Source organism: Lampris incognitus, chromosome 2, assembly GCF_029633865.1.
Source record: "Lampris incognitus isolate fLamInc1 chromosome 2, fLamInc1.hap2, whole genome shotgun sequence".
Classification (NCBI taxonomy): Eukaryota; Metazoa; Chordata; class Actinopteri; order Lampriformes; family Lampridae; genus Lampris; species Lampris incognitus.
Window position 1 is genome coordinate 9,515,949 of NC_079212.1, and position 60,948 is coordinate 9,576,896.

The 60,948-nt window shown below is 43.9% G+C and overlaps 1 protein-coding gene across 1 annotated transcript; it reads left to right on the plus strand.

The window, feature by feature from the left end:
- Positions 1-29,210: 29,210 nt before the first annotated feature.
- Positions 29,211-60,373, plus strand: foxp3b (forkhead box P3b). Its single transcript, XM_056275172.1, has 13 exons — positions 29,211-29,221; positions 39,253-39,403; positions 41,470-41,538; positions 43,988-44,114; positions 44,620-44,782; positions 47,489-47,593; positions 49,130-49,217; positions 50,717-50,791; positions 53,337-53,484; positions 53,597-53,673; positions 53,918-54,019; positions 59,235-59,356; positions 60,004-60,373. The coding sequence occupies exons 2-13, from the start codon at positions 39,260-39,262 to the stop codon at positions 60,059-60,061; spliced, it is 1,278 nt and encodes a 425-aa protein (XP_056131147.1). The 5' UTR covers positions 29,211-29,221; positions 39,253-39,259; the 3' UTR covers positions 60,062-60,373.
- Positions 60,374-60,948: the final 575 nt, after the last annotated feature.

Here is a 60,948-nt window from a genome sequence, read left to right on the forward strand (position 1 = left end):
GAATGTGAAATTGCAACCTATAAAATTCAAGGGAAAAGCAAACTGAAACCTTTTAGGGAATAAAAATTGAAAATGTACAATAACCTGGTTGTGTAAGAGTTCACGCCCCGAAACTAATACTTTGTTGAATCACCTTTTGATTTTATTAAGGCACTCAGTCATTCTGGGTAAGAGTCTGTCAGCTTGCCACATCTTGACTTGGCAATATTTCCCCACTCTTATTTGCAAAAACATTATGAGGGCATCTGCTGTGCACAGCGTCTTCAGGCCACCCACAGATTTCCAACTGGATTCCGGTTTGGATGTGTGCTATGGGTCATAGTCGTGCTGAAAGATGAAATTCCTCTTCATCTTCAGCTTTCTAGAAGACACCTGAAGGTTTTGCACCAGAATCGACTGGTATTTGGAGTTAATCATGATTTCCTCACCTTGACTAAAGCCTCAGTTCTGGCTGAAGAAAAGCAGCCCCAAAGCCCATGCTGCCTCCACCATGCTTCACCGCGGGTATGGTGCTCTTTTAGTGATGTGCTGGTTTGATTTTGTGCCAAACATACCTTTTGGAATCATGGCCCAAAAGTTCAACCATGGTGTCATCAAACCATAACAGATTTTTCCACATGGTTTTGGGAGGCTGGATGTATCTTTTTGCTAAATGTGGCTGGGCTTGGATGTTTTGTTTTTGGGTGAAATGACTTCTGTCTTGCCACCCCACCCCATAGCCCAGACATATGAAGAATACAGGAGATTGTTGTCACATGTAGGGAGCAACCAGGACTTGGCAGATGATCCTGCAGCTCCTTTAATGTCGCCGTAGGCCTCTTGGCAGCCTCCCTGACCAGTTTTCTCTTCGTCTTCTCATCAATTTTGGAGGGACGTCCTGTTCTTGGTATTGTCACTGTTGTGCCATATTTTCTCCACTTGCTGATTGTCTTCACTGTGTCCCATGGTGTATCTAATGCCTTGGAAATTCTTTTGTACCCCGCTCCTGATCGATACCTTTCAACAATGAGATCCGTTCATGCTTTGTAAGATCTTTGTGGACCGTGGCTTTTGCAGTTGGATGCAACAAAGAAGATATCAGGAAAATCCTACAGGAACATCTGGACTTTATCTAGGGTTAATCACAGTTTTGGGGTTAAGAGGTTAAGCATAGGAGAAGTACCTTTCCTAGATGGCCTTTCGTGGCATCCTAGACTGGTCTCCATACACCCCAGCATCATGTGAAGTACAAAATATAGCCTCTCCACGATGAATGACCATCCGTGGGTGGTGATGAGCCACACCCTCCTCGCGGTAATCCTGTTAACACGGTCAGGAGACAACAGAGCAGAACACGGCGGATCTAGAGGAGTAAACCTCGATAATAAATCCTGCTACTCCTATGGGTAGCAGTAGTCCTAGGTGCATTCATCGATACACTGATGTTATGGACCGGGGGACATCGTGGCTTTGCAGATGGTCAATGCATCTTGACAATGGAAAGGCACAAAATCTCCAGTTAGCGGAGAACCATAGAACTGCATGTGGAGTAGCGCCCCCTGATTTAATAAACAAACATGCGCAACCAAAACCCTATAGGGGGCGTCCTAACGGACAGCCTAGGTGAGGAGGTAATCACAGTCACTTTAATTGATGGCAGGTGTATACTAACTACTATTTACAATGAGCTTGAATGTGACTGGTTCATTCTGAACACAGTCACATCCCCAATTATAAAAAGATGTGCACACTTATGCAACCAGGTTATTATACGTTTTTTTTTTTTCCTAAAATGTTTCTCACTTTATTTGTGCTGTTTGGTTGTTTCACTTTATTTTTATAGGTTGTAATTTCACATTAAAGGTGGAAAAAGTTTTGGCATGATTTATCTTGCTTTCATTTTTCCCCCACAACCTTTTTATTGAAATTTTACAATCAAAATATTGGACATACATATATAAAGTCAATGTTTATATTCACATGGAAGAAGAAAAAACAGCAACTTGACACGTCATAAACTTGGGGTAATCTATTTACATGTGTGGTGATATGGGTGTATCCCTGAACTATATTTTACCATTATATTTTGTTCTGTATAATCTATCATTTCTTTTTAGAATATTATTTGTCTTGCGTATACACTCAGTGTTTTCTCTAATTGGCTAGGCGGCCAGTTTTTTTTTTTTTTTTTACATCACATAAACCTGCCGTTTCAACAGGGGTGTGTAGACTTGATCTCTACTGTATATTTGGGCGAGGAAATAGCTGTTAACCGTAGCCAGTAACAGTCAAGGATGTGACTCCTGCTAATTAAATGGCTTCAGGCCCACCAAGTGGTCCAGTAGAGCATGCTGATATAATACCAGGATAAATGTGACGTCAGCTCTTTAACCACAAGCTTTCATCAAACGTCTGTCAGAACGCTTTACAATAGAATTTAAACTCTTTACGCTAATATCAATCCTGACTCGAGCTGCACTCATACCCACATTTTTACATTTCATTCTTATTCGGTTTTGATAGCTTAACCCAATACTTAGATCTCTTATTTTGCTGTGCATGCGTGTATATGTTATGTGTAACTAATGCCCCTGTTCCACTGCATGGTACTGGCTCAACTCGAGTCTACTCTATACGACTCTACTCACTTTACTTTTTGGAATTTAGTTTTCCACTGCAGATAGTATCCCCTCCCGGTGAAGCCCCGCTGGCGATTTGTGAGCGTGTTGACTAGTTTTTTTTTTTTAAAGATTTTATTTATATTTAAATAACTATATATATATTTATTTATATTTTATTTATTTATTTATAGTGGTATTTTCATGTCACCTTTTAATATTGGCTCAGCTCACTTGGAACCTCGACGGAGGTGGTACCAAAAAAGTACCTGGTACCCAGTACTATCCATAACTTTTGGCCAATGGAAAACCAAAGAAAGTGAGTAGAGTTGAGTCGAGGCGGTACCATGCAGTGGAACAGGGAAACTTGCCAGGTCAGATTCCTCATACGGGATCAGATGTGGCCAATAAAACTGACCCTGGTACCGGGTTTCTTAAATTAAAATCCCATGGAGCTTTTGGTGCAAAAGGAAAACTGTAACATTCTTCATGAGCATCATTATCTAATTTGCGGACACTGCTTCTGTGAAAGAATTCAGTCCAACTCATTTACAGGGGCCACTCTTTATTTGATCCTACAGCGGACGGGACACACTTTTTGTCACTTACCAACTTTTTCACACAAATTTTACTCATCCAATATTTCGCTTATTTGTTTAGTGACCACTCTCCCTTGTTACTGCCCAGTTCTAAAAAAAAAAATTAGTTGATAATCATTTCAACTATTATTAGATTTATACAGAAGAAACGGAGAGATCCACCTGCACAGGGAGGACTGATCAACACCGTCAAAAACTGACCACAAAGAGTTTAAGATGCAAAAGAATGTATTAAATCCGGATTAAGTTTGACCCTTTCTGTCTCTGTAGGGGCCAGAGACAGGGCTGCTATGCTAACGTCACCCGCTGCTATGCTAACATCACCCCCTTCACACTCTACTCCACTAACAGCACCAGATATGTTAGCATAAACGATTCACAAATTAACACAGGATACCTAACTTTATGGAAACCATCTTGTTTTTAAAAATCCAGACTGTTCACTTCCCTTTTTATAGAACCTTTTAAAATCAGAGCTGTTTTTTTTTTCTGAGTATATTTTAAGGTAAAGTTTGATTAGTGTGAAAGTTTTCCACCGTCTACGTTCCACTGTAATACTAGAAATTATAAAGTATCCCACAAATCTTAAAGTGACCCAGGATAGTTTCACCTATTGGCCAACAATTTTAGGGAGTTTTCGTGGCCATTCATTTGAAAAGCAGGTATAAACTACCTCTCGCCAGCTAATTAGGCAAGGTAAAAAATAACTTTTCCCAAATGATCGGTTTTGCTGTTAATCTGAATGTGGAGAACCAGTGTAAGAAAAAGAAATCTCTGGCCAAGATTGCTATACAATTTCTTTTCACTCCTGGTCCATAATAATAATAATAATAATAATAATAATAACAACAAACTTTATTTGTAGCACACCTTTCTTAACAACGTTACAAGCTGCCTCCCACAACAGGATACAATAATGCACATAGTCTAGACAAAACAACAAAATACAATAAAAATATAGACCATAATGCCATCCATGTCCTACCTTTACTCTTCCTCTCTCCCAATTAACTGATTAGACCCTTTATTTGGTATAACAAGGTGTCAATGGCAAAATAGGACAAGCTGTTGCAGAATACAATCATGACTTAAAATTCTTAATTTCTGAGCCCAATGACTGCTGGGATAGGCTACAGCATCCCCGCGACCCTGACAGCAGGATAAGCGGTTTGGATAATGGATGGATGGATGGATGTATTACCTTGCAGAAAATGTAGGTTTCTTTGCACAGATGTTTCATGGCGGCGCCTTCATGGCTTTTCATTGTAAGTATAGAAATGAACTAAGGGCACTCGATCAATTCACTGAATAACCAGGCTGGTAAATAATAAAAATGGCATTGAATTACTCCTCAGTCATTCTCGACACCTGGCATCTGTTATACTTATTACTTTCAAATTCAGAGGATTCCTCGCCCCTACGCCTCTCTTACTGGGATAGATTACTCCAACTCACCCTCCACTACAGAAATGTCAGAATCCCTGAAAAAGCACAAAATGTGAGAGGTCGTTATCTCCTTCGAACAGTCCAAAAAGAAAAATCAGTTAACAAATAGGACTTCTTGAGTAATACAGTGTTAGGTAAACATGGGCAAGTGGGAATAACCAGTTACGATTCCTGTGGTGTGATGGTCAAACAATCGGCTGATGTCTGACCACGACTGTGTCCTCCTACTCAGCTGCGTACGACATACTTCTAGAATATACTGCATACTAACAAAAATGCATGCTGTTTAGTACTTATTATATATCAATGTTATATATTATCTATTATACTATGCTCAGTCAACCAGCAGAAGTGATGGAGAGTGGATTCAGCTCACGCAAGTTGTATCTCCATGGTAACCACACAAAGATGCCATTTTCTTCCGGAATAGTGGCTGTTCAATTCATACTGGATTTTTTTGGTGAAAATGGTATACATCCTCATATTTTAGTACCCTATATTTTTCCCATACTACGAAGATTTTAATGTGGTATATTCTAACAGTGTGGACTACATAGTTTACACTAGGGCCATAGTATGGGTTTTGAGACAAAACCTCCATCTCTAGATTGTACTGAATGTAGTCCTCATGGTGGATTTGTCCCTTCTGGAGAAAGACAAATCTGCACTGGTTGAAAGATCTAAAAATGATTTTGGGCAAGAAACTTTAGAACAATCTGTGCTGCTTTACTTTTATTTGACATTAAAGTAAATGTTTGGGTTGATCCAATTTAACTTTTTTCTCACCTCGTCTAGACAGCACACACTCCAGCCAGATATGTGGCCTTGTGAAGTTTAGAGGAAGGAGTCTTCTTAGGTACATTCTGCTTGGCTTCACCCCAAACTTCAGGACTTTGGCCAAGTGTTTGTGACAACACATCCAGGGTCCATGGAGTTTTATCTTCCCTTTGTATCCCCAGGCTTTTCAATTGGGTAATTTACTAATTCAAATCTAAGACATACCCATATAATAAAGTTTACTGAGATCCTTCCGGCCGTTGCCAATTTTTTTTTTTTAATTAAAATGAAAGTCTGATATCTCCTGCCAGTCAGTATATGGATGCCTGTAGTTTATAGCTGTATACCGGGTATTGAAAATATAGCAAACTGGCTGAAGAATAGAAGACGACACATGTCATGGTGGCCATTTGTAGATTATGTGACTAATCTCCTCTCCATCAGAGTCAGTTATAACTCTATTACAGCTTCTACACATGGATTACCTAACATTACCGTGTTAACTTTTGTGGGAATACGAGCACCTCTGCTATCACATTTCCGTACTGTGTTCGTTCAGATATGTTAAGACGGTACCACAGTGTTAGATGAGAAATTAATATTACTCTGATTTCCATCCATTATCCATTATCCAAACCACTTATCCCAATCGAGATGGCGGGATGGTGGAGCCTATCCCAGCAGTCATTGGGCAGCAGGTGGGGAGACACCCTGGACCCTGGACTCTGATTTCTATGCTCATAATGCCAACAACAGTAAAACAGGAGACGGGATTTGAATCTCCAGCTTCAGACAGTATGTCAGGGTATCTGCGGATCCTTGGAAGGTTCTTGGAAAAGAACTGAATCAACAAAAATCTGATTACCAGTCGTCCAGTTCTCTGGACCATTCTGTTTGATAATGCTTCTACCAGGGATGCCGGCAGGGATTTTGGGCCCTGTGAAAAGGAATCACACTGGGCCCAAAATCACCCCAGCAGGCATTTTAACAAACCTTCTGATCCTAATGAGCCACACGTTCAATACTTACTCTGCATTTAAAGCTCTCAATAGTATTAAAGAAATAATTTTACTAAGCCTTACTGCCAGTGAGCTTTTGAATATGTCTAATATCGAGCAATATTACACGTATGCAACATTCTGCAAAAAGTAGAGCTAACTAGCTGATGGAAGACATTCCAGGAGGATAAAGTCCACTTTTCCATCACCGACGTTAAGTAGATTAAACCCTATCAGTCAGGGGGACATGCACTGCTTTTAGGAGATGGCAGGTGAAGCGTTAGTCTGCGTGGATTGCTTATTAATATTGATTTGTTTTAATAGGCTAAGAGACCTGCTGGATGGGAGAGTTGCTGACTTATAATCTATGGAAATGTCGCTCTCTAAAAGTCACCTGAGCTCTGTTGAATATCTGAGGGATACAGGAAAGAAGAGAGAGGCTTTTGACATATGAATGTTGGTTGTCTTATGATATCAACCGTGGTTCAGCACGGTGGAATACAGACCGCCGGGGGTTTTCAGCTGATTACTCTGGACATTAGCTTTACTGTATATCGCTTGCTAAAAGTTAGCCTGTGTTGATTAAAGTAGATGCGAATACTCATTTTTACTTATGTAAAGACACAACTGTGATAGCTAGCTAGCTTGCACACTTATTTTACAATATGAGGAGTTTGCTGACAGCTTGATGTAATAATTCTGGAATACTTAGTCTGCAGTAATCACACTAAACACTTTAACTAGATAACATCTTAGCAAATCATCAACGTCAAAGTAGCTCACTAAAATATGACGACACTATTACAAAATCTGTAAATGAGATGGACATTTTTTGACACCTCTGGCTTTCATGTTCACTACCTGCTGTTGGCTGCAACACATTCAGTTTTAATCACATCAGTTGATTGGATACCCGAAGCGGTAACACCAGGGGCAGTCTGACAGGACGCGGGAGTGGGGCAGGCTAAGCTAACTGCTAGCTCATGCAGACCGGCAGTTCCGATAACACCGAGGGCGGTCTAACGGTGACCTCGCCTAGTGTTGACTCTGTTTTGGGGTTGTCGTGTGGAGTGCGGGGAGGTGTCTGGCTGGGAGAGCTGGGGTCGGATCGGTTGGGGGAGTCTGACAGGATGCGGAAGCGGGGCAGGCTAAGCTAACTGCTAGCCCATGCAGACCGGCAGTTCTGACAGTCATCCTGACTGGCGTTTGTTCTCTGGACAGTGGAATTTGTGGACCGTGTTGCACTGAGTGGACTAGGCTGTTAAAACAGTTTGTGTTTTCTTTCTTTTTGTTCTTTCTGTTTTGGGTGGCGTCTTTCTTGGGGAGTTTGTGTTTTTGTCTTTTGTGGTGCACTGCTGTGGGTTGGGGGAAACGGAATTTTGTTTCTTTTGTGTACACAAGTGCATGAAAGAAATGCCAATAAATTGTTCCTGGTTCCTGACTGGTCAAAGGGCCCATTAGCCTAAAGAAGCTTACGTCCATACCACAACATGCGGCAAACTGTCCATTTGTAATGCCATAGAGGATAATAAATACTGTGGTTAGATGTGTGGCCTCATCTGAGAGTAGAGAGCTCAGCAGTCACCGGGTTTCTGTGAAATCCTTTATATCAGTTCATATTATATCCAAAACACATTCCCATGGTTCTGGAAGGAAATGAGACAACAGATGTAGGTTGGTATTAAGTGGTAACCAGCATTTAAACTCTGGACAGAGGAGAATGTAAAGAGGTGTGAGCAGGGCCGAGCAGCGGCTTATGGATCACACAAGTCCCTGTTTAAACGGGTTTCTATGGGCTCTTCGTTGCGAATGTTCTCGCACCTTTTGCAGCTCGCTTCGGACTCAGATGTTCATCATTCATCACATCCACTTCATCATTACTCTGGCAAATGCGCCGTTTGGTTTCACTGATCACCACAAGGATGGAAAGCTCATTTATCTCATGTTCATATTCAGGAATGCAAATTTATCGACGAGAAACCAAACTTTGCAGACCTAATCAAATTAAATCAGGTGGTGCGTTGATACCATCTGGCTTTTCCTTTTTTAACAGTTCTTTTATAGTTCCTCCTACATTGTCTGACTTCTTGAATTGCCCCTAATGTCTTGTACCTTCTGCTTCATCTTCCCACAATGCAAGGCGTGCCGATGTTTTGTTCAAGGTGCTTTCAAAATGCAGCATGTGACCATTTATATTTATTATTATTATTATTATTTCCATCAGAGACCATTAACCGAAGAAAGCAATGCAAGTTTTGACGTCTTGTAGATTTCTGCAGTGTATTTATATGACGTGTTTGGTGTCCTCCCCGGGCATTGTGTCATTTTGAGTGGTACACGACTAGTTGTGAATAGGAAAGAGATGGAGGGTTGGGTGGAGGTGGAGGTGGAGCTGACAGGAACAGGGTAGCAACAGCATCCGAATGGAGGAGGCGACGCAGAACTCCCTGACCAACCAAATATAGAGTAAGGATGGAGACGGCAGTCCCGAGCCTGACGATAGAGCCCGGCAGTAGAAAGCAACGGAAATCACAGACGGACGGTGCTCCTCGTCTCACAGTCCTACTCATTGTCCGAGATCTAGTCTTTGGTTTAAGGGGGGGGGGGGACTGAAAGGGGCCGCAATCGGCGCAACACCGACATTAGATGATGGGATGAAGAGAGAGAGAGAGAGAGGGGAAAAAAAACGAGACTCGACAACGTAAGATACCCTCCGATAGGGGGCGGTGTGCCTTCCATGCACACGGGCACATTAGCGTAAATCATTTTAACCGGTTGCCACAAACATGGCGATGTGCATGTCTGCACAAACCCGAGCCCACTCATGGCGACCCTGTCCACACTGACGCGAGCCTGTCACAGCCGGAAACGGACGGACAACACATATGTGAGGGGTGGTGGGTGGGGGGGTCATACCGGTGTGCTCGCTGGTTTTGGGGGGGGCCCTGTGGGAGTGAACGCATCAGTCGTGACAGGTCGCTGTGGGATAACGCGCGCTCTCCTTATGAAGACGTGACTCGTTTGGTTCAGTTTGGGGGTTCTCCTTGTCACGCGCTCACAGCCGTCATTAAACACCGAGGGCCATTGCTAAACGGCAACAGGCAGATGACAAGGGCCCCGGCGGCTCCGCCTGACCCCCCCCCCTCCCCCCAAAACCACACGCACGCTCCCCAGCACGGACACGACAGGACTTGGCGACTCCGTGCGTGGCACGGGACTGCCAAGGAAACACACCGCGTTTCGTGCCCGTCATAGCGACCGGGGCTCCGGGTCTGCTGCAGGCCCTTCGGGGGGGGGAGGCTGTGCGGACCATCTGCACTTCATAGACCGGGCTGAGTTCGGACGGTCGCTCTAAAAGGCTGCGTGACGGCGCGGGTGCGTGTGGGCCGCGTGCACGTCGCGCGAAAACGGACCAGAATGAAAGGAGGGCGAATACGTACCAGACCGCGCCGATGATCCGCCGAGTGTGGAAATCGTCAAAATGCGCAATGGCGACTCGCCGCGTTCCCCACGTAAGCCGAGCCTGTTGCGGGCTCCTAAAAGCCAGCGGGGCGAGGGAGGAACAGGGATCGTTTCCTCTTTTTCCTGGCGCATGTCATGTCTCCGGGCTTCCCGTGCAGGATTCCCACTCCGCGGCTGTAGAATCCAGCTCCCCCCCGGCGGCAGGGAAGAGCACGGGTTATTCCAGCGCACGCACCTCCCTGCACGCTTGGGCTTCGCCGCCGCTCGAGCACGCACGTGTCCGTGGGGGAGGACGGGGGGACGGTGGCGCACATCAGGCGGAGAGTCCTCTCTTCTCAGCTGCTAGTCCGTCCGCCGGGCTTCATCTTCCTCACGACGCGGACCGTCTTCCTCCAGCCCTTCCTGCATGCCCGGGGACGAGCGTGCTCACGTCGCCGCGCGCAGCGGCGTGCGAGGAAGACGCAGGAGCACACCGAGTAGCGCGTGTGAAGAAGACACGAGCCGCGTTGCCCTCCGGGGCGCATTTGAAGCCAACGGCGGCGTCCAGCCTCGGGCCGGCGTCACCGGACGAGGGGGGGGGCAGAACGGCGCGTCGGCGGCGGACGCCTCGCGCACGCCGAGCTCGCGAGCTTCGCGTCGTCCGGGAATGTCACGTTTTCTCGCGCGACAGCGTCGGAAATCTGGCGACCGCTCCCGGTGTCGCGGACTCGGGTGTGTTCCCAACTCGAACCTCCTCGGAACCTCTCGGAGCCGCGCGGGGACGGGGGGAAGAAACGGAACGGATCAGATCCGGATAGTGTACACTAAACTCCTCTTTTTATTATTTTTTTTTTTTGGGAGGGGGATTTGAGTGGTCCGGAGTAGGAAACCTAACGTGCGTCGCGTGGGGGTCGCGGAGGTGAACGCGTTCGGACGTGTTTGCACGTGTGGACGACGCTTACGGTGTTTGAAGCGTAAAGTTCTCTTTTCTGCAACCGGTTACATTGTTGCCCGGTGCGGGATTCGATGCAACCGGTTACATTGTTGCCCAGTGCGGGATTCGATACGGGGTGCGGTACACCCCGTATCGAATCCCGGTTTTTGAAGTGTAAAGTTCCCTTTTCTGCGACCGGTTACATTGTTGCCTGGTGCAGGATTCGATGCAACCGGTTACATTGTTGCCCGGTGCAGGATTCGATGCAACCGGTTACATTGTTGCCCGGTGCGGGATTCGATGCAACCGGTTACATTGTTGCCCGGCGCGGGATTCGACACGGGGTGTACCGCACCGCCAGGCGGCGTCACTAACCGCTCGGCCAAAGGGTCGGACCCGTTAGCCACGTGTCTTCTTAGTAGTTTCCACCTGTATCGTCCCGACAGCCGTCTGTCTTTATCTCATGCTCACCTATTCTGCCGTTGTAAAGGAAACACGTGTTTTATTCTTCCCTCGTGGGTTTCTGCAACCAAGCACCTCATAGTAATTGCGCTAGCTGTGTGTGACGTATGTGTGGACATGATGACTTGCAGTCCACCTGAACACAGCCGCGGCAGTGTGTGTGTGTGTGTCCCCTATAATCCGTCCATGCTGCTGCTGCTGCTGTGTGAGAGACGAGGACACCGAGGACCAACTCGTTACAGCGTCCGCCATCACACCGCTTACTGAATATGTTGTGGTTTGTTTCCAGTGGCCCAGGTAGCAAACCTGCTGTGGCCCGGACCCGTCCCACACCCCGACACGTCCTCCGGCCCCCACACCACGTGGAATGATGGCACTTGGGCGGTCCGCTCCCGTTTGCCAGATCTGGGCCAGAACCGAGCCATAGCAATGCCGCCGCGTGTGCCACATATTTGCCAAAGGTGGCCCCATATTAGTTGTGTGATATTTGGGCCATGTTCGCCATTTACCACACGGGGCCACTTCAGGGCCACATCCAGATGACATGTTGCCCAGAGCGCCGCGTCTTTGCCAAAAAAGGCCCACATGTGATTTGGCATGTTTGGGCCATATTTGCTGTTATACATGTGGGCCACTAAAGGCTCCCATCCGTTTTGTCAGGGCCAGAAGAAGGCCGTCAGTGCCGCATCACTGCCTGAAGTGGCCCACATCCGGATGCTATCTGGGTGGTATGGACTTACTACTCTATCTATGACGGTGCTTTTTATTCTATTTACTTTAATTTAATTCATTTCACTGGCAGGTCCTGTTTGTTTCATTGTGGCTGTGAAATCAGTTGGGAAGTGAAGTCGCGTCTCCAGACTCCAGTTCAATGGCAGACTCACCTAAACCTGTTCTTGTTTTAAAGTTTGCCGCTGACCGGTGTGCGGGCCTCTCCAGACCCGTCTAACCGTCCCCTCTCCACGGGGAGCAGGTCCGTTTGTGTGCGTTACTGTCAAGGCCTCGCGAGGCCCCCCGGGGAGCGGCGGAACAACAACACACGACTTGACCAAAAGTCAAAGGTGTGTGGTGATTGTTACGTCGATGCAATTAATGGACATATTTAATCTCACAAATATCAATATACTGAACCTGTTGCAGAAAGCTTCGAGGTCGACACAGTCGTCAGGTCCTGTCGTACTGGTGGTTTTAATGCATCATGTGGGCTGACTTGTTAGAACCAGACTGTTGAAACTCCAGACCAACAACATTTCTCTTTTCTGTTCAAAACTACAGAAGAGCGTTAAACATGTACGGGGTGGTGGTTTGCCCCCACCCTAAACACCCCCTCCCTCTGCGTTGTATATCTGCAGACACGTCTGTGTGATACGGTAGGTGGTCACCCCCCCATCTCTGCTACATGATTTAAAATGGCCGCTGCTGCCCCCTGTTGGTAGAAACGAGTCAATGCCGCTGAACTCAGACCGTCGCTTGTCACGAGCTTTTCACACATTCGTGGTTGATGACGGACACGTATTAACGACGTGATGGCGACTCATTTTAAACTGTGACAGTTATTTTTGTTTTTTTCAACAAGACAAGTTTCTGCTTATCTGTGTGTGTTGGTGGCGAGTCCCCTGCGGGGACTATTTTCTACTGGCGATGCCCCTGCAGGGACTATTCTGGTGGCGAGTCCCCTGAGGGGACTATTTTCTACTGGCGATGCCCCTGCAGGGACTATTCTGGTGGCGAGTCCCCTGAGGGGACTATTTTCTAGTGGCGAGGCCCCTGCAGGGACTATTTTCTAGTGGCGAGGCCCCTGCAGGGACTATTTTCTGGTGCAGGGACTATTTTCTGGTGGCAAGGCCCCTGCAGGGACTATTTTCTGGTGGCAAGGCCCCTGCAGGGACTATTTTCTGGTGGCGAGGCCCCTGCAGGGACTATTTTCTAGTGGCGAGGCCCCTGCAGGGACTATTTTCTGGTGCAGGGACTATTTTCTAGTGGCGAGGCCCCTGCAGGGACTATTTTCTGGTGCAGGGACTATTTTCTAGTGGCGAGGCCCCTGCAGGGACTATCTTCTGGTGGCGAGGCCCCTGCAGGGACTATTTTCTAGTGGCGAGGCCCCTGCAGGGACTATTTTCTGGTGGCGAGGTCCCTGCAGGGACTATTTTCTAGTGGCGAGGCCCCTGCAGGGACTATTTTCTAGTGGCGAGGTCCCTGCAGGGACTATCTTCTAGTGGCGAGGTCCCTGCAGGGACTATTTTCTAGTGGCGAGGCCCCTGCAGGGACTATCTTCTAGTGGCGAGGCCCCTGCGGGGACTATTTTCTGGTGGGGAGGTCCCACCAAAAAACAGAATACTTGGAAGTTTATTTTATAGAGGTAAACTTTAAATTTCAAGTAAAGTTCAAGTATATGTACTAGCAGTATACTTTTAAGTATACATAAAGAGAGGCCTTCATGCTATTTCTGGGCACATTTTTAACACGGGTGGTTTGAATTACAACCGAAAGGTTGGTGTGGATTTGTCAACTCCCATATTTTCGTAATGTGTGTGTGTGTGTGTGTTAGTGTAGATAGCGGGACCGAAAACTAAAGCACTTATGATCCCAATTCTTTGTGGAGGTGGTAGGTATTGTCTCAGAGAGTAAGGGGAAAAATCCCAGAAAATTAAAATTATGCATAATTATGCATAAATGTGCAAAATATGTATTTTTCTAAAAATGGCTAAAAACCACTTTTCTCGGCATTTCAGATGATTCTGAGCATCTTTGATTTTTTCACCTATATAAAAAAAAATTTCTGGGACAAATGTTTTGGCATTATGCAAAATAAATGCATTTTTGCAAAAATGCACTTATGAGCCTCATTTTTTTTGGAGGTGGTAGGTATTGTTCCAGAGAGGACCAGAAAAATAGCAGAAAATTAAAATAATTGTAATAATTATGCAGAATTATGCAAAATATGCATTTTCTAAAAATGGCTAAAAACCACTTTTCTCGGCATTTCAGATGACTCTGAGCATTTGGGGGGGGGGAGTTGGAGTCGGGGGGGGGGGGTTTAAGGGCAGGGGGAAGGCGGTTAGCTGGCAGAATGAAGAGGAGGGAGATTTAGACGGGTGTCCCAGAAAAAAAAATTGTATAGGTGAGAAAATCAAAGATGCTCAGAATCATCTGAAATGCCGAGAAAAGTGGATTTTAGCCATTTTTAGAGAAATGCATATTTTGCATATTTATGCATAATTAATTATGCATAATTTTAATTTTCTGCTATTTTTTTATAGGTGCCCCTGATCATCCCCAATAACCTCCAAAAAGAATCAAGGCCCCAAGTGTTTTAGTTTGGCCGTTAAAGGACTCTCACACAGACACACGCCACACACCAGACACACATGGTGAAAATACAGGAGTAGATGTGAAGAAGGCAGCAGAAAAGTCTTTGAGTCGGGTGACTTGGACTCTCTCATAGCCATGTTTATACGTAGACTTGGGATGCACGATGTATTGCTCAGCTTATTCAATCAATCAGTCAATCAGACTTCATTGGTATAGCTCTTTTCATACAAACAATGTAACATAAAGTGCTTCACACAATAAAACAATAAAATCTCCTCCCTCGCAAAAACGTACAGACAAATTTTATAAAAGTACAGACAAGTTTAAAACTGAGTGAGTAGAATAAATAACAGTGCCATAAACACCGATTAATTAAAAGTAACAACAATCAGAGCAGAATGTATAAAAATAGCAAAATAAATAAAACACAGTCGCACACACAAACTAAGAACTTAGCTGTAGGGTGTTTTAAAAAGTAAGGTTTTTAACCTGCTTTTAAACGTGTCCAGTGTAGGGGCCTCGCCCTGTTGTTAGTACCAGCCAATAACTGCTTAAAAAATGTGTTTATCGGTATCGGGGCAGATACCAAAATGACCCCCGATACGTTGCGCCGATATGATAACACAAGATATTTGTCCGAACAGAGAAAATATTGTCTGTTTTACAGCCATGGAGAAGACAAAGTGGTCCAACTTCTATGATAGATTTTGACCCTCGCTGTGCACCGTTTGAGCTGTGCCGTGTCAGCACACAGGCAACGGATAGTCTTAAAGTGAAAATAGTTGTCAACACGTTTTCAATGAGTCAGACTCGCGTACCGAGTGTGTTTCCACATATGAGGAATTTATCAGAGTTTGGCTGACATGGACCAGCATCAGACAGGAGGAAGATGGTGGCTAAAGGAGTTTAAACAGGGACGATAAAGGATGGCAGGACTCAGAGAATAGTGTCAATGATCCCACACTACCACACACAGCTTCCAGAGGGTTGGATTAAAGAGGGTTGGGTTGAAGGTTTCTTGGCCCTTTATTGTTCTGCCTGTACATGCTGCCGCTTGGGAAAATGATCTGTGATCATGGAGTGAATTTCCATTTTTATGCTGATGATACTCAGTTATATTTATCTGTAATGCCAGAAGACCCCAATGCTCTCAATTCCTTGATGAATTTTCTGTCTAGTATTAAACAATGCATGAGTGAAAACTTTCTCGAATTGAACGAAGACAAGACAGAAATTCTCATTACAGGCACTAATGCACGGAGAGGAATGATATCAAGTAGAATGGGAAGTCTGGCTGTACAGAATAAGACTGTAGTAAAAAACCTGGGTGTCATCATTGGCTCTGAGTTGGATTTTAAATCACATATCAACAGTGTTACAAAGGGTGCCTTTTTTCGCCTACAAAACATTGCTAGAATTAGCCCGTACCTCTCCCTGGAAGACGGCAAAAAGGTGACGCATGCTTTTATCTCTTCGCGTCTAGACTATTGCAATGCACTTCTTACTGGTTTACCCAAAAAAAGTATCGATAGGCTGCAACTAGTGCAGAACGCGGCAGCAAGGGTCGTAACAAAAACCAGGATGAGAGCTCACATTACCCCAGTTTTAGCATCTTTACACTGGCTTCCTGTAGCATTGAGGATTGATTTTAAAATTCCTTCACTTGTGTTTAAAGCTCTACATGGTTTAGCGCCCTCATACCTATCTGACTGCTTATCTGATTATGTTGCGAGCCGCTCTCTTATCTCCTCTGGTGCCGGCCTGCTCAGTGTCCCCAGAATGAACTACAAAAAGTATGGCGAAGCGGCATTTTGTTTTTATACACCGACGGCTTGGAATAGACTCCCCCGACAAATAAGAGAAGCAACGTACATAGATAGTTTTAAGAATCAGCTCAAGACCCTTTTTTTTTTTTGCTCTCGCTTTTAATTAATTCCATTTGATATTTCTTTTACTCTTATTTTTTTTATCTTGTACTGTGGTTTTATTTCTTGCCTTGTTTTATGTTTTTTGCCTAGGTCTGCGTTTTATTACTTTTAACTTATTTTATCTGTGTTGTTGAGTTTTATTGTTTCCCTTGTTTTTAATGTAAAGCACTTTGAGCTGCATTTTATGTATGAAAGGTGCTATACAAATAGTTTATTATTATTATTATTATTATTATTATTATTAATATTGCAATATTGCACACGTACACACACCCGGCTCTGGGCCTCTACACACACACACACACACACACACACACACATATATATATATATATATATATATATATATGTAGCGTTTTTCCGAAACCGTCAATGGTGTTGTGAGTGCTCAACTAATGTCGATATATATATACACAGAACAGTATTGATAATGTAATAGATAAATGCTTTTTGGAAACATATGCAAATGTAGATCAGATAATGGTTAGGGCGAGCAGTTATACAGGACTCTGATCGAGTTTTATGTCTTGTATATACGGTACTTCTCCACCGCTGGGATGCTCTTCAGTCATTTCCACATGTCAGACCGAGGCGGGCTGAGGCATCACGTGTATACAGGCCCACACACACCTCATGCTAACCTCACTGACGTGGGCCTTAATCAAGGCAGACGTGGGTTAAAACCTTTTAAAAGTGGCCTGGTGTCATTCTGACGTCATAGTCACTGATGGTAGAAATTTTAAGGCAGGAAGACAGGAAACAGTTGGTGTCATGTCACCATGTTGAGGTTATATTATACAGGTTAGTCACGAAATGAACACATGATAAAATGTGCAGTGTGGTACATTTTCAAACTGACATCTGTTTTTCTACTCAAGATGCAGAAAAGGTGAAATACTTCAACCCATGTTGTGTTCTTCTCTGGTTAAAGCCTGAAGGTTTGTAATTTTGTAAATGTGGGCCCAAAACTGGCAGAAAAAAAAAATCAATGACACAAACAATCACGGAGGGGGAATGATAGTGAATATGATTATGTGATTATGGGGACGGAAATCCAAGTTCCATTTTTCTTAGAGCGGTACAAGAGAAGGAAATCATGGACACTGTGAAGAAAAATGAAAAAAAAATACTGACTGGAATGATACTGATATGACAATAGTTAAGAAAGTAATCGAATGTATTGCCAAACCACTAACTCACATCTACAACTTGTCCTTATTAAGGCTAGGGGTGCTACAGAAGGTATTGCAAAACCACTAACCCACATCTATAACACGTCCTTTCAATCTGGTAAAGTTCCAAGCAAAATGAAAACAGCAGAAGTCATACCCTTATATAAAACTGGCGATAGACACCAATTTACTAACTACAGACCAATTTCATTATTGTCACATTTTCTCCAAAATACTAGAAAAACTATTTGCTGCTAGACTAGACAAATTCATTGAGAAGCACAATCTGCTGGCCGGTAGCCAGTACGGGTTTCGACCGAACAGAGCCACATCTCTGGCGCTCATTGAATTAATTGACGAAATAACTAATTGCATAGACCAAAAAAAGTTTGCTGTGGGAGATATTTATAGATTGAAAAAAAGGTTTTGACACTATTGATCACAGTAGATTAATAGATAAATTGGAAAGGTATGGTATCAGAGGGGTGGAAAAAAGCTATTTAAGTAACTGGCAGCAGTTTGTAAAGATAGGTGAACATAAATCGTCATGCATGGATATTACTTGTGGTGTACCCCAGGGGTCGGTTTTAGGTCCAAACCCGTTCATTTTGTACTTAATTGATATACGCAACATATCAAAAATATTGAAATTTGTTTTATTTGCCGATGACACGAATATATTTTATTCTGCTTAGAATTTACAGCAGCTTTTGGAGTGGACCACGATAGAAATGGAAAAAGTTAAAACTGTGGTTTGACAAAAACAAATTATTCTTAAATCTGGACGAAACAAAGTTAATGTTGTTTGGAAATAATAAAATAAACACCAAAGTAAAAGTAGTGATAGACAATGTCCAACTAGAAAGAGTACATTAAAATAAATTCCTAGGTGTGATACTAGACCACAAAATCTGTTGGAAACCTCACATAACATATGTGAGCAAAGCTGGCAAGGAGCATGGCAGTCATGAGGAAATCAAGTCACATTCTGGATCATAAATCATTACACTGTATTGTTCATTTATTTTACCATATCTGATCTACTGTGTGGAGGTATGGGGTAACAGCTACAACACCAACCCACAAACATTATCTATACTGCAAAAAAAGAGCCATAAGGATAGTTAATAATGTAGGATATCGTCAACACACCAACAAGCTGTTTTTAAAGTCAAGTGCCTTGAAGTTCAGGGATTTAGTAGAACTTAACACAGCACAAATAATGTTCACAGCAAGAAACAACCTGCTACCGAGTAATATACAAAAAATATTCTCAGTTAGAGAAGAGGAATAAGAAGTACAAAGGACTGATTATCAAGAGATACAGGGACAATGAAGAGTTGTGTTAACTGTTTGAGTTTTATTTATCTCTGAACATTTCTCATTAAAAAAAAATTTCTTCATTTTTCTTTCTATGACACTGAGTGGATATTTGGGTTTTATTGAGATCTGTTTATTCTAGGTACATGACGTTAGGGTTTGTTTTTCTTTCTCTTATTCTTCACAGTAGGTGAGTTTGTGTTGCGCAGCACAACTTGCACTGAATATGAGCTATACAGTACGGTGGGAAGTGAGGTTGTAATGTATAGTAGTGAATTAGCTTAAAAAGAGTATGTGAGAAGGCGTAGGAAAAAATAAGTGTATACTTCCTCCTACTCTTTTTCCAACATGTAACAAATCTGATGTAAATGGAGATTTGTTCAGTTTGATGTGTGAATTTATTGATCACTTCAGATTATTGGTCATGGCTTATCTGTATGTTATATCCTGCTTATTTACGTGTTTGAAATAAATCATCATTATTTTAATTATAAAACATCGACAAAATCCTTAGAGACCTCTGAAAACTGTTTTGACACATGGTTCCACATACTTCAAGATGTTTTCTTAACCTCTCCCTCACATCATCACTCCTCTTCCTCACATCATCACTCCTCTTCCTCACATCATCACTCCTCTTCCTCACATCATCACTCCTCTTCCTCACAGTGTCACTCCTTTTCCTCACATCATCACTCCTCTACCTCACATCGTCACTCCTCTTCCTCACATCATCACTCCTCTGTGGCCCAGTGTTTAGCCCTGTTGCTTCACAGCAAGAAGGTCCTGGGTTCGAACCCCAGGCCATCCCAGGTCCTTTCTGTGTGGAGTTTGCATGTTCTCCTTGTGTCTGCCTGGGTTTCCTCCAGATGCTCTGGTTTCCTCCCACCATCAAAAAGACATGCATGTTAGGGTTGATACTCCTGTCTGTGGAAAAGAACTTGAGTTGGTCCTCGGGTGCTGCCCACTGCTCCTATACAATAGGGATGGGTTAAATGCAGAAGACAAACTCATTGTAAGAATACAAATCGTTGTAAGGTACAACAACAAAATAAAGCAAATTTCTTCTTTCTCCCTCACATCATCACTCCTGTCTCTCAGATCATCACTCCTCTTCCTCACATCATATTCCTCTTCCTCATTTTCATAACCAGTGGGGATCCGGATCAACTGCCCTAAATGCTTCAAAACCAAATGGGCAGAAAACAGCAGACTTGCCTTTTTTGATGTAACCTCAATAAAATGTAACTTTTTATCTATCTATTTATTTATGTGTGTGTGCGTATATATATATATATATATATATATATATATATATATATATATATATATATATATATATCAACACGGATACAGGAAAAAAGATTTTAATGCATAGCAGTACAGGCCTGTTTCGTGCGTCTTGCACTCATCAGCTGCTAATGTTTTTTTTACACAAAGAATCATATATATATATCTGATCATTTAGCTTTTCATTTATTTGTAATTGACTCAATGATTCCTCCCTCTCCAGCTCAAGCTGATGTGTGGCGAGCGTTCTGGTGCAAAATGGCTGCTGTGCATCACCCAGGTGGTGCTGCACATTGATGGTGGCTGAAGTGAGTTTTCCCCTTCAATGTGAAGCGCTTTGGGCATCTAGAAAAGCGCTATATAAATGTAATCCATTACTATTACTATTATTGTTGTTGTTGTTATTTATTTGTTTGGTTGTTTTTTGTTATTACTTTTTAAAAACAAAAAAAAACATTTAGTAAAGTCAGAGCAATAAAATTCTGTGTTAAAACCGTCGACACCACCAACCAACACACAGCAATGTACAATATCAAGTAAAAGTTTAGGGAATGCTCGGTATCTTACGTGTCATTTGCAAAAGACAAAATGAATAGTTTTATGAGAGTAAAATTCTGCGGCTCAAAGGCGTCCACATGTATGAAGTATTACATGTGTCAAATAGGCTACGTATTAACATTGATAGGAAACATTCAGCTGACAGGGACATGCTAACATGGACCGTATCCAGAGGTGGATCTAAAACCTAAACACAGAATCAATACATTAGACTATGACACGCTAACTGCACAATCTGGGGTGAAGCCAACTTTAAAGACACTGTCATAAAGCTGAGTCCCATATCCAAAATGTCCAAAATGAAGCTGGAGAGTAAAATGGTATCATAACTGATATGTATGATGGAAAAAAAACTAAGATGCAGGCTGTAAAAGAGCAGAGTCTTCCTCTGGAGTTTCTGTCGGTAAAGTTCACTTTGTTTCACTCGAAGAGACGAACGGCAGACAAGCTGGATTTCACTGGAAGTGAAGAATGAGCTGTGTGTGTGTGTTGGATTTCACTGGAAGTGAAGAATGAGCTGTGTGTGTGTGTGTGTTGGATTTCACTGGAAGTGAAGAATGAGCTGTGTGTTTGTGTGTGCGCTTATTTCTGTTTCAGTTTGATTACATACCTTAAAAGGAGGAGTTTGGCCATTTGTCCATTGACTGCTGTATGCCGATGACTGTCTCATTAATACTGAACGGCCTGCTGAGTAACAACCACAGTAAAGACAGCACCACATTCAATATTCACCTTATATTCCCGTTTAAACATATTATTACTGTTTATCCCTGCGATTCAAAACGCTTGTGTTTGTTAGATGTGTGAATTTATCCCGTACGGCGTTTGATGTAGATTATATTTAACATCACATTATAATGACAATATAGAAAATCCTCTGTTTTATTCATAGATTACTCAGTAATTACCATTCATCATCGTTCCATTAGACCTGTTGTACTCATATAACACTCGGTTATGACTATGTAATGGATGATTTAAAGCATTAACTGGTGTTCCGCTTGTCAGTCTTCGGTGTTGACAGGCTAGTCATCAAGTAAAACAGACATGTCAACATTAAATATCATTTTACTGATATTTTGGAATTAATCATTGCATTATTTGCATTGCCTCAAATGTACAAAAAGGCATTTTTCTTTTCTTTCTTTTGTATCTAAAAAGCAGATTTCTGATTACAGAAAAAAGAAAATCAATGTGTACTTTTTTTCCTCTGTCTCCAAATACGAGGAGGTTATTATGGACATCCGGAGACCCTGCAACCTTACTCTGCGACCCACCTGTGGTGTCCTGAGCCCCAAATTGGTCCACCACATACCAGCTGTGACATCATAACCTCACACTGCGGACCATCCTCACAACTGTCCTGAGTATGTCTTCATCACTTTTTGCCCGTTTGCTCGGCCATGTTGGGCCCCTTTCCTTTCACCACAGGCATTTTCTTTATCTACACTTTTACTTCAGATAAAGTCTCATGGTTCCTTTTGAGTTTTTGATTTCAGTTTTGCTTATCTGGTTAACTTAATCTAGATAACCTTCCCGAATAAAACACTTAAATCTGAGCCAACGAGGGGTTTTCCTCCAAACCAAACCCCGTCTCCAAGATGTGGTGAATTGTGAATTACAGTTTTCATGTTTGATAAAGTCAAAGGGAGTTGCTCTGTCAAATTAAAAGGAGTCTTTTCCGCTTCTGAAGTTTATCGGCCAATTTGTGTTTCGTGTCTTAGAAAAAGGAAAGCCTCATGTAGAGACCACGTTGGTCTGACAGACGCGTTGATTTCTCCCCAAATAGATTCACATCACAAAAACACCTGAGAGAAAGCAAAAACAAGTCAGAAAACTCACCATGGATAAAACAATTACAAACGCAACTTACATTAAACAAACATTGAATGAAACACGGGAACAAATGGGAGATCGGTTGGTACAAAAGCCTTTTGTTATCTCGGATAAAGTCTGGTCAGGGCGCTGAGATTTATTTCTGAAGCTAAAGAACCATGAAAGTGCCAGTTTGACCTTTGAATTCAAAGCAAACAACACTGATGGTGTAGAAGAAGAAGAAGTATGTATTGAGCTGTAGTGTAGAGAACAACAGCAATGAAATGAGATATTCATCTAAATACTAACATAGCTTGAACACAACTAGCAGCTGTGTGTTGCTTATCAGTCTTGCACTGCCACTTGTCTGAGGGAAGACACAATGTGTTACCAGGTGAATCCAGAGCTTCTCCTCTTGTTCAGACTGCTCTTTTAGACACATGCATCATGTTTTATTGGAGAGATTTTCATGCGGGTTATCAGTGTGTACTTACATTGACTTTTTAAAATAGGTTAAGACGAGTTCGTTTGCTGGATTCAGTCCCTTCGAAAGTGTTGCCAGACACCTGCAGACAGCGGCTGCTGGTGTGGGAACCCCCCCCCCGCAAAGGTTAAAGAGTAAAAACAAAGCCAAACAGTGACCATCAGATCAAGTCGAGGAAAGCAGCCGTTACCTAATAATTGCAAAGGTTCTCTGAAGGAAATTGAGATTCGAAAAGGCTCGGCTTCCGCTGAGCGTTGCATTGCTTTTGTCAGACAGATGACAGATGACCTTTGACAGCATGAAAATAACCTCAGAACAAAATGTTCACACCTGTCAGAAAATGTCATGCAGAGCTGCACCTCATGTGGGCTTCCCCTGCCTCGCGGACCGCCTTATTGAATGCCTCCTCTGCACACACGTCTGTCTGCTAGCGGCTGTGCAGGGGCCGCTGGGCCTGCAGCACAGCGGCTCATCAGAACAGGGAAAAGGAGACGTGTTGTCTCACAGACTTAAAGAAAATCATGCTTTCATTATTTGGAAACGTTTTTTGACTTCCCTCAAAGAAATGGGAATGGATGTAGAAGTAAAACATGGAGGTAATCAATTTTCTGAGAAGTGTTACACACCACACACTTTACTGAATATCTAACATAATGACGAATTGATTCCATGACGATAAGTTAAATGAGGATAGATTTAATAAATGTGATACTGAATGTTGATATAAAACAACAGATCTTTCTTTTGTAAAGAAGGAACGGGGTGTCTATAATCCAAGTGTGTAGAAAATCGAAATATAGCACTTTGGAGGGAAGCCTAATTTGCAAACTAAATTTCAATTTTGGTTAGCAAAACCACCTTCATTGAGCAAGGGGAGCAGTCACATCTGCTCATCTCCAAATGCATTTTGAAAAATTATCTGTTTAAATCAACCGACCTGCCGTACGTCTACTTCTCAGTTTCAATGCCTTGTCTGACACAGATGCATTTAAAACACATATTGATAAGAATCTGTGCAGATATTTTCATCCACAGATGATGAATGTTTTTTTTTCTTCTTCAGAGCAGACCTTATACACGCAGGACCAAAATAACATTTTAAATTGGTTTAAAATAACATTTTAAACCAGTTTTAAGGCAATTGTGTGTGTGTGTGTGTCAGATTCCTCTAAACGCCGCTGAGTGTTTAAAGAAAATGTTGGCCTGTAAAAACTACATGTGACCAAATGCCAAAAGTCTGCATCTACAGAGCTGTGGGACTTGCGTGTGGCTGGCTGAATTTTCATTTTGCAAAAAAGCTCACCCCCACTCGCAGCTTAAATTAGCTTACTAAGAGCTCACATCACACACACATCTCTCTGGAAAGAAGTGAATCATGGACTCAATATGACTCCCAGAATGAATCACGTCTTGCTGAGAGCGCGGCACGCTTTAATTTCGGGTGTAATTTTCATAAAGACTCGTCAACAAGTCCTAAAAATGTAAACAGAAGCCGTTTAAATCATAGTGGCGATAATTCACAATGTCAGGTTGCAATGGGACAATTTGAGACGCTAAAGAGGGGGTTGTTTTTTTTTTCTCCAATATAACTTTATTCAACAAGACAGTGTACATGATACAATGCGCGTTGAGACAACGTACATAAAACGTACATAATACAAGATGGCGGCGCTGACTAAGTAAGGCCGTGTGACGTCATGCTGTCGGCGAAACTGACCAATCAAAGCCAACTTCTTTCGCCGCCGCAGACAAAATCTACCAATCGCACAGCCACAGGTCTGCTATTTAACTTGGCGCATGCGTACAGTTGTTGGTAGTGGAAAAAAACTTTTTTTTTCTGCGAGAACGGCGCCCTTCCGATCAAACTTTAATACTCAAAAGTTGTGTACAGTTTACCAGTATTACAGAATATGAAATACCGACGGTTATATGTGTCTCAGATCTTGAGCTGTGTAGACGACTCCCCATTGTAAAAGACCGGATTTTAGTCGTGCTCGTCAACAAGCTCAGCAGCGTTTCCAAGATGGCGGCGGGGTGACGCGGCTGCTTTAGAGCGGCCTCGGTGTAACTGCGGCAGCGTTCGTTAGAGCGGTGTTTCTCAACCGGGGGTCCGCGGACCCCTAGTGGTCCGTGGTGTAATTGCAAGGGGTCCGTGAAAATAAAATATCTTTTTAAAAAAAGATCCTATGACAATTATAGAAATAGGATTATTTTACTCAGATGTGACTGAGACCTTTATCTACCTAAACTATAAAGGGCAACAGGACCTTTTTCTCTAATTACATCTGTTTCACAAGTGTAATTTATTGTATTTTAATAAGAGATCTCGCTCCCGTTTGCATTGTTAAAAGTTACTGCATAAGAATTCTGTTTTGTTACATATATCTGAAAGTTACTGAATACATATTCTTTTTTGTTACATATATCTGAAAGTTACTGAATACATATTCTGTTTTGTTACATATATCTGAAAGTTACTGCATCAGAATTCTGTTTTGTTAACTATATCTAAGTTACAACTGAAAGCTCTTATTTTTGCCCCAAAGAGTGAATAAATGCTATAATGCAATTTAAAATGCAGTTTCTACTGTTTCTATCAAATTGCAACCCCCCTCCCCCAAGATCAGGTGGAGGGGTCCTCAGGGTAGATCAAAAATACGCAGGGGGTCCAGGACCCCAAAAAGGTTGAGAACCACTGCATTAGAAGGTATTTGTTGGCGTAGATTTGCCAGGAAACACACAGTCCGGTCTCTGCCTTTCACCTATCGCACTTGTCTTCTAGCTGATTTTTCAATATCCCCGTGAGACAAACGGAAACGTCTGACTGTTGTCTCAAACCTTTCGCAGAGCTGTACTGTGCACCAACATGCAAAGTTCCCACACTATTTCCAATACACGCAGCATTATGCGTGTTCAGAAGTGTTAACTTTCACAAGTTCATGCTTTAACGTTGGCTTTTTTTTCTTTTTTTTTTGAAGACTCTTCCTCTGTTGGAAGGTTAGGGTTAAATTGTCTGTGAATGTCAATATGAAAAGTACAACACAAGTTTGGGGGTGGGATTTCTAAGTTTGGCTGTAAAGGAAACGGCGGAGGTATTCAGTGTGGCACACACACACACACACACACAAAAAACCCACCTTTTGTTTTTTAGGAGGCTTTCAAATCTATTGTCTTTTTCTGACTTTCGTGCTATTAACGGAAATCCTAAATGGATGCAATGAGGACCGAAGTGGTGATATATCCACGCACCTAATCTCCATTTGGATCCGCGGGTCCAAATGGAGATCGGGTGCTCCCAAATTTGTTGGACTGTCCCTTGAGATGGCTCTGCAACCTGGCTGAAGTTCACCTGTTGACATTTTAATGGACTGGATGAGAACTGGATCAAAAAAAAAAACAGGCCTTGATGTGGGGCGGTGTAGAAAACGGCGCATGCTGGAGAAGAGACTGTGCCATAAAGACCAAAGAAATAAGAGACAGACTGGAAAGAGAAAAAGATCTTTGGATCTTGGGAAATGATCTCCAGGGTGTAAAGAGTTTGCAAGAGCAAAGAAGTCTTCCTTTGGGGAAAAAAAAAAAATCTCAGCCACCCAGAAGCTTTTTAGAGTGCGATATCCAACTGGGAAGATGAGCATGAGCCCAAAGACCAGTCTGCCATGGGACATTTCACCAGAAGGGCAGAAGTCACTGTAGATTTGAGCGGTATGGTTGAACAATATGGATGAAGACCTTGAGGGAAGGAACTGTTTGGGAAAGAGTAAGAAACTTCACCCTCACCAGAATTGCTCATCTGAGATGCGGTCCTGCAGGATCATGTTCCATATTTATGCTACAGGATGGGATGTATTTACATTAGCTTTTTACACCATCCATGGTTGACTGAAAGCTCCTTCTAGACCCAATTTCAACATGGCAGCCACACGTTATCTCTCGTCTAGTGCAGCATGTGTCTGGCTAAACACGGCCCAGCAAAACATCTACGTCTTAGCACCGACTAAAACAACAGTTGCAGTTTTTAGCCTGCTTTCTGCCTAAAAGGCATGTCTAGGCTAAACTTAGCCTGGTTTTAGACAGACATTTTTTCAATTTAATAACCACACATAATAATGATAATGATAAAAAATACCATACATTTGGACTTGCTTTGTAGACGATTGAGGGTGTTTGGGTCATATGTGATTATGTAATGATGAATCAGTTTGGTCTAAAAGTAGTCTGCATTTATAGAGAGCCAGAAGACGTGCTGTCAGAGTTGCTGTGATGAAATGACAACTGAATTGTTTGCTTCATCTTGCAGGTTCCTTATCTGTCATCCATCTTCTGGGTCGTGAGACTCGCTGCTGAGGCGACTGGGAGCCGTCAATGGATGCGAGGACACCGAGTTTGACAAATTCAGCCGGATTTGTGAAGAAAACTTGTGAGAATACCGAACACATCTTACTGTTATATACAACATCAACGAGCGATTGCGAAACTGGAAAAGGGGAAAAAATTCCCAAATTTTCAAAGTCCCAAACCCAGATGGCGGAAGACTGGAAGCTGCCCAGTATCCCTCTGCAGGGTCCTTCTAACAGGGTTATTTAGATGAAATTGTTCTGCATTTCATTTGAAATTAATATGATGAAAAGATCTGCCAAAACGGTTTGCAAAATATTTGTGACTGTACAACATATTTTGTGCAGCTTGCAGTCAGAAACACCAATTACATCAATTTTGGACTAAACAAACTGCATTGACGCTGAAGATGTTAACGGTCCCTGCACGCTGAAGACCCGAAAAACTGTTTCCTCCAGTCTATCCATCTAGCCAAACCAGTAACTAAGTGGAAAAAGGAAACCAGTTTTTTAATTCATAGAACTGGCCGGCAGCAAATATATATGTATAAAAATATAGGTTATATAAATGTGTGTGTGTGTGTGTGTGTGTGTGTATGTATATATATATATATATATATATATATATATATATATATATATATATATATATATATTTGTGCTCATTTGTTGAGCACATTTATCAACACCATTAATGGTTTCCAGGAAAAAAAACGTTTTATATATATATATATATATATGTGTGTGTGTGTGTGTGTGTGTGTGTGTGTGTGTGTGTGCAGACTGACGGGGAATGAAAGTCACTGGGGAGCAAAAAAAATAAAAGATTTAATTCTGTATCATATAAACAAAGACACAGTTTAATAGATTTCAGAAAGCAACAGACCATTAAGATTATTCAGCACCGCGCTTCATCTCGGTGTTTACTCGTACACCTGTACGTGGACTCTCTCGTCTGTAAACGAGTGCAGAATAAAAGGTGCTGCAAGCCCTCCGGTTCATCTGCACATGCTGCACCTGAGTTATGGAAATAAGAGATAAATATCGATATGCAAGATTAAAATGCTTGTTTTGACAGATGCGTTGGAAGAGCTGGATGGGAGATTTTATTTTGCTTGGCTTAAGTTTCTTGTGGAGTCGACGCTCGTGATGAAGTGACGTCGTTGACAGTAAAACCATCGTGTGGAATTTTTATTTTCATGGTGGCCTCATTTAAGCCCTCTGACAACGAGTGGATTTTTTTAACTTCCAGGTATAAATACCGGGTTGATGTCTGAGACTGAACGTGCCCACCTCTTCTCATCCCTCTCTGCTCATGTGAAGGTAAGAAACGAGCGTTGACATCCCGGGTGTGTTTCAGCGTGACAGCTGGAAGTGCTATTTCTCTGGTTGTGTATGTCCAACACTAAGGCTCTTGCCGGGCTCAACACGTTGCCTGGGTTTGGATAAATGATAAGACGGGTCATCTTGCAGATGTGTGGCATTGCATCAGTAACATCTACATGACAAGCTCAGCACAGAATTCCCTGCCAAGACGTGATTCACAGGAACAGATTTGCGTGTAAATTGTCATCGTCTCAAGTCCTATTTAAGCTCTCTGTTCTTGTAGTTTTATTTGTTATGGCAAAATACATATTTCCTGTGCAATAACCCCCCCTTTGAATCTTCTGCACTTTTTCATGTTGAGGTGTCTCACACAGCTTCTGAGGAACAGGAAGAACCAAGCAGCAGGAGATCCTGCACGAAGGTTTACGGTGAGAACAAACATCTTTATTTCACAGCCAAATGTCATACTGCGGACTTTTGATTTCATTTGTTTTTGACAGATTTTGTTACGGGACTTGAAAACTCTGGTAACTTTTTTTTAAGTTTTTTTTTAAGAAGGACCTTAAAAGGTCAACTATGAAAGTGTGAAGTCGTCCCTGCTGCTAAACATTCTGCCCTTTTGGCTGAAAATGAATATTTTCAACGCGTTATTTTCACTTTAGTAACTTTATCTCGTCAGACACACAGCGTCTGAACCCGGCACCACACCTTTACAAAGGCAGTGGTTTGTCGGAGGCCAGAAGTTCACAAAAAAAATTCTGAAAAATTCTCTAATGCGAGGAATGAAAAAATCTGAGCGTACGACTGACAGAAAAACGTCCCTTTTCTGATCTCTTTTGCCAAATGACACGACAGGCCGCACGCCAACTCCTTTTTTTTTTAGTATTTGGATGTGTTTGCAAGCTGAAAGTCTGCTATTTTATTTATTCTGGAGATTCCTTTTTGTATTTCCATTTAACGTACGTCCTCGGAGGCTTCGGTTAAAGTTCTGGGAACTTTAAGTTACAGCAGTTGGTTTTTCTGTCGGCGTAAAACGTTGAGGATCCTTCAGTTCAGGTCGAGTTCCCCGCTTCATTCCGTGGTCGTATTTCTACTATAAAGCCGTCACAGATATGACTGATCATATGGGATCTTGTGATGGAAAACTTACAGTGAACATTATACGCACATCGACACATCCATACACACGTAACATACATCACTACTGCATACATACAAATATTGATTACATCTTCTACATACATGCATGCATAGACGTTATGCAGACATGACTTTAACCCACCGTGCAGCATCTGTCCTACATGTTGTGTAGCGTATATTGTATGTATATAGTGTATGCTGTGTAGTTGTGTAGTGACGATCAGCTCATATCTGACTCTGTGAATGCATTCGTCTGTAAACGTGAAAAGGAAATTCTACGGGCGGCATTTCTATCAATACATACCTGTGGTATTTTAATTTGGTCCCGTTCTCATTGTTTTCCTCTGCTATCCACGGTGACTTAGTGCAGGTCTAACAAATGTACAGTCCTGGAAAACTGACATCAGTCACAACATTCCAGAAACCGGATAAAAGCCATAGCATCCGGACGAAAGGTCTCATCCAGGGCTAGACATTTAACCCAGAGGAAAACATACTGGACGTGGACAAAAGAAAGAGAAGTTCAGTGAAAAGACGAGAAGTCCAAGTTCAGCTCCCCTTCTTTGGCCCTGAGGACGTCTGACGTTCATGCGTTTAATATGAAAATTGAAGGTGCGCTTTTTTCCCAGTTCACCCTCTCCTTCAGCTTAAACAGTAAAGTCAAACAAGAAGAAGATGCGGAGCTTTACTCTGCATTTCCTCTCATAGCAATGACAGAGGTCAGTCAGTGTGTCAAGTATGTCAGGTGCAATCTTCACTCAAAAGCCGTCGATGAGCGAACACGTCAATCAAACAATACAGCTTGAGATACTGAACTGTTATAGAAATATGACGTCCGCTGAACTGAATTTAAATTAAGTGAAACAAAACAGAACTAAGTTGAATACAATACAACTGAACGACATGAAAGTAAACTGGAGGAGACACAAAGGGGAGGGGGCAGCTCCTGGTCGAAGGCCGAGGAAGAGGAGCAGGGCTGAACTGATGAAATAGCTGCTAAGCAGAAAGATCCAGCAACCCCGGTGCTGCCCGAGGCTCTGATTGAGAGCCGCTGGTTTACATAGTTTTATAACATGGGTGTTGTCATGAGTTTCATATCCTTCAACAAGCACCTTTTCAACTGCTTAGAACCGCCATGCAGCTGAGGTACAAACACACAGCCGGTTAATAGTGTAGCGTGCATGGATAAGTAGACACGTTGGTCCTTGGCTAACGTGGTCGGACCCTTTAGTCGACTGGTTAACGTTGTCGCTTGCGGAGCGGGAGACACGGGTTCGCGTCCCGGGCGTGGCGACGGTCTCCCAGACCCCGCCCCCCCGAATTCGCTACAATGTGTCTCGGAAGTACATTTACTGTTTCGTTTACACTTATTTGTACATCTTCTGTTCGCTGAGGTTTATTCGGATGTGGCCCGAAATGCATTTGCACTCTGCTCACGAAAAGAAGGACGTGCTGCGGTACAAAACCGTCCCATGTGCCAAGGCGGTCATTTTGACCGTTGTGAATTTTCAGCGTTTAACAACTTCGTGAAGAACAAAAACGTAGACCTGTCGCTCGCCGAATGCCCCTAAAGCTGCCTATATCTGCGTTAAAATTAGCTTTAGATCAACGGCACCAAAAAAAAAAAGTTAAACATTTTACCGTGACCGATCAAAATGGCCGCACGTAATTTACGCGTCCATGGGGTGCGTGACGTCACTACCGCCGCGTGTGCTGACGCGTCATTTCCTTCGCGACGTTCGTTGCTCTGTCGCAGAGAAGACTAGCGCGGTCCAGTACAGAATAGTCTAAAATTAATGTTTATTATTTCCAACGTGTGTGGGTACAGACGCCGTTTCAGACGCGTCGTGACTACCGCCGAGGCGTTGCGGTATTTATGGGCGTCGGAAAGCGGCGATTTTGAGTTGTCTGAAAAACACTATTGTAGCGAATTCGGGGGGCGGTCTGGGAGACCGTGGCCATGGCCGGGACGCGAACCTGTGTCTCCCGCTCCGCAAGTGACAACGTTAACCAGTCGACTAAAAGCTCCGACCCGTCAGTCAAGGACCAACTTATCCATGCAGGCTACAGTATTCTCCATCCATCCATCCATTATCCAAACCACTTATCCTGCTCTCGGGGTCGCGGGGCAGGATAAGTGGTTGGGATAATGGACGGATTAAATTGTTAAAATGTTCATTTTGGTGTCGGTCGTTCAGCAGGCATACTAACATAGGCAGTGCATTGATATCTCCGTCGGGTAGCTATTTATCTTTCACAATGTTGAAAATTCAAATGTGTCATAATTTCCCCCTTTTTGGATTTGTCCCCAACCCAGACTTTTTTCACTTCCCCTCTTATAATAAAGTGATAAAAATGGTTAAATTCATCAGAGCTTTACTTTGCCTTCTCTCATGATAATTTAAAAAGACATATTTCAAATTCACACGATTTATATATGTGCAATTTACACATCTTTTATAGTTAAATATCGCTGTCCCTGTCATTACCGTCACACCGAACAATTTAGAGCAATAACGATTTTTCAAACGGCCATGCGGTTGCCATGGAGATGAGAAGTGCCAGAGGCGCGTGACCAGTCATGGCGGAAGTGCGACTTTTTCATGTCCACAAATGTGAGTAATGTGAAGATTTGTATGTTCTGATCTGAGGTTTATCAGGCGTCATTACCAAACAAGTTACTAATTGAGCACTTTAGTTCAGAAATGAGAAATTTCACTTTATTCACTGTACATCGTATACTAGCTAACAAGTTGGGTTAGCAAGTCTGAGACTTGGCCAACTTTTTCTCCAAAAAAGTGGAAATTGTCATTACCAACACGTGTCATTAGCATCACAATTTGCTGTTACAACTTTGAAAAAAGCATCACATCTAACTTATTTTGTAGGACGATCAAAGCTGTGCTAAGATATTTGTTCCAGACCACTTAATACTCACCCTAACCTATCCCGTAACCCAGTGTCTCTCAACCGGGGGTCCGCGGACCCCTAGTGGTCCGTGGTGTAATTGCAAGGGGGTCCGTGAAAATAAAATATCTTTAAAAAAAGATCCTATGACATTTATAGAAATAGGAGTATTTTACTCAAATGTGACTGAGACCTTTATCTACCTAAACTATACAGGACTTTTTTCTCTAATTACATCTGTTTCACAAGTGTAATTTATTGTATTTTAATAAGGGATCTCGCTCCCGTTTGCATGGTTAAAAGTTACTGCATAAGAATTCTGCTTTGTTACATATATCTGAAAGTTACTGAATACATATTCTGTTTTGTTACATACACTACCGTTCAAAAGTTTGGGATCACCCAAACAATTTCGTGTTTTCCATGAAAAGTCACACTTATTCACCACCATATGTTGTGAAATGAATAGAAAATAGAGTCAAGACATTGACAAGGTTAGAAATAATGATTTGTATTTGAAATAAGATTTTTTTTACATCAAACTTTGCTTTCGTCAAAGAATCCTCCATTTGCAGCAATTACAGCATTGCAGACCTTTGGCATTCTAGCTGTTAATTTGTTGAGGTAATCTGGAGAAATTGCACCCCACGCTTCCAGAAGCAGCTCCCACAAGTTGGATTGGTTGGATGGGCACTTCTTTGAGCAGATTGAGTTTCTGGAGCATCACATTTGTGGGGTCAATTAAACGCTCAAAATGGCCAGAAAAAGAGAACTTTCATCTGAAACTCGACAGTCTATTCTTGTTCTTAGAAATGAAGGCTATTCCATGCGAGAAATTGCTAAGAAATTGAAGATTTCCTACACCGGTGTGTACTACTCCCTTCAGAGGACAGCACAAACAGGCTCTAACAGGTACTATTTAATGAAGATGCCAGTTGGGGACCTGTGAGGCGTCTGTTTCTCAAACTAGAGACTCTAATGTACTTATCTTCTTGCTCAGTTGTGCAACGCGGCCTCCCACTTCTTTTTCTACTCTGGTTAGAGCCTGTTTGTGCTGTCCTCTGAAGGGAGTAGTACACACCGGTGTAGGAAATCTTCAATTTCTTAGCAATTTCTCGCATGGAATAGCCTTCATTTCTAAGAACAAGAATAGACTGTCGAGTTTCAGATGAAAGTTCTCTTTTTCTGGCCATTTTGAGCGTTTAATTGACCCCACAAATGTGATGCTCCAGAAACTCAGTCTGCTCAAAGAAGTGCCTATCCAACCAATCCAACTTGTGGGAGCTGCTTCTGGAAGAGTGGGGTGCAATTTCTCCAGATTACCTCAACAAATTAACAGCTAGAATGCCAAAGGTCTGCAATGCTGTAATTGCTGCAAATGGAGGATTCTTTGACGAAAGCAAAGTTTGATGTAAAAAAAATCTTATTTCAAATACAAATCATTATTTCTAACCTTGTCAATGTCTTGACTCTATTTTCTATTCATTTCACAACATATGGTGGTGAATAAGTGTGACTTTTCATGGAAAACACAAAATTGTTTGGGTGATCCCAAACTTTTGAACGGTAGTGTATATCTGAAAGTTACTGAATACATACTCTGTGTTGTTACATATATCTGAAAGTTACTGAATACATATTCTGTTTTGTTACATATATCTGAAAGTTACTGCATAAGAATTCTGTTTTGTTAACTATATCTAAGTTACAACTGAAAGCTCTTATTTTTGCCCCAAAGAGTGAATAAATGCTATAATGCAATTAAAATGCAGTTTCTACTGTTTCTATCAAATTGCAACCCCGTCCAACAAGATCAGGTGGAGGGGTCCTCAGGGTAGATCAAAAATACGCAGGGGGTCCAGGACCCCAAAAAGGTGGAGAACCACTGCCGTAACCTATCAAGAGGTCGTAGGGGCACCGCTGTTGAATCCGCAACCAGCCTTCGCCGTCTCTGTCTGTCCTCAGCCGGCAAAGTCAAGGCCTGTCCACTCTCTGACGTCACATAGCCACCGCGTCTTCTGTCTTCCTCGTCTTTGCCTACCCCTCACCGTGCCCCCACTTCATAGAGCTTTTGAAAAAAGAAAAAAAAAAGATTCCTTTTATTTTTTCAAAATTTCAAAACCCAAAAGTGCCCCAAATTGAAGCATCACCCACACAGCGTTTAAAAACCGGCCGTCATTTTGACTGCCCACGGTCGTTTTAGGTAGGAGTGAAATCCCGGTCGGTCTAGTTTAACCTGGTGTGCAGTCTGCAGGGCCAAACACATCCCGTCTCATGTTCCAGTTTAGCAGCTTTGCTTCGAGGATGTCTTTGGCAGTTTTAATCTTTTATGTAACGTCACATTTTTATCCTGCTACATAATTTTGAATGAAACCTGTTGAAAAAAAAGAACCAAACTCTAACAATTGGTTATAAGTGTGGGTGGCACGGTGGTGCAGTGCTCTGGGTCCCAGCCTCGGGGGTCGTCCTCTGTGTGGAGTTTGCACGTTCTCCCCGACTCGGCCGTATTAAGTAGCCCCCCTGTGTGTGTGTGTGTGTGTGTGTGTGTGGGCCCTGTGATGGCCTGGCAGCCTGTCCAGGGTGTCTCCCCGCCTGCCGCCCAGTGACTGCTGGGATAGGCTGCAGCATCCCCGTGACCCCATTTGTGATAAGCGGTTTGGATGATGGATGGATGGAGGGATGGATGGACGGGTTATAATTTCACATTTCCTTTTGAGATAATGGGCTGATCTCTCTGGGCAGCAGAAGGTAGACTCAAATGATAATGCATTTCAGTTGCAAGGTAAATCAAATACATATCAAATCCATTTCATTAATCGTCATATCATTGGCAATTTCATTCGACATATTGAATTGGGCCTGGTAAATTTCACCAAATGAAGCAATATCTCCGAATTTGTCAGTATTTCCTCTTTGAATCGACGGTTTTACATCGCGTCTTTATTTTTCCTGCCCACAATCGCAGTATAGGTCACAGACCGAATCAAAAAGGAAATCAAATTTCTCCCACACTTTCATCTGCGTGTCAGTGGCAGCCACATTTCACAATATTCAAAATATGGAAGGTTGTAAAAAAAAACAACAAAAAAAAAACCCACAGCTTGAAAGTAATACCGGGATGATGCATCCGCAGCTTTCCATACAGACGCTTTGGGTGAAAACGCCCACCCAGAAAACACTTCTTCTGACACATCTGAGGCAGAAACATTCGTCTCAAAAACACCCTCTAATTTAAATGGCGTGGGGCTTTTCTTGTCTTTCAGAGAGTCCCAAATTCACACTGGGCAGTTTCTTCTCTCGTCAGCCTCTCGCACCTTTCCTCCCTTTCCTCCCTTTCTCTCAGTTCTCCCTCTTTACTCCCCACCCGTTTGTTGTGCTGAGGACAAGGCTGGCTTCTTTCACAGGCGGCCGTCCACAAACGCAGTTTTCTTCCCTCCTCTTGCTGTGTGTGTGGCACATTTGACTCTGATGGGGCTCTGATAGAGGAGGTAATGGTGGAGATGGGGCTCCAGAATGTGAGCTCGAAGTGAGAAGCCGCAGACTGGTTGCAGCGCTTTCACTTCTGACTTGGATTCCTGTTTCTGTTTCTGTGGGCGTTGCTTTTGAGGTCTCATTTGTTTGGTGTTGAAGCGAACGCTCCCCTGCTGCCACCAGCTAACCTCTGATCTGGCAGGAAGCTCGGCGAAAGTAAATTGTCAGTCGCAACACTTAACTCAAGGAAAACACTGAATGATTCATCCTTGTTTATGACAAACCGTCTCGTTTGGCATCCCTGACAAACACAAATCCCGGCGCTCGCGAGGCGGCCTCGCGAGCTGCGTGACGTGGCCAACGCCGCTGCAGCAGCAGTGTCTTCCTGCTGCTCTTCACGACTCCCCTGCACCGCTATCGGAGTCATCTCGTGTGCACCTGTGCATGTGCACCTGTGCACGACCACAGCCTCTCTTCCAGCTCCCGTGACATCTTCACTGCAGGCCCTTCTTTCTGCCAGATTTACTACTGACTCAGAGTTCCCGAAAGGACTCTGTTTGGCTTATTGGCTACTACTGCACACTAAAGCGTACTTTGTAAAGGCTTTATAAATCAGTAGGGAAGTTGTGTAAGGCATTCGTGAAACAGTTACCTGGTTGCACACCCACATTTTATCATCACAAAGAATGTCTATGGAGTTTTTTTTCTCCATCATACATGTCGGTTATGATGTCATTTTGCTCACTGTCTTCATTCAGTAGATTTTTGGACCGGGGACCACCACTGCACTCAGTTTTACAGAAGTGTCTTATAGGTTAAGTGAACAATTGTCTTAAACGTGTCCTTTAAACAACAAACCCCCCCCCCTAGTGTCTCAGTCAGACTGTGTCCATGACTGTCCATCATCTATGATTTCTCTATTCTGCTGGCCAGCTAATTTATGGGTGGTTACTACTACCTACGGTAAGGATAGGCTGCTGCTTCCTGCAGGGTGAACCAGAAAGGTACATTATCATAATCAGGAATCAGGAACATTTATTTGTCATTTCATTTCATGCACTGGCGTACATGAAATGAAGCGAAATATCGTCTCCCCCACCCACAGCAGTGCAGTACAAACAAAAATGCATCCAAACTACAAGAACACATATGCAAGCTAAAAAATAAAACCTACAAAACCTACAAAACTACAAAAACACATATATCCAACATCTCTACTACTACTACTACTACTACCGGCTGCTCCCGTTAGGGGGCGCCACAGCGGATCAGCCGTTTCCATCTCTTCCTGTCCTCTACATCTTCCTCTGTCACACCAGCCACCTGCATGTCCTCCCTCACCACATCCATAAACCTCCTCTTTGGCCTTCCCCTTCTCCTCTTCCCTGGCAGCTCCATATTCAGCATCCTTCTCCCAATATACCCAGCATCTCTCCTCCCTAATCATCACCTCTCCTCCTCTTAACCTAGCTTCTATTACTCTTTCCCATATCTTCATGCTGTGGCTGATCAACTTTATACCTCTGTAGTTGCTACAGTTCTGCACATCGCCCTTGTTCTTGAAAACTGGTACCAGTATGCTTCTCCTCCACTCCTCAGGCATCCTCTCACTTTCCAAGATTGTGTTAAACAATCTAGTTAAAAACCCCACTGCCATATGTCAAACATATCAAACAAAATGTCACTGTCCGTGAGAGCAAACACCAGCCAGGATGACTGTCGGAACTGCTGGTCTGAATGGGCTGGAGGTTAGCTTAGCCCGCCCTGCTTTTGCATCCTGTCAGACCGCCCTGGGTGCTTCCTCTTCGGGTGCAGCTCCAGGCAGGGCCGTGGTCCCTGGGCCCACAGGACGCAGTAGACCAAGCTCCCCCAGCCGATCCAACGCCGGCTCTCCCAGCCAGACACCCTCCCCGCACTCCACATGACGACGCCAAAAACACAGTCACCACCAGGCGAGGCCGCCGCCAGACCGCCCTCGGTGTTACTGGAACTGCCGGTCTGCATGGGCTAGCAGTTAGCTTAGCCTGCCCCTCTTCTGTTTCCTGTCAGACCGCCCTGGGTGCTTCCTCTTTGGGCGCCACTCCAGGCAGGGCATTGGTCCCTGGGCCCACAGGACGCAGTAGACCAAGCTCTCCCAGCCGATCCAGCGCCGGCTCTCCCAGCCATTAAACCAAGGCAAACTTAGACGCAGACTTGGACAAAGACACCGCATGGACGGTACTTGGTGAGGCTGCCGCAAAAGTAGGTTGGTGCCGCCATCGGCCCACATCAGTACTGGTTGAGGCCGCTGCAAATGTGAGTTCGCGCCGCCATCTTCCCACTGATATGTAACTGATATGTGATGGAAAAAGGTACAAAAATAAGACCCTTTTTGAAAGAAACAAGAATAATCCTTTCATAAAGTAATTAGCAACCACTTATTATGTATTTATAAAGTATTGTAACGTGCATGGATAAGAAGGCACGCTGGCCGCCGGCTCGCGGGTCTAATCCTTTAGTCGAGCGGTTAGCGATGGCTCCTGTGGTGCGGGCGATACGGGTTCGCTTCCCGGCCGCGGCAGTTCCTGTGGATGCGTTGTCCCCCGAATTCGCTACAATATGTCTCACTGTAAAGTGCTGCCGTTTATTGTCTTCCCAGATGACACTAGGCTTTAACTATTATAGTTTTCAAACTTCTCCTCAGAATATTGCACATTTTTCCAGAAGGGACCCAAGTGTCAAGAAACAAGCACACAAGACTGTGAACATGATTATGGCTTTTATATACTTAATTAAAATGCTTATACATTTGTTCTTTATTCTGTTTAGTGATGTCATCTTGAGACTTCTATTGGTTCAAGGATGAAATCTCATCATGTTTGTTTGTTTGTTTGTTTGTTTGTTTGTTTGGTTGTTTGTCTAGTGTAATACAATACTGAAGCGTTGATCTCTTCCCTGCCAGTCTAGGAATGCTAGAGACCGGCAGCGAGCGAAGGAGATGTGGGCGACAGCAGCAAGAACGTATCCATAGTGAAGGAGGAGGAGATCAGTCAGAAGACCTCTGTGCTTGTTCCTCTTCTCTGTCGGGAGGCAAAGTCTCGCCGCAAACCTCTGTGAGTGAAATATAAAGAGAGGTGAACGTCCCTGTGACTAATTTCCAAGCCAGCCATGTCTAGATACAAGCTAAGGTGTTGGTTGGAGGTCAGGACATTCTAGATTGAAGCAAAGAGCAGTGAGAGGGCCGTAGTACAGAGGACCTTTGCATCCTGCACTTGGAGAAATGTTCGAATTAACTCCACATGACTACTGTGGGAAAAAATGGTCATCATGTATCTGGTGGGGGGTGGGGGGGTTTGGAAAGAGTTCTCGATCCACACCAACTGAAACACAATACGTGTGCAGGTGCTGAGATTTCTGCTTTTGAAAACCTGTGTTCTTTATTTTGGCAAGCAGACTGGAGGAGGGCGCTCTGCCATTTACAACTCCAGTGTCCTTCCACAAAACTGGGCCTCCCACGTTCACCAGCGAGCGTTTCAGCTCTCAAAAGTGGAGAAGACAGCTTTGCAGCACAGCTCAGAAGAATCTCAGAAAGCCTTTTCATATCGTCAAAAAAACAAAACATGATAAATGCCACTTCAAACGTAGAACAAATATAATGAATTATCAAGTGTCAGAGGTAGTTCAAACGTCGCTACTATAAAGGCATAAAAACCGATGCCGAGCTGGCCACGCCACTGTTGGACAGACAAACAGCATTGTCGTTAAATACATACCCGTATGTGATGTTGTAGATATTGTACAGATATTGTCTAGATATTGTGTTTTACAACATGTTTGCCTCTTCACTTTACATTTCTGCGGGGTCTCTGCGTTAGCTAGCTTACCAAGGTGTAACCTCTTATTAGCCTCAGGTGTGTCACTCGCTGGTCGACGCCTCTAGAAATCATTGCATTTATTTGCACTGACACAAAACCTATCAAAACGAATGTTTTCCTTTTCCCTTTGAATTCTGTCACCAAATAAAATGCGTCTATTGTGGCCATCACAACCCACCCCACCGGGCCCCTCCCTGCAGCCACCAGGTTGTGGGTCACGACACACATTTAAAAACCGCTGTGTTCAGTTGCTTTGTTTTTCTTTGGTCTCTCCGTTGCAAGACTCCTAAAAGAAAGACACGGTGATCACCAGCGGAATGAAGTATACTGTGTAAATACTATGACCTCATTACTCCTCACCTGTTTTCCACCTCCTTATCTCCTGTTGTCTCTCTCTCTCATCAACCCCTGTTGTGGTTGACTTTCATCCACCTCTCTTGTCTCTTTTTTCCATCTTCACCTCCTTTTTACCTCTTTGTACAAAGGATGTAAGCTGTCGACTCTGACTTGAGAGAAGACACTGGGGTTTGCAATACGACAAGCCTTTGAGAAGTTGCGTGTGTCTGGAGACCATACAGTCTAGTTGTAGTTTGGAGGCTGGTTGTGTTATCTCAACTGTATACAGTCTGTTGTATTGGCTGAATGTCTGTCCAAGCTATTGCTTCTGTCTGTCCATTTGGGATGGTCAGCTGTCCCTTCTTCCCATTTTTTTTTACACCTACATCCACTTAACGTCAGCAAGGAAGTCATTCCTGCAGTTCTTTCAGTGACAGACAGGGGCGCCACCTACAAAATATGAGCACATAATATTCAACCAAGTCCTGCTCGTGAGCCAACATGGACCCCTGTGGAGAACCAGAGGATGCTGTACGAAAAACTGGTTTATCGCTTACCGTGTTGATTGTAATAGTCACGCTGCAATAAAATTGAAATAGGAAAATCAAATCATAAAATAACAAATTAGGAAGAAAATAGGAAAGATGTAACAATAATTTCAAAGTGGGAATTACGTCAAAAAGGAAAAACTGAGAATTGAAAAGGCAAAGGCCCAAAGATCTGCTCAGATTTGCTGAAGTCGAGTAAAAGTTTTTGTTTGCTGATGAGACTGTGTTGTTTTTAGTCTGGCGGAGGTTATGTCAAAGTAAAGCTGCGGATATTACTTCCTTTATGAGACTGCCATAGTGTTGGATGGAGGGTCATAGCTCCTCATTTACATTCACATTTATGTTATTTAAACATTTTTTTTAACCATGTGAGAATGTCAAGGTTTTTACGTACGGTGATGTGAGTTTCATCGTTTGCAGATAAATCCTGTGATGGCTACGAGTGCCTTGTTGGCCTCGTCTACCCAAAAAGGCCTTCTGCCACAGCAGGTAAGAAGAAGTGTCTATGTGTCATTTTCTCTCCATTTCTAATGTCGTTCAACGGCTGTTTGCACTTTTGAATTGCTTCAGAATTTCTGTCTCTACTTTGGGAAGTTGTTGCTTTTAGGGGAACGTTTCTCACTTCGTTATGAATGGATATTGATTTGTTTATTAGAAATCAGACTCAGAAACACTTTGTCGTTTCATTTCATGCACTTGCGCACAAGAAATTAAACGAAACATGGCCTCGCCCGGCCCACAGCAGTGCAACATAAAGACAAAAACACATCCAAAAACTACAAGAGCACACATATCCAAACTAACACATATATTTAAACTAAAAAAAAGAAAAGAAAAATCACTGTCCAAGAGAACGAACGCCAGCCAGGATGACTGTCAGAACTTCCGGTCTGCGTGGGCTAGCAGTTAGCTTAGCCTGCACCACTTCCGCGTCCTGTCAGACCGCCCTCGGTGTTTCCTCTTCAGGTGCAGCTTCGGTCAGGGATGTGGTCCTTGGGCCCACCGGACGCAGCAGACCAGGCTCCCTCAGCCGATCCAATGCCAGCTCTCCCAGCCAGACACCTTTGACACACCTCCCCGCACTCCACATGACGATACTAACAACACAGTCAAGGCTAGGCGAGGCCGCTGCCAGACTGCCCTTGGCGTTATCAGAACTGCCTGTCTGCATGGACTAGCAGTTAGCTTAGCCTGCCCCGCTTCCGCGTCCTGTCAGATCGCCCTCGGTGTTTCCTCTTCGGGCATAGCTCTGGTCAGGGCCGTGGTCCTTGGGCCCACCGGACGCAGCAGACCAGGCTCCCTCAGCCGATCCAATGCTAGCTCTCCCAGCCAGACACCTTTGACACACCTCCCCGCACTCCACATGACGATACTAACAACACAGTCAAGGCTAGGCGAGGCTGCTGCCAGACTGCCCTTGGTGTTATCAGAACTGCCTGTCTGCATGGGCTAGCAGTTAGCTTAGCCTGCCCCGCTTCCGCGCCCTATCAGACCGCCCTCGGTGTTTCCTCTTCGGGCGTAGCTGTGGTCAGGGCCGTGGTCCTTGGGCCCACAGGACGCAGCAGACCAAGCTTCCTCAGCCGATCCAACGCTAGCTCTCCCAGCCAGACACCTTTGCCACACCTCCCCGCACCCTACACAGCGACACTAACAACACGGTCAAGGCTAGGCGAGGCCGCTGCCAGACCGCCCTTGGCGTTATCGGAACTGCCGGTCTGCATGGGCTAGCAGTTAGCTTAGCCTGCCCTGCTTCCGCGTCCTGTCAGACCGCCCTCGGTATTACCTTTTTGGGCACAGCTCCAGGCAGGGCCGTGGTCCCTGGGCCCACAGGACGCAGCAGACCAGGCTCTCCCAACCCATCCAGTGCCAGCTCTCCCAGCCATCAAACGTAGACAAGCTTAGGTGCAGACGTGGACAAAGACACTGCATGGACGGTACTGGGTGAGGCCGCCGCAGACGTGAATTCGCGCCGCCATCTTCCCACACCAGAAGGGGAACATACGATCTCGAGTAATGACGCTGAAATTCAGAAAGGGCTGTACGGGGCAGTTTTAACAGACAGCATAGTCAGAAAGTTACTCACAAAAACACAAGCAACATGAAACGGATCAAAATGAGGACAATAAAAACAAAATGAAAGAACAAGCACAATACAAACTAGAAGCTGGGCTAAAGCTGGATTGTGTCCCATAAATAGCTGTATAGATGAATGAGCAAATATTCAGCTGGACTGATGGAAGGCAGATGAAGTGGAGGAGTGGTGTGGAGGTAATAAATGACTGCGTGGGATCAGAGGTATAGACAAGTCTTATGGCCATATGGACTGAAATATTGAGACTAAAAACATTCGGTTGACAATATCAGGGATGGATGTTGTCCTTTTTTAGATTTGTATTTATTGGTACAAATATGTATTATTATTCCTTTTATATTTATTTGTTTTAAATATTTATGTATTTGGTATTTGGGCTGTAGTAGCCTATTGCCTATTTCAGTATTATTGTTTATTGGGTTTTTGGGTATTGTTTATTGCGCCAAAGAGGCGGCACAGTGGTGCAGTGATTAGCACAGTCGCCTCGCAGCAAGAAGTTCCTGGGTTCGAGCCCCGGGTAGTCCAACCTTGGGGGTTGTCCTCTGTGTGGAGTTTGCATGTTGTCCCCATGTCTGTGTGGGTTTCCTCCAGGTAATCTGGTTTCCTCCCACAGTCCAAAGACCTGTAGGTCAGGTGAATAGGCCGTAGTAAATTGTCCCTAGCTGTGTGTGTGTGTCCAGGATGGATGGATGGTACAATGCCTGTTGATTAAATGGGTGTGTAAAGAAAATAGAAGATAGAAAGCAGCTTCAGTGATTTTAACTGCATGTAAAAAGGCCGTCCTTAAAAACTGCTTCCATTTGTGGAGTTTCTGTGAAGGTTTGCTGTTTTAATTTGGTGTCTCAGGTCTGGAGAGAGGTGGAGGGTAAAAGACAGCCGGGCCCGTCTCTTCATCCGCAGGTCAAACACCGGCCCTCCGTCCTGCGACAGGGATCCCAAGCAAGTGTCTTGGAAGCTTCTAGACAACAGTTTGGTACATAGATTTTCTCTTCAGTATACAGACTTTGACTTTTTTGGTCCTGGAGGACATTTACATGTTATCATTTAGCAGATGCTTTTATCCAGACAAACTCACAAGAGAGTCAGAAATTAGCTGATAAATTCAACTGTTACCAGCTGGCATCATGAGCGCTATGTAGTAATCACACCATACCGATTACTTGATCATAACTGAATAACTGTAGTCATCAAAAATATTCTAGACTAATCAAAAATAGCTTCCATCCCATGTCAAATGTACTGCTAAAGTGAGTTTCCAACTGCTTAGAGTCTTCTGCTTTCTAAAATCATAACTGTCACACGGTGATCTTATCACATAAAATCGTCAAACTTAGCAAACAGAGTCTGGTGCTGTTTGTGCTACACACGGCATCCAGTCAGGTGTGTGTATCTGCATCAGCGTCACGAAGACCAAGGTCTTGACTTGACGGCAGATTTAAAACGGGCTAAAAGCTGTTCTCTCTCTGCCACTCCTGCAGAAAACGGTTCGCCTCAACCCGTCCCCATGTGCAAGACGGACAGAGACTGCCAGCAGTCCTCCCCCCCACCGTCTGACCCGTCTGCCAGACTCCACCGCTCCACCCTGCCCTCCAGACGAGACAGCTTAGAACACAACGCTGCAGAGACCAAGCTACAAGACAGGTAACCAACATCCATTTATAACATGTTACAGTCTGCAGAAATAAACTACCCACCAGAGGATGAAGTCATCCAAGATGAAAATATCCCATCATAACGAGGAACTGAATTTACAGTTTGATCGAAGGGTTTGGGTGTTATGGGGTTTTGTGTGTGTGTGTGTGTGTGTTTACAGTGCCCTCCACTAATATTGGCACCCTTGATAAATATGAGCAAAGGAAGCTATATAAAAATCTCTATTGTTTATCCTCTTGATCGTTCACTCAAAATATTAACAAAACTCTTGACCTTTAATTGAAGATAAACCCGTATTACCTCCGGCTTGGTCGGGCATCCCTACAGACACAATTGGCCATGTCTGCAGGTGGGAAGCCAGATGTGGGTATGTGTCCTGGTTGCTGCACTAGCGCCTCCTGTGGTCGGTCGGGATGCCTGTTCAGGGAGGAGGGGGAACTGGGAGGAATAGCATGATGATTCTCCCACGCACTACATCCCCCTGGCGAAACGCTTCACTGTCAGGTGAAAAGAAGCAGCTGGCGACTCCACATGTATCGGAGGAGATGCGGTCATCTGCAGCCCTCCCCGGATCGGCAGAGGGGATGGAGCAGTGACTGGGATGGCTCAGAAGAGTGGGGTCATTGGTCAAGTACAATGGGGGGGGGGGGGGTTGAAAACAAAAATAAATTCTTATAATGCAACATATATTTTCTGAAAAACATGCACCAATCAGCCAAAACATTATGACCATCTGCCTAATATTGTGTAGGTCCCCCTCGTGCTGCCAAAACAGCTCTGACCCATCGAGGCATGGACTCCACAAGACCTCTGAAGGTGTTCTCTGGTATCTGTTACCTAGACATTAGCGGCAGATCTGCTAATGTCTTGGTACCAGATATCAGAAGTCCTGTAAGTTGCGAGGTGGAGCCTCCATGGATCGGACTTGTTTTTCCAGCACGTCCCACAGATGCTCAATTCCATTGAGATCTGGAGAATTTGGAGGCCAAGGCAAAACCTTGAAGTCTTTGTCATGTTCCTCAAACTATTCCTGAACAATTTTTTCAGGGTGGCAGGGTGCATTATCCTGCCATCAGGGAATACCGTTGCCATGAACGGGTCATCATGGGCACTTGGACCAGTCCGCAGCTACACAGCCCTGTACACAGCAAGTTGTGATGCTCTGTGTGTTCTGACACCTGTCTATTTTAGCCAGCATTCACTTTTACAGCAATTTGAGCTGTACACCCTCTTCTGTGGGATTAGACCAGATGGATTAGCCTTCGCTTCCCATGCACATCAATGAGCCTTGGGCACCCATGACCCTGTCACTGGTTCACTAGTTGTCCTTCCTTGGACCACTTTTGGTTGGTACTGACCACTGTGATGTTGGGCTATACAAATTCAATTGACTTGACTTGACTGCATACCGGGAACACCCCAAAAGATCTGTTGTTTTGGAGATGCGCTGACCCAGTCGTCTAGCCATCTCAGTTTGGCCCTTGTCAAAGTTGCTCAGATCCTTACGCTTGCCCATTTTTCCTGCTTCCAACACATCAACTTCAAGAACTGACTGTTCACCTGCTGCCTAATATAGCCCACCTTGACAGGTGCCATTGTAATGAGATAATCAATGTTATCCACTTGCCTGTCAGTGGTTTTAATGTTTTGGCTGATCTGTGTATGTGCCACAATTATTGGCACCCCTTCATTTAATACTTTGTGCAGCCTCCCTTTGCCAAGATACCAGCTCTGTGTGCTCTCCTATAATGAATAATGGCGTTGGAGAACACATGGCAAAGGACCCGAGACCATTCCTCCAGAATCTTACTAGGTCCTTCAGATTCCCAGGTCCTTGCTTTTGCACTCTTTTCTTCAGCTCATCCCACAGGTTTTCTATGGGGTTTAGGTCAGGGAACTGGGATGGCCATGGCAAAAGCTTGACTCTGTGGTCAGTGAACAATTTTTGTGTCAGTTTTGATCATTCTCCTGCTGGAAGATTCAACCACGGCCCAGGTTTAGCTTCCTGGCAGAAACAGTCAGGTTTTGATTTAATATCTGCTGGTACTTGATGGAGTCCATGATACCATGTATCCTGACAAGTTGTCCAGGGCCTTTGGAAGAAAAACGGTCACACAACATCAAAGATCCACCACCATACATCACCGTGGGGATGAGGTACTTTTCTGCATGGTGATCTTTCTGTCTATGCCAAACCCACCTCTGGTGTTTTGGTCTCATCTGATCATCGAATCCAGTCCTATTGAAAGTTCCAGCAATATCCAGTAATGTAACTGTAAGTGGTGGATGACTATGGGAATTTGGCCTGTGTGTCACCTCATATCTATACCCAAGTGAAACAGGAAGTAATGGGTGACCACTAAAGGGCTCCTAATCACTTTAAAAATGGAAATATACTTCAATTAGATTTTACGCAAAAGAATTTCTAGGGGTGTCAATAAGTGTGGCACACATATTTTTGAGAAAAATATTTATTTTACAGTAAGATTTTTTTTTCTTTCAATCTTCAATACCAAAATTACAGGTTAGATTTTACTTAAATTTTGAGTGAAAGATCAAGAGGATAAACAGCAAAGACATTTTCTCATAAGCACATTTGCTCATATTTATCAAGGGTGCCAATATTAGTAGAGGGCACTGTATGTGTCTTTCTTTGTGATAACTTGGTCTGATTCAGCTTGGTTCTTCCAGCAGTTCGGGTCCTCCAAACACTAGGGGTGCCAGTGTTTTGTTTATGAGTGGATTCTGCCGCTGGCCGGGCTGTGATGCAGCGTTTGAGGATTTTCACTCTTTTCTGAAGTAAGTAATCAACAAAACTTGTTAAATCGTGTTTTGACAAGGCTGGGTGACTTAAAAAATGTGATTAGTGGGGGTGATGCAGTGGACCAATATACTAATATGCCAATATACTAATATCCCAATACACTAATATCCCAATATACTAATATCCCAATACACTAATATCCCATATACTAATATGCCAATGTAAAAATATATCAATACACTAATATCATAATATATTAATATCCCAATATACAAATATCTCAGTATACTAATATCCAGTATAATAATATCCCAATATACTAATATACTAACATACTAATATCCCAATACACTAATATCCCCTGATACTGATATCCAATACACTAATATCCCAATATACTAATATCCAAATGCGCAAGAGTCCCATTATACTGATATACCAGCACGCTTGTATCCCAATACACAGTATCCCAGTTCACTATTATTCCATTACAGTAATATCTCAATTCACAAGTATTCAAATACACTAGTATCTCAGTACACGTATGTCCTAATCTACTAATATCCCATTAGACTAATGTCTTGTTAGACTAATATCCTAATTTACTACTACTACTTCTTTCGGCTGCTCCTGTTAGGGGTCGCCACAGCGGATCATCAATTTCCATCTCTTCCTGTCCTCTGCATCTTCCTCTGTCACACCAGTCACCTGCATGTCCTCTCTCACCACATCCATAAACCCCTGCTTTGGCCTTCCTCTTTTCCTCTCCCCTGGCAGCTCCATATTAAAAAAATAAAAATATTCTAATTAACTAATATCCCGATATACTAATATCCATCCCAGTGTGTTAGTATCCCAATTCACAAGTATCCAAATACACTAATATCCTAATATACTAGTATTCCACTGCTGGAGTTTAGGGTTCAAACCGCAGTGGTGCCGCTAGCTAGGCTGGGCCTTGTAGGAAACATATATGTGTCATCATTCCTGGGTGGGCGGCTGGAATAATGTCACATGTCCCACCACTGTAATTAGGCACACCTACAGTCTGTGGGACGCCTGTACAGCAGCAGGTTGACCTGAGGGAAATATCATCAACCTCCATGTTCACCTGGAGAAAAGTGACACCATGTGTATCAGAGTACATGTGTGGAAGTTGATGTACCTCCCAAACCACAGGAGGGGATGTGAGCAAAGAACTGGATGGACACGCCAAAGAGGGAGAAAATAAGAAAAATGATGTCATTAGTTGTATATTATTGATAAACTGCCTTAAATTATAATTAGTGGTGTAATACAACTATAAATGATCTGCGTTCTCCTGAATAATAACTAGAACAGGCAATTTATTCTGGTACAAAGACAGAATATCTTCATTATCATTACACATAACACCATAACATCGCAATGCCATGCATCTTTTTGTAGATCCCAGCCAGCATTTATGATCTGATTAATGCGTTTTTCTGTAATTATAAAAGATTAGTTACTTCTGTAAAAATGAATTACTGTAGTTTTGTAACATGTAATTTGTCACTGTAGTAGAATTTGTCTTTTCTTTCTTCCTTCAGACATCTTCATTCTGACCACAGGCCTGATGAGAAAAGTCTGTCTCAGTGGAAGGTGCAGCAGGACGTGGTGCAGTTCACGGAGAACCAGGTGCCGAATAACATCCGGGTGTAAAAATACCACAACAACCCCAATGACTAGTTTTGCTGACAATAAAAAAGTAAATCTGAGGACTGCCTCTTTGGTTAGATTTTGGCATGTCTGTGAAGTTTGTGTCTTCTTTTGCTTTCATTTTCATCCTCCAGTTTCCTCTTAAAGTCCAAGAATACACAGATTTGCTTAAGTGGAAAATGTAAATTGCCCAGAGGCGTCCTTGGTTGGGTTAGCGTCTCGTCCAGGATAACACAGTGCTTGTTTGGAAAGGCTCTGAAGTGGATTAAGCGTGTAAACAAATTGAACGACGAGATGGATGAATAAATGAACAAAGAATAATAGCACAAGTCGTTGAGTCTCTGCATAGTCAAAGGTTGTAGTGCAGTTTAAATTTTAAAGTTTGAAGAAGTCATTACGTGAAAAAACACAGTATAGTGTGAGAATGGTTTGTGTCCTGTTGTATAGAAATTTACCTTTTATTTCACCACTGAACACACAGTAATGTGGTACTGTGTTACTGTCAGTGTCGAGGAACATTTGTACATCTTACAAATGACTTTGATACCAGCACTTTCACAGCAACAGACACTACATATTGTAGTGAATTAGGGGGGCAGCCCAGGAACCGCCGCCACAGCCGGGACGCGAACCCGGGTCGGCCCCTTTAGTTGACTGGTTAACGTTGTCGCCTGCGGTGCAGGAAATACGGGTTCGCGTCCCGGCTGTGGCGGTTCCCGGGCTGCCCCCCTAATTCGCTGCATTGGTGTCAGAAGTGGGATGGTGAGACCGTGAGGTCATCGGAAGCGTGTGCGCACAGAGGTGCGAGGGAGCTGATATGCTGAAGCGCGTGGACGCGCTTCCCGAAAGAGGGGTTTAGTGTAACGTACACGAATAAGTAGGGGTCGGACCCTTTAGTCGACTGGTTAATGTTGTTGCCTGTGGTGCAGGAGACACGGGTTCGTGTCCCGGCTGTGGCGGTTCCCGGGCTGCTCCGGGAAGACAGGCGACTACGTTAACCAGTCGACTAAAGGGTCGCCCGTGGTGCGGGAGACCCGGGTTCGCGTCCCGGCTGCAGTGGTTCCCGGACTGCCCCCCAAATTAGCTGCATTGGTGTCAGAAGTGGGATGGTGCGACCGTGAGGTCATCGGAAGTGCGTGTGCCCAGAGGCGTGAGGGAGCTGATATGCTGAAGAGTGGGGACGCACTTCTCGAAAGAGGGGGGTAATGTAACGTGCATGGGTAAGTAGACACGTTAGCCCTTAATGGGTCGGACCCTTTAGTCGACTGGTTAATGTTGTCACCCGCGGTGCAGGAGATGGTTTCGTGTCCCGGCTGTGGCAGTTCCCGGGCTGCCCCCCTAATTCGCTACAATATAAAGATGGCAGTGAAATCATGATGAATTCTACGCTTTGTTCATGAGGAAACTAAAAAAAAATTACTCATTTGTGTTTTTTTTTTCAAATTGCTAACCCTCTATTGACTGTTCTCTTACTTTAGCTGGCTCTTGAGAAACAGAAGCTGTTTGCGATGCAGCTCCATCTCCACCATTCTGAGCAGGAATCTACTGAGCTGGTACGCTTCTATTAAACCTCATAAAGTAGTGATTCTACATTTATTCATAAAACTGATTCTGTCCATTAAGACAGGCCTGTGTGTTAAATATAAAGACTGTTGAGAAAATATTGTGGGCAGTATTTCTGTTACATGAATTTGAAATATGTATTCCAATTACTTTTGAGTATTTTGTTATTTGTATTTGACAAGGCTGAAAAAAAACTCAATAGAATTTGTAACAAGATAGAGAGAGATCAGTAATTTTGTAATTTTAAAAACTCAAAATTACTGGGAGGCCAGAAGAGTTGCGGCTTCGGCAGTTGCAGAAACAAAAACTCGGGTGTGGGAGGAGTTCGGCAAGGCTATGGAGGAGGACTTTCGGTTGGCCTCAAGGAAGTTCTGGCAAACTATCCAGTGACTCAGGAGGGGGAGCAGGGCTTAACTCAGGCTGTGTTCAGCTGGGGAGGGGAACTGTTGACCCAGACTGGGGATGTTGTCGGGCAGTGGAAAGAACATTTTGAGGAACTCCTGAACCCAGCTAACACATCCTCAGTGGAGAAGGTAGAGTCTGAAGACTCGGGGGAAGCCCCACCCATATCCCTGGCAGAGGTCTTTGAGATAGTTAAGAAGCTCCTCGGTATCAATGCATCGGGTGTGGATGAGATTTGTCCTGAGATGCTGAAGGCTCTGGATATTGTTGGGCTGTCTTGGCTGACATGCCTCTTCAGTGTTGCGTGGAGGTCAGACATAATACCTGTGCAGTGGCAGACTGGGGTGGTGGTTCCCATATTTAAAAAAGGGGACCGGAGGGTATGCTCCAATTATCGGGGCATCACATTGCTCAGCCTCCCTGGGAAAGTCTACTCTAGGGTGCTGGAAAGGAGGCTCCGACCGATTGTCGAACCTCGGATCCAGGAGGAACAATGCGGATTCTGTCCTGGCCATGGAACAATGGACCAACTCTTTACCCTTGTGGAAGTGATGAGGGTGGCATGGGAGTTTGACCAGCCAGTCTACACGTGTTTTGTGGACTTGGAGAAGGTTTATGACTGTGTACCCCAGGGCACTCTGTGGGGGGTACTGCAGGAGTATGGGTTACCAGGGCAGTTGCTACAAGCCATCCGGTCCTTGTATAACTAAAGTGAGAGCTGTGCCCGCATTCTCGGCACAAAGTCAAACATGTTTTCGGTGGGTGTCGGACTCCGCCAAGGTTGTCCCTTGTCTCCAATTCTGTTTGTGATATTCGTGGACAGGATCTCAAGGTGCAGCCAAGGTGAAGAGTGTGTCCGTTTTGGGAACCTCAGAATTGCATCTCTGCTCTTCGCAGATGATGTGGTTTTGTTGGCTTCATCAGAACACAACCGCCAGTGCCCACTGGGGTAGTTTGCAGCTGAGTGTGAAATGGTTGGGATGAGAGTCAGTACCTCCAAGTCTGAGGTCATGGTTCTCTACCGGAAAATGGTGGATTGCTCCCTGGGGACGAGTTGTTACCTCAAGTGAAGGAGTTCAAGTATCTCAGGGTCTTGTTCACGAGTGAGAGTAGGATGGAGCGAGAGATTGACAGGTGGATTGGTGCAGCATCAGCAGTAATGCGGACATTGTACTGGACCGTTGTGGTGAAGAGGAAGCTGAGCTGGAAGGCAAAGATCTCAATTTACTAGTCAGTCTTCGTTCCAACCCTTACCTATGGTCATGAACTTTGGGTAGTGACCGAAAGGGTGAAATTGCAGATACAAGTGGCTGAAATGAGTTTCCTCCGTAGGGTGTCTGGGCTCAGCCTTTAGAGATAGGATGAGGAACTCGGACATCCGGAGGGAGCTCGGAGTAGAGCCGCTGCTCCTTCGCGTCGAAAGGAGCCAGTTGAGGTGGTTCAGGCATCTGATTAGGATGCCTCCTGGGGCCTTCCTTTGGAGGTTTTCCAGGCACGTCCAACTGGGAGGAGACCCCAGGGTAGACCCAGAAATTGCTGGAGGGACTACATGTCCAATCTGGCCTGGGAACACCTTGGATCCCCCAGGAGGAGCTGGAGGGCATTGCTGGGGAGAGGGATGTCTGGAGTGCCCTAATTAGCTTGCTGCCACTGCGAACCGACCCCGGAGAAGCAGCTGATGATGAGATGAGAAAAAGTCAAAATACTTACACCATGAAAGTACTTTTATCAAAGGAATGGTATTATTAATTTAAGAGAAATAACTTTTTTCTTTATAAATTTTACTTTCTTTTGATAATATAAACTATGTATTTTTTCAAATATGTTTGCTGACATCAGTGTTTAGTATTTCCTATCCATACATTTATTTGGGAGGTATTTTGATGTTTCTTGTCCATCTCTGTCCACACCGACTTTCAAGGCTCTTCTCTCATTGAAGGAGACCGATAGAAAGAAATTACCATAGTCCGCCATGTCCATCATGTCCGTTATGTCCCTCATGTCTGTCATATCCATCATGTCTGTTATGTCCATCATGTCCATCATGTCCGTTATGTCCCTCATGTCTGTCATATCCATCATGTCTGTTATGTCCACCATGTCCGTCATGTCTGTCATTGTCTGTGGGTGCAGAAGGCGATGTCAGACTGGCCGTACAGCGTGGCTCTCTTCCTGCCTCAGGTTCGGACAGCTGGTGGGAATTTAATGCCACACTTTAACATGATACGAACAGAGGAGCAGAACAGCTACTGGTCCACAGGCACCGTTCACCTTCTGCCAGGTACCACTGTCCTCCATCTCATTCGATTCATTCTGACATTCACTGAATGGAAGGCAGACAAGGCTGTTTTCAGTTTGATGTGATGTGTCGCTTTGGTTGGCTTGCTCTGCAGATTTGGTCCCCAGTATGGAGTGTTATAAACACAACAACATCAGGCCCCCATACACCTACGCCTATCTGATACGATGGGTGAGTTTGTCTGTCAGGAGAAAACAAAATGTATGTCACTGGGTTTTCAAACACTTAAAATCAACTTTTAAAATCGCTCAAATTTGTCACATTTTCAAAGAACAGAGATAAAATTAAACAAATACAAAAGACCAAATTCAGTATGCTTTGGATTTTACGATCCATTTGTAATTTGATGTCACTGAAGTGGACGCTGTGGTGTCACTGGGTTTTCATACTGGATCTATGTTTCCACTGTCTGCAGTCCATACTGGATTCTCCAAACCAGCAGTGTACTTTGAATGAGATCTACAACTGGTTCACGGCCATGTTTTACTACTTCAGAAACAACACAGCCACCTGGAAGGTTTGACTTACACATTAACTCTGTTGTCTGGCTAGGAAACGTCAATTATATTGTTAATTATTATTAATCATAATGAGCATATGTCTTTTATTTCATAGCTTTCTAGTTTGAAGAAAATTGAATAACTTAAGCAACATTTAGTTTTTATAGCAGGTGTGATCATATATGATAAAACAATATAGAACCAGTAAATAATCTAATCTAATATTATAACCTGTTAGTATGATTCATACTGGCTGCATTCTCAGTCACTTTCCACCATCTTGTCTGTGGAAGTTGGTTTGGGTGTTACGTGTTTTGCAAAGAGTGACACCGGTGGAGTTTCTCAGCATTGATGGTGCATTCATGTGGACTCTGTAAACAGAAGTCATTATTGTGAATACGAGCAAGACGGTAAAATCAGATGACACTGGAAAATTATGCCGACAATGGCAACGGCTGACGGCACTGCCGTCCGAAGTTAAATATTTTTACTTTTTTGCCGTTCTCCACAGCGGAATTCACAACCGGATGATAAGTAGCACATCGCAACACAGAAAAGATGGCAGATTTATTTTACGGGTATAAGAACTGACAGGATTACTGTATGTAAATAAGAATCCAGCCACTGGGGATGCACAAGCCAGTGCATTCTTAGTACCGGTCACAAGCCCGGATAAATGGGGAGGGTTGTGTCAGGAAGAGCATCCGGCATTAAACCTTTGCCAAATCAAATATGTGGAACATAAGTCAGATTTCCATACCGGATCGGTCAAGGCCGGGGTTACCAACGACCGCCACCAGTACTGTTGGCCAGCAGGGTGCCAGTGGAAACTATGCTACTGTTGGGTGAAGGAGAAGGAGAGGGGGAAGGCATGTCCAGAGGCAGTGGGAGAGGAGGAAGGGTAGGAGTGTGGAGGTGAGAGTCAGAACTTTGAATGTTGGCACTATAATTAGGGCGAGAGATCCGGCTGATATGATGGAGAGAAGGAAAGTAGATATACTGTGTGTGCAAGAGACCAGATGGAAGGGGAGTAAGGCTAGGAACATCGGAGGTGGGTTCAAATTCTTCTACCATGGTGCAGATGGGAGGAGAACTAGGTAGTTCTGGAGGAAGAGTATGTCAAGAGTACGCTGGAGGTGAAGAGCATGTCAGACAGAATGATTAGTATGAAGCTGGAAATCGAAGGTGTATTGATGAATGTTATCAGCACATATGCCCCCCAAGTTGGGTGTGAGATGGAAGAGGAAGAATAATTCTGGAGTGAATTGGATGAAGTGGTGGAGAGGGTACCCAAGGAGGAGAGAGTGGTGATTGGAGCAGACTTCAATGGGCATGTTGGTGAAGGGAACAGAGGTGAAGAGGAGGTGATGGGCAGGTATGGTGTCAAGGAGAGGAATGTGGAAGGACAGATGGTGGTCGATTTTGCAAAAAGGATGGAAATGGCTGTGGTGAATACATATTTCAAGTAGAGGGAGGAACACGGGGTGACGTACAAGAGTGGAGGAAAGTGCACACAGGTGGACTATATCTTATGTAGGAGGCACGATCTGAAAGGGATTGGAGACTGCAAGGTGGTTACAGGGGAGAGCGCAGCTAGGCAGCATCAGATGGTGGTCTGTAAGGATGACTTTGGAGACCAAGAAGAGGAAGAGAGTGAAGGCAGAGCCAAGGATCAAATGGTGGAAGTTGAAGAAGGAAGACTGTTGTGTGGAGTTCAGGGAGGAGTTAAGACAGGCAGTGGGTGGTAGTGAAGAGTTGCTGGACTGCTGGGCAGGCACTGCAGAAATAGTGAGGGAGACAGCTAGCAAAGTACTTTTGTCCCCAGAGGGGCAATTGTTGTGTAGCAGCGGCAACATTCAAACACACAAACACTCCACAGAACACATAAAATACAAATAAATACAACATGTGTGTAGTGGTGTGTCATCTGATAATAAATAATCTGAATAAATAACCTGATGAATAAATGAATAATTGGTAATAACTAATAAATAGTGGTGTGTCATCTGAACAGAGGAAGGAAGACAAAGAGACTTGGTGGTGGAATGAGGAAGTACAGCAAATTATACAGAGGAAGAGGTTGGCAAAGAAGAAGTGGGATAGTCAGAGAGATGAAGAAAGTAGACAGGAGTACAAGGAGATGCAGCGTAAAGCCAAAAGAGGTGGAGAAGGCATCTGGTGAGTCGTATGAGAGGTTGGACACTAAATAAGGAGAAAAGGACTTGTAGCGATTGGCTAGACAGAGGGACCGAGCTGGGAAGGATGTGCAGCAGGTTAGGAAAATGAAGGATAGAGATGGTAATGTGCTGACAAGCGAAGAGTGTGTTGAAAAAGGTGGAAGGAGTACTTCGACGGGCTGATGAATGAAGAAAGCGAGAGAGAAAGAAGGTTGAATGATGTGGGGATAGTGAATCAGGAAGTGCGGTGGATTAGCAAGGAGGAAGTGAGGGCAGCTATGAAGAGGATGAAGAGTGGAACGCCGGTTGGTCCAGATGACATACCTGTGGAGGCATGGAGGTGTTTAGGAGAGATGGTAGTGGGGTTTTAACTAGATTGTTTAACACAATCTTGGAAAGTGAGAGGATGCCTGAGTACAGATTTGGTACCGATTTTCAAGAACAAGGGTGATGTGCAGAGCTGTAGTAACTACAGAGGTATAAAGTTGATCAGCCACAGCATGGAGATATGGGAAAGAGTAATAGAAGCTAGGTTAAGAGAAGAGGTGACGATTAGCGAGCAGCAGTATGGTTTCATGATACAAAAGAGCACCACAGATGCGATGTTTGCTTTGAGATTGTTGATGGAGAAGTATAGAGAAGGTCAGAAGGAATTACACTGTGTCTTTGTAGATTTAGAGAAAGAATGTAGGCCAGGTGGATCAGCCGTACTTAAAAAAAAATTGTCCTTAGGTGTGACTGTGTTGGCCCTGTGATGGACTGGCGACCTGTCCAGGGTGTCTCCCCGCCTGCCACCCAATGACTGCCTGGTTAGGCTCCAGCATCCCATTACCCTAATTGGGATAGGCAGCTTAGATAATGGATGGATGGATGGATATGACAGAGTGCTGAGAGAGGAGGTGTGGTATTGTATGAGGAAGTCGGGAGTTGCAGAGAAGTATGTAGGAGTGGTGCAGGATATGTATGAGGGCAGTGTGACAGTGGTGAGGTGTGCGGTTGGAATGACGGATGGGTTCAAGGTGGAGGTGGGATTACATCAAGGATCGGCTCTGAGCCCTTTCTTGTTTGCAATGGCGATGGACACGTTGACGGACGAGATCAAGCAGGAGTCTCTGTGGACTATGATGTTCATGGATGACACTGTGATCTGTAATGAGAGTAGGGAGCAGGTGGAGGAGAGCCTGGAGAGGTGGAGGTATGCACCGGAGAGAAGAGGAATGAAAGTCAGTAGGAGCAAGACAGAATACATATGCGTGAATGAGAGGGAGGACAGCAGAATGGTGATGAATGGTGAGTAGAGGTGATGGTGTATGAGTTTAAATACTTGGGGTCAACTGTCCTAAGTAATGGGAGAGTGCAGAAGAGAGGTGAAGAAGAGATTGCAGGCAGGCTGGAGTGGGTGGAGAAAAGTTTCAGGAGTGATTTGCGGCAGAAGGGTACCAGCAAGAGTTAAAGGGAAGGTTTACAAGATGGTGGTGAGACCAGCTATGTTATATGGTTTGGAGACAGTGGCACTGACGAAAAGACAGGAGGTGGAGCTGAAGGTGGCAGAGTTGAAGATGATAAGATTTTCATTGGGAGTGACGAAGTAGGACAGGATGAGGAGGTTGGACGGTTTGGAGACAAAGCAAGAGAAGTAAGATTGAGATGGTTTGGACATGTGCAGAGGAGAGATGCTGGGTACATTGGGGGAAGGATGTTGAATATCTCGTCCAATCTTGGAAGCTAAAGAGGGTCGGGCCTGGTTAGTACTTGGATAGGAGACCACCTGGGAATACCAGGTGCTGTAAGCTTTTGGGCCTAGTGGTTAGTGCTGTCGCCTCACAGCAAGAAGGTCCTGGGTTCGAACCCCGGGGTTGTCCAACCTTGGAGGTCATCCCAGGATGTCCTCTGTGTTGACTTTGCATGATCTCCCTGTGTCTGCAGTGGGTTTTTGTCACGAGCTCAGGTTTCCCCCACCATCGAAAAAGACATTCATGTTAGGATTTATACTCCTGTCTGTGCCCCTGACCGAGGCATGGCAAGGTGAACTGGAGTTGGTCCCCGGGTGGTGCACGGCGGCTGCCCACTGCTCCTAGCTACACAGCTAGGATGGGTTAAATGCAGAGAAAGAATATGGAGCTGCCAGGCAAGAGGAAAAGAGGAAGGCCAAAGAGGAGGTCTATGGATGTGGTGAGGGAGGACATGCAGGTGGCTGGTGTGACAAAGGAAGATGCAGAGGACAGGAAGAAATGGAAACGGATGATCCATTGTGGCGCCCCCTAATGGGAGCAGCCGAAAGTAGTAGTAGTAGTAGTGGTTGTAGTAGTGGTAGTGGTTGTAGTAGTAGTAGTGGTAGTAGTAGTAGTAGTAGTAGTAGTGGTTGTAGTAGTAGTAGTGGTAGTGGTTGTAGTGGTAGTGGTAGTAGTGGTAGCAGTAGTAGTGGTTGTAGTAGTAGTAGTAGTAGTGGTAGTAGTAGTGGTAGTAGTAGTAGTAGTAGTGGTAGCAGTAGTAGTGGTAGCAGTAGTAGTAGTAGTAGTGGTAGTAGTAGTGGTTGTAGTAGTCGTCGTAGACTGTAGGCAATTAAATAAAACGAACACAAAACACATTTGGACAATTTAATTTGGTTTTTTTTCTCCCTGCAAACAATACAATATCACCATAGCAACCCCTGTAGTTTTCTTTTCTTTTTCCTCCTTTTTATTTATTTATTTTTGTTTACTTGCCCTGCCGTTCCGTCATGCAGTTTGTGGCTTTTCCCTTTCCGTTTTGCCAAGCAAGCGCCGTTTCCGGTCTCCCGGATTCCGCGCGAACGCAGCACGAGTCTCTGTGAGGTCACGCGTCGCTTTTCCAGCAGACTGCATGGCGCCTCCTAGTGGCATTACAACAGACATACAGAAATACTCGCTACACCCGCTAACGGACGAGCCTCGCGTTGGCGCCTTTATCACGGTCTCTCGCTTATCACACAGTAGCTGTATTGCAAACCCGCCAAACTGAGGCAACAGCTCATTTAAATGAGTAGTTTCCCCCACGGTTTCCGGTTGTGTGCTAACCGAAGCTCGTTGTTTGACAGAATGCCGTGCGTCACAACCTCAGCCTGCATAAGTGCTTCGTGAGGGTGGAGGGGGGGAAGGGGGCCGTGTGGAAAGTCGACGAGACCGAATACCAGAGGAGGAAAGGGCAGAAGTACTACAGGTAGGCTTCTTATTCTTAAAGAATTGTACGTCTGCGTTTTGCTGCTTAAGAGTCACTGGGCGAGCGATTCTCGGGTTTTTCTGGCTGCTGTCTGTTACTGCAGTGTTTCTCAACCGGGGGTCCGCGGACCCCCTAGTGGTCCGTGGTGTAATTGCAAGGGGTCAGTGAAAATAAAATATCTTTAAAAAAAAGATCCTATGACATTTATAGAAATAGGATTATTTTACTCAGATGTGACTGAGACCTTTATCTACCTAAACTATAAAGGGTAACAGGACTTTTTTCTCTAATTACATCTGTTTCACAAGTGTAATTTATTGTATTTTAATAAGAGATCTCGCCCCCGTTTGCATTGTTAAAAGTTACTGCATAAAAATTCTGTTTTGTTAACTATATCTAAGTTACAACTGAAAGCTCTTATTTTTGCCCCAAAGAGTGAATAAATGCTATAACGCAATTTAAAATGCAGTTTCTACTGTTTCTACAAATTGCAACCCCACCTCCCCCAAGATCAGGTGGAGGGGTCCTCAGGGTAGATCAAAAATACGCAGGGGGTCCAGGACCCCAAAAAGGTTGAGAACCACTGTGTTACTGTATGGTGGCCATGATTTGAAAGAGTGGGTATGATTTAAGGTTATTTGTTTTAGGGATCATCCTGTGAATTGGCTGACGTCACATTCCCACTTTCGTCCGGAGGAACCCTGAAGAAAAACAAACGCCAACTGAATTCAGCCCAGGACCATGCTGGGTGTAGTCTGCAATACTTTACATATATTTAAGAGGGTTTCGACAATTTTGACTTTTTTTTTCCCCCCAGTGAGTTTTATTTTCCCTGTGACTACTTCCTCATCTGGATGAAGGGTATACATAAGGATAGGAGGTGTCGCATATTGTCACCTACTCTGTTTGTGTCTAACGGCTGATGTGATGGGATTGTAAAGCCCCTCTGGGACCGAATTGTGATTTAAGTAATGTATTAATAAAGTTTGACTTGACTAATAAAACCTTGGGACCAACAGGTGGCGCCAAAGTGTCAGACAGCGTTCTTTTTCCAGCCTGCGGCTCTAGGAGTGCAGCTATAAAACTGTTTGAGTAGAGCATAGAAATGCCAAAAATAAATAAATAATAAAAAAAGTAAAGAATAGAAATAAAAAAGGCTACAGTGGACATGAAATTCTTTGATATGAATACCTATGTGTCAAATTCAGGCGCACATTTGTATTGTTGGGGATGTTACATAGTGTTTATTTCACGTTAGTCTCTATTAAAGTCACTCTTAAGAGGCTTTTGTGTGTTGGTTATTCATAGAGGAGCTGTAGTATAGTAATTATTGGTTTTCCCAGGTTCCCGCAGTAAATGACCAGAAGCAGTCTGGTTCGTGAATGAAGAGACACTGCTCAGCTCCGACATGGCGGCTCCATGAGTTTAAAGACACGACATCATTGTTTAATTTCACTGCAATTTAATCTTTTTCTCTTTGGGCCCTCTAACATTTTATAAGCATTTTAACAGGTTATTTCCCCACAGATATTCACGTCTATGTGGTTTTAGTGTTTATGGGGGGGGGGGGTGCACAGCAGAGCTGCCGTCCA

Bases quoted from the DNA above. Each gene is read 5' to 3' on its own strand.
- foxp3b (XM_056275172.1), top strand. From the start codon at position 39,260: ATGCTAGAGACCGGCAGCGAGCGAAGGAGATGTGGGCGACAGCAGCAA. The intron at 47,594-49,129 runs GTAAGTAATCAA...TTCTTCCTTCAG, and splicing joins GATTTTCACTCTTTTCTGAA to ACATCTTCATTCTGACCACA. The intron at 53,674-53,917 runs GTGAGTTTGTCT...CACTGTCTGCAG, and splicing joins ACGCCTATCTGATACGATGG to TCCATACTGGATTCTCCAAA.